Source organism: Oncorhynchus masou, unplaced genomic scaffold (genome assembly GCF_036934945.1).
Source record: "Oncorhynchus masou masou isolate Uvic2021 unplaced genomic scaffold, UVic_Omas_1.1 unplaced_scaffold_1017, whole genome shotgun sequence".
Taxonomy (NCBI): domain Eukaryota; kingdom Metazoa; phylum Chordata; class Actinopteri; order Salmoniformes; family Salmonidae; genus Oncorhynchus; species Oncorhynchus masou.
In genome coordinates, this window is record NW_026999875.1 from 175,094 (window position 1) to 246,831 (window position 71,738).

General features: G+C 42.5%; 2 protein-coding genes across 2 annotated transcripts; both read right to left on the reverse strand.

Moving 5' to 3' along the window:
- Nucleotides 1-22,178: 22,178 nt before the first annotated feature.
- Nucleotides 22,179-33,817, reverse strand: LOC135528685 (CD209 antigen-like protein E). The gene is made up of 6 exons (XM_064957796.1): nucleotides 33,414-33,817; nucleotides 27,982-28,083; nucleotides 27,575-27,880; nucleotides 27,214-27,350; nucleotides 25,626-25,735; nucleotides 22,179-22,736 (listed from the first exon to the last, which is right to left on the reverse strand). The coding sequence occupies exons 1-6, from the start codon at nucleotides 33,553-33,555 to the stop codon at nucleotides 22,604-22,606; spliced, it is 930 nt and encodes a 309-aa protein (XP_064813868.1). The 5' UTR covers nucleotides 33,556-33,817; the 3' UTR covers nucleotides 22,179-22,603.
- Nucleotides 33,818-44,083: 10,266 nt separating this feature from the next.
- LOC135528686 (C-type lectin domain family 4 member M-like) lies at nucleotides 44,084-59,705 on the reverse strand. Its single transcript, XM_064957797.1, has 6 exons — nucleotides 59,302-59,705; nucleotides 54,170-54,271; nucleotides 53,805-54,068; nucleotides 53,445-53,581; nucleotides 51,830-51,939; nucleotides 44,084-44,641 (listed from the first exon to the last, which is right to left on the reverse strand). The coding sequence occupies exons 1-6, from the start codon at nucleotides 59,441-59,443 to the stop codon at nucleotides 44,509-44,511; spliced, it is 888 nt and encodes a 295-aa protein (XP_064813869.1). The 5' UTR covers nucleotides 59,444-59,705; the 3' UTR covers nucleotides 44,084-44,508.
- Between the last annotated feature and the right edge of the window lie 12,033 nt (nucleotides 59,706-71,738).

Below are 71,738 nucleotides of genomic sequence, written 5' to 3' on the forward strand. Positions count from 1 at the left end.
GAGGTGAGGCCAGAACCTGACATGATGAGATGACAGTAGGGGAGAGAACCTGACATGATGAGATGACAGTAGAGGAGAGAACCTGACATGATGAGATGACAGTAGAGGAGAGGCCAGAACCTGACACGATGAGATGACAGTAGAGGAGAGAACCTGACATGATGAGATGACAGTAGAGGAGAGGCCAGAACCTGACATGATGAGATGACAGTAGAGGAGAGAACCTGACATGATGAGATGACAGTAGAGGAGAGAACCTGACATGATGAGATGACAGTAGAGGAGAGAACCTGACATGATGAGATGACAGTAGAGGAGAGAACCTGACATGATGAGATGACAGTAGAGGAGAGGCCAGAACCTGACACGATGAGATGACAGTAGAGGAGAGAACCTGACATGATGAGATGACAGTAGAGGAGAGAACCTGACATGATGAGATGACAGTAGAGGAGAGAACCTGACATGATGAGATGACAGTAGAGGAGAGAACCTGACATGATGAGATGACAGTAGAGGAGAGAACCTGACATGATGAGATGACAGTAGAGGAGAGGCCAGAACCTGACATGATGAGATGACAGTAGAGGAGAGAACCTGACATGATGAGATGACAGTAGAGGAGAGAACCTGACATGATGAGATGACAGTAGAGGAGAGAACCTGACATGATGAGATGACAGTAGAGGAGAGAACCTGACATGATGAGATGACAGTAGAGGAGAGGCCAGAACCTGACATGATGAGATGACAGTAGAGGAGAGGCCAGAACCTGACATGATGAAATGACAGTAGAGGAGAGGCCAGAACCTGACATGATGAGATGACAGTAGAGGAGAGAACCTGACATGATGAGATGACAGTAGAGGAGAGAACCTGACATGATGAGATGACAGTAGAGGAGAGGCCAGAACCTGACATGATGAGATGACAGTATAGGAGAGAACCTGACATGATGATATGACAGTAGAGGAGAGAACCTGACATGATGAGATGACAGTAGAGGAGAGGCCAGAACCTGACACGATGAGATGACAGTAGAGGAGAGAACCTGACATGATGAGATGTTAGTAGAGGAGAGAACCTGGCATGATGAGATGACAGTAGAGGAGAGGCCAGAACCTGACATGATGAGATGTTAGTAGAGGAGAGAACCTGACATGATGAGATGTTAGTAGAGGAGAGAACCTGGCATGATGAGATGACAGTAGAGGAGAGGCCAGAACCTGACATGATGAGATGTTAGTAGAGGAGAGAACCTGACATGATGAGATGACAGTAGAGGAGAGAACCTGACATGATGAGATGACAGTAGAGGAGAGGCCAGAACCTGACATGATGAGATGACAGTAGAGGAGAGAACCTGACATGATGAGATGACAGTAGAGGAGAGAACCTGACATGATGAGATGTCAGTAGAGGAGAGGCCAGAACCTGACATGATGAGATGACAGTAGAGGAGAGGCCAGAACCTGACATGATGAGATGACAGTAGAGGAGAGAACCTGACATGATGAGATGACAGTAGAGGAGAGGCCAGAACCTGACATGATGAGATGACAGTAGGGGAGAGAACCTGACATGATGAGATGACAGTAGAGGAGAGAACCTGACATGATGAGATGACAGTAGAGGAGAGGCCAGAACCTGACACGATGAGATGACAGTAGAGGAGAGAACCTGACATGATGAGATGACAGTAGAGGAGAGGCCAGAACCTGACATGATGAGATGACAGTAGAGGAGAGAACCTGACATGATGAGATGACAGTAGAGGAGAGAACCTGACATGATGAGATGACAGTAGAGGAGAGAACCTGACATGATGAGATGACAGTAGAGGAGAGAACCTGACATGATGAGATGACAGTAGAGGAGAGGCCAGAACCTGACACGATGAGATGACAGTAGAGGAGAGAACCTGACATGATGAGATGACAGTAGAGGAGAGAACCTGACATGATGAGATGACAGTAGAGGAGAGAACCTGACATGATGAGATGACAGTAGAGGAGAGAACCTGACATGATGAGATGACAGTAGAGGAGAGAACCTGACATGATGAGATGACAGTAGAGGAGAGGCCAGAACCTGACATGATGAGATGACAGTAGAGGAGAGGCCAGAACCTAACATGATGAGATGACAGTAGAGGAGAGAACCTGACATGATGAGATGACAGTAGAGGAGAGAACCTGACATGATGAGATGACAGTAGAGGAGAGGCCAGAACCTGACATGATGAGATGACAGTATAGGAGAGAACCTGACATGATGATATGACAGTAGAGGAGAGAACCTGACATGATGAGATGACAGTAGAGGAGAGGCCAGAACCTGACACGATGAGATGACAGTAGAGGAGAGAACCTGACATGATGAGATGTTAGTAGAGGAGAGAACCTGGCATGATGAGATGACAGTAGAGGAGAGGCCAGAACCTGACATGATGAGATGTTAGTAGAGGAGAGAACCTGACATGATGAGATGTTAGTAGAGGAGAGAACCTGGCATGATGAGATGACAGTAGAGGAGAGGCCAGAACCTGACATGATGAGATGTTAGTAGAGGAGAGAACCTGACATGATGAGATGACAGTAGAGGAGAGAACCTGACATGATGAGATGACAGTAGAGGAGAGGCCAGAACCTGACATGATGAGATGACAGTAGAGGAGAGAACCTGACATGATGAGATGACAGTAGAGGAGAGAACCTGACATGATGAGATGACAGTAGAGGAGAGAACCTGACATGATGATATGACAGTAGAGGAGAGGCCAGAACCTGACATGATGAGATGACAGTAGAGGAGAGGCCAGAACCTGACATGATGAGATGACAGTAGAGGAGAGGCCAGAACCTGACATTTTGAGATGACAGTTGAGGAGAGAACCTTACATGATGATATGACAGTAGAGGAGAGAACCTGACATGATGAGATGACAGTAGAGGAGAGAACCTGACATGATGAGATGACAGTAGAGGAGAGAACCTGACATGATGATATGACAGTAGAGGAGTGGCCAGAACCTGACATGATGAGATGACAGTAGAGGCCAGAACCTGACATGATGAGATGACAGTAGATGAGAGGCCAGAACCTGACATGATGAGATGACAGTAGAGGAGAGGCCAGAACCTGACATGATGAGATGACAGTAGAGGCCAGAACCTGACACGATGAAATGACAGTAGAGGAGAGAACCTGACATGATGAGATGACAGTAGAGGAGAGGCCAGAACCTGACATGATGAGATGACAGTAGAGGAGAGAACCTGACATGATGATATGACAGTAGAGGAGAGAACCTGACATGATGAGATGACAGTAGAGGAGAGAACCTGACATGATGAGATGACAGTAGAGGAGAAAACCTGACATGATGAGATGACAGTAGAGGAGAGACCGGAACCTGACATAATGAGATGACAGTAGAGGAGAGGCCAGAACCTGACATGATGAGATGACAGTAGAGGAGAGAACCTGACATGATGAGATGACAGTAGAGGAGAGAACCTGGTATGATGAAATGACAGTAGAGGAGAGAACCTGACATGATGATATGACAGTAGAGGAGAGAACCTGACATGATGAGATGACAGTAGAGGAGAGAACCTGACATGATGAGATGACAGTGGAGGAGAGAACCTGACATGATGAGATGACAGTAGAGGAGAGAACCTGACATGATGATATGACAGTAGAGGAGAGAACCTGACATGATGAGATGACAGTAGAGGAGAGGCCAGAACCTGACATGATGATATGACAGTAGAGGAGAGGCCAGAACCTGACATGATGAGATGACAGTAGAGGAGAGAACCTGACATGATGAGATGACAGTAGAGGAGAGAACCTGACATGATGAGAAGACAGTAGAGGAGAGAACCTGACATGATGAGATGACAGTAGAGGAGAGGCCAGAACCTGACATGATGAGATGACAGTAGAGGAGAGGCCAGAACCTGACATGATGAGATGACAGTAGAGGAGAGGCCAGAACCTGACATGATGAGATGACAGTAGAGGCCAGAACCTGACACGATGAAATGACAGTAGAGGAGAGAACCTGACATGATGAGATGACAGTAGAGGAGAGGCCAGAACCTGACATGATGAGATGACAGTAGAGGAGAGAACCTGACATGATGATATGACAGTAGAGGAGAGAACCTGACATGATGAGATGACAGTAGAGGAGAAAACCTGACATGATGAGATGACAGTAGAGGAGAAAACCTGACATGATGAGATGACAGTAGAGGAGAGGAGAGAACCTGACATAATGAGATGACAGTCGAGGAGAGGCCAGAACCTGACATGATGAGATGACAGTAGAGGAGAGAACCTGACATGATGAGATGACAGTAGAGGAGAGAACCTGGTATGATGAAATGACAGTAGAGGAGAGAACCTGACATGATGATATGACAGTAGAGGAGAGAACCTGACATGATGAGATGACAGTAGAGGAGAGAACCTGACATGATGAGATGACAGTAGAGGAGAGAACCTGACATGATGAGATGACAGTAGAGGAGAGAACCTGACATGATGATATGACAGTAGAGGAGAGAACCTGACATGATGAGATGACAGTAGAGGAGAGAACCTGACATGATGAGATGACAGTAGAGGAGAAAACCTGACATGATGATATGACAGTAGAGGAGAGAACCTGACATGATGAGATGACAGTAGAGGAGAGGCCAGAACCTGACATGATGATATGACAGTAGAGGAGAGGCCAGAACCTGACATGATGAGATGACAGTAGAGGAGAGAACCTGACATGATGAGATGACAGTAGAGGAGAGAACCTGACATGATGAGATGACAGTAGAGGAGAGAACCTGACATGATGAGATGACAGTAGAGGAGAGGCCAGAACCTGACATGATGAGATGACAGTAGAGGAGAGGCCAGAACCTGACATGATGAGATGACAGTAGAGGAGAGAACCTGACATGATGAGATGACAGTAGAGGAGAGAACCTGACATGATGAGATGACAGTAGAGGAGAGGCCAGAACCTGACATGATGAGATGACAGTATAGGAGAGAACCTGACATGATGATATGACAGTAGAGGAGAGAACCTGACATGATGAGATGACAGTAGAGGAGAGGCCAGAACCTGACACGATGAGATGACAGTAGAGGAGAGAACCTGACATGATGAGATGTTAGTAGAGGAGAGAACCTGGCATGATGAGATGACAGTAGAGGAGAGGCCAGAACCTGACATGATGAGATGTTAGTAGAGGAGAGAACCTGACATGATGAGATGTTAGTAGAGGAGAGAACCTGGCATGATGAGATGACAGTAGAGGAGAGGCCAGAACCTGACATGATGAGATGTTAGTAGAGGAGAGAACCTGACATGATGAGATGACAGTAGAGGAGAGAACCTGACATGATGAGATGACAGTAGAGGAGAGGCCAGAACCTGACATGATGAGATGACAGTAGAGGAGAGAACCTGACATGATGAGATGACAGTAGAGGAGAGAACCTGACATGATGAGATGACAGTAGAGGAGAGAACCTGACATGATGATATGACAGTAGAGGAGAGGCCAGAACCTGACATGATGAGATGACAGTAGAGGAGAGAACCTGACATGATGAGATGACAGTAGAGGAGAGAACCTGGTATGATGAAATGACAGTAGAGGAGAGAACCTGACATGATGATATGACAGTAGAGGAGAGAACCTGACATGATGAGATGACAGTAGAGGAGAGAACCTGACATGATGAGATGACAGTAGAGGAGAGAACCTGACATGATGAGATGACAGTAGAGGAGAGAACCTGACATGATGATATGACAGTAGAGGAGAGAACCTGACATGATGAGATGACAGTAGAGGAGAGAACCTGACATGATGAGATGACAGTAGAGGAGAAAACCTGACATGATGATATGACAGTAGAGGAGAGAACCTGACATGATGAGATGACAGTAGAGGAGAGGCCAGAACCTGACATGATGATATGACAGTAGAGGAGAGGCCAGAACCTGACATGATGAGATGACAGTAGAGGAGAGAACCTGACATGATGAGATGACAGTAGAGGAGAGAACCTGACATGATGAGATGACAGTAGAGGAGAGAACCTGACATGATGAGATGACAGTAGAGGAGAGGCCAGAACCTGACATGATGAGATGACAGTAGAGGAGAGGCCAGAACCTGACATGATGAGATGACAGTAGAGGAGAGAACCTGACATGATGAGATGACAGTAGAGGAGAGAACCTGACATGATGAGATGACAGTAGAGGAGAGGCCAGAACCTGACATGATGAGATGACAGTATAGGAGAGAACCTGACATGATGATATGACAGTAGAGGAGAGAACCTGACATGATGAGATGACAGTAGAGGAGAGGCCAGAACCTGACACGATGAGATGACAGTAGAGGAGAGAACCTGACATGATGAGATGTTAGTAGAGGAGAGAACCTGGCATGATGAGATGACAGTAGAGGAGAGGCCAGAACCTGACATGATGAGATGTTAGTAGAGGAGAGAACCTGACATGATGAGATGTTAGTAGAGGAGAGAACCTGGCATGATGAGATGACAGTAGAGGAGAGGCCAGAACCTGACATGATGAGATGTTAGTAGAGGAGAGAACCTGACATGATGAGATGACAGTAGAGGAGAGAACCTGACATGATGAGATGACAGTAGAGGAGAGGCCAGAACCTGACATGATGAGATGACAGTAGAGGAGAGAACCTGACATGATGAGATGACAGTAGAGGAGAGAACCTGACATGATGAGATGACAGTAGAGGAGAGAACCTGACATGATGATATGACAGTAGAGGAGAGGCCAGAACCTGACATGATGAGATGACAGTAGAGGAGAGGCCAGAACCTGACATGATGAGATGACAGTAGAGGAGAGGCCAGAACCTGACATTTTGAGATGACAGTTGAGGAGAGAACCTTACATGATGATATGACAGTAGAGGAGAGAACCTGACATGATGAGATGACAGTAGAGGAGAGAACCTGACATGATGAGATGACAGTAGAGGAGAGAACCTGACATGATGATATGACAGTAGAGGAGTGGCCAGAACCTGACATGATGAGATGACAGTAGAGGCCAGAACCTGACATGATGAGATGACAGTAGATGAGAGGCCAGAACCTGACATGATGAGATGACAGTAGAGGAGAGGCCAGAACCTGACATGATGAGATGACAGTAGAGGCCAGAACCTGACACGATGAAATGACAGTAGAGGAGAGAACCTGACATGATGAGATGACAGTAGAGGAGAGGCCAGAACCTGACATGATGAGATGACAGTAGAGGAGAGAACCTGACATGATGATATGACAGTAGAGGAGAGCACCTGACATGATGAGATGACAGTAGAGGAGAGAACCTGACATGATGAGATGACAGTAGAGGAGAAAACCTGACATGATGAGATGACAGTAGAGGAGAGACCAGAACCTGACATAATGAGATGACAGTAGAGGAGAGGCCAGAACCTGACATGATGAGATGACAGTAGAGGAGAGAACCTGACATGATGAGATGACAGTAGAGGAGAGAACCTGGTATGATGAAATGACAGTAGAGGAGAGAACCTGACATGATGATATGACAGTAGAGGAGAGAACCTGACATGATGAGATGACAGTAGAGGAGAGAACCTGACATGATGAGATGACAGTGGAGGAGAGAACCTGACATGATGAGATGACAGTAGAGGAGAGAACCTGACATGATGATATGACAGTAGAGGAGAGAACCTGACATGATGAGATGACAGTAGAGGAGAGGCCAGAACCTGACATGATGATATGACAGTAGAGGAGAGGCCAGAACCTGACATGATGAGATGACAGTAGAGGAGAGAACCTGACATGATGAGATGACAGTAGAGGAGAGAACCTGACATGATGAGAAGACAGTAGAGGAGAGAACCTGACATGATGAGATGACAGTAGAGGAGAGGCCAGAACCTGACATGATGAGATGACAGTAGAGGAGAGGCCAGAACCTGACATGATGAGATGACAGTAGAGGAGAGGCCAGAACCTGACATGATGAGATGACAGTAGAGGCCAGAACCTGACACGATGAAATGACAGTAGAGGAGAGAACCTGACATGATGAGATGACAGTAGAGGAGAGGCCAGAACCTGACATGATGAGATGACAGTAGAGGAGAGAACCTGACATGATGATATGACAGTAGAGGAGAGAACCTGACATGATGAGATGACAGTAGAGGAGAAAACCTGACATGATGAGATGACAGTAGAGGAGAAAACCTGACATGATGAGATGACAGTAGAGGAGAGGAGAGAACCTGACATAATGAGATGACAGTCGAGGAGAGGCCAGAACCTGACATGATGAGATGACAGTAGAGGAGAGAACCTGACATGATGAGATGACAGTAGAGGAGAGAACCTGGTATGATGAAATGACAGTAGAGGAGAGAACCTGACATGATGATATGACAGTAGAGGAGAGAACCTGACATGATGAGATGACAGTAGAGGAGAGAACCTGACATGATGAGATGACAGTAGAGGAGAGAACCTGACATGATGATATGACAGTAGAGGAGAGAACCTGACATGATGAAATGACAGTAGAGGAGAGAACCTGACATGATGATATGACAGTAGAGGAGAGAACCTGACATGATGAGATGACAGTAGAGGAGAAAACCTGACATGATGATATGACAGTAGAGGAGAGAACCTGACATGATGAGATGACAGTAGAGGAGAGGCCAGAACCTGACATGATGATATGACAGTAGAGGAGAGGCCAGAACCTGACATGATGAGATGACAGTAGAGGAGAGAACCTGACATGATGAGATGACAGTAGAGGAGAGAACCTGACATGATGAGATGACAGTAGAGGAGAGAACCTGACATGATGAGATGACAGTAGAGGAGAGGCCAGAACCTGACATGATGAGATGACAGTAGAGGAGAGGCCAGAACCTGACATGATGAGATGACAGTAGAGGAGAGAACCTGACATGATGAGATGACAGTAGAGGAGAGAACCTGACATGATGAGATGACAGTAGAGGAGAGAACCTGACATGATGAGATGACAGTAGAGGAGAGAACCTGACATGATGAAATGACAGTAGAGGAGAGAACCTGACATGATGATATGACAGTAGAGGAGAGAACCTGACATGATGAGATGACAGTAGAGGAGAGAACCTGACATGATGAGATGAAAGTAGAGGAGAGAACAGAACCTGACATGATGAGATGTCAGTAGAGGAGAGAACCTGACATGATGATATGACAGTAGAGGAGAGAACCTGACATGATGAGATGACAGTAGAGGAGAGACCAGAACCTGACATGATGAGATGACAGTATAGGAGAGAACAGAACCTGACATGATGAGATGACAGTAGAGGAGAGGTCAGAACCTGACATGATGAGATGACAGTAGAGGAGAGAACCTGGCATGATGAGATGACAGTAGAGGAGAGGTCAGAACCTGACATGATGAGATGACAGTAGAGGCCAGAACCTGACATGATGAGATGACAGTAGAGGAGAGGCCAGAACCTGACATGATGATATGACAGTAGAGGAGAGGTCAGAACCTGACATGATGAGATGACAGTAGAGGAGAGGACCTGACATGATGATATGACAGTAGAGGAGAGGTCAGAACCTGACATGATGAGATGACAGTAGAGGAGAGAACCTGACATGATGAGATGACAGTAGAGGAGAGAACCTGACATGATGAGATGACAGTAGAGGAGAGGCCAGAACATGACATGATGAGATGACAGTAGAGGAGAGAACCTGACATGATGAGATGACAGTAGAGGAGAGAACCTGACATGATGATATGACAGTAGAGGAGAGGTCAGAATCTGACATGATGAGATGACAGTAGAGGAGAGAACCTGACATGATGAGATGACAGTAGAGGAGAGGCCAGAATCTGACATGATGAGATGACAGTAGAGGAGAGAACCTGACATGATGATATGACAGTAGAGGAGAGGCCAGAACCTGACATGATGAGATGACAGTAGAGGAGAGAACCTGACATGATGAGATGACAGTAGAGGAGAGGTCAGAACCTGACATGATGAGATGACAGTAGAGGAGAGAACCTGACATGATGAGATGACAGTAGAGGAGAGGCCAGAACCTGACATGATGAGATGACAGTAGAGGAGAGAACCTGACATGATGAGATGACAGTAGAGGAGAGAACCTGACATGATGAGATGACAGTAGAGGATAGGCCAGAACCTGACATGATGAGATGACAGTAGAGAGGAGAGGCCAGCACCTGACATGATGAAGAGACAATAGAGGTCAGAGGTCAGTAGATGATGTTTGTTCTATTGTATGTCTACATTTCTCTGTTCTGATGAAGAGATCCGGTTAGGACATTCCCCATTACTCTCACACACTCCATCACATAAAACGCTCTTTCAAACTAATCTCTCACCTGGCCAGAAAGGAAGGGAGTGAGTGAGTGAGTGAGTGAGTGAGTGAGTGAGTGAGTGAGTGAGTGAGTGAGATGAAACAGTCAAGGCTAACTCTCCCTGGCAGAATAATACAACATATATTTACAGATGTAACAGTAATCAGCCATGTATTCAAGGGAGAGAGAAGGACCTTCAGCCCTGTACAAATAAGACAGGATCAACTTAGCATCATCAATACCAAACCACATCAACATCATTTGGCAACCATGGCCCGTATTTTACCAGTTATCAGAGTAGGAGTACTGATCTAGGATCAGGTCCATAATTCATAAAGATGATCAGAGTAGGAGTTCTGATCTAGGATCAGGTCCAGTATTCATAAAGATTATCAGAGTAGGAGTTCTGATTTAGGATCAGGTCCAGTATTCATAAAGATGATCAGAGTAGGAGTTCTGATCTAGGATCAGGTCCATAATTCATAAAGATGATCAGAGTAGGAGTTCTGATCTAGGATCAGGTCCAGTATTCATAAAGATTATCAGAGTAGGAGTTCTGATCTAGGATCAGGTCCATAATTCATAAAGATGATCAGAGTAGGAGTTCTGATCTAGGATCAGGTCCAGTATTCATAAAGATTATCAGAGTAGGAGTTCTGATCTAGGATCAGGTCCATAATTCATAAAGATGATCAGAGTAGGAGTTCTGATCTAGGATCAGTATTCATAAAGATTATCAGAGTAGGAGTTCTGATCTAGGATCAGGTCCAGTATTCATAAAGATGATCGGAGTAGGAGTTCTGATCTAGGATCAGTTCCAGTATTCATAAAGATGATCAGAGTTGGAGTTCTGATCTAGGATCAGGTCCAGTATTCATAAAGATGATCAGAGTAGGAGTTCTGATCTAGGATCAGGTCCAGTATTCATAAAGATGATCAGAGTAGGAGTTCTGATCTAGGATCAGGTCCAGTATTCATAAAGATAATCAGAGTTGGAGTTCTGATCTAGAATAGAATGTCTGTTAGAATCTGTTGTCGTAGAAGTCTAGACTAGAATAGAATGTCTGTTAGAATCTGTTGTCGTAGAAGTCTAGACTAGAATAGAATGTCTGTTAGAATCTGTTGTAGTAGAAGTCTAGACTAGAATAGAATGTCTGTTAGAATCTGTTGTCGTAGAAGTCTAGACTAGAATAGAATGTCTGTTAGAATCTGTTGTAGTAGTAGTCTAGACTAGAATAGAATGTCTGTTAGAATCTGTTGTAGTAGAAGTCTAGACTAGAATAGAATGTCTGTTAGAATCTGTTGTAGTAGAAGTCTAGACTAGAATAGAATGTCTGTTAGAATCTGTTGTAGTAGAAGTCTAGACTAGAATATAATGTCTGTTAGAATCTGTTGTAGTAGTAGTCTAGACTAGAATAGAATGTCTGTTAGAATCTGTTGTAGTAGAAGTCTAGACTAGAATAGAATGTCTGTTAGAATCTGTTGTAGTAGAAGTCTAGACTAGAATAGAATGTCTGTTAGAATCTGTTGTCGTAGAAGTCTAGACTAGAATAGAATGTCTGTTAGAATCCGTTGTAGTAGAAGTCTAGACTAGAATAGAATGTCTGTTAGAATCCGTTGTAGTAGAAGTCTAGACTAGAATAGAATGTCTGTTATAATCTGTTGTAGTAGAAGTCTAGACTAGAATAGAATGTCTGTTAGAATCTGTTGTCGTAGAAGTCTAGACTAGAATAGAATGTCTGTTAGAATCTGTTGTAGTAGAAGTCTAGACTAGAATAGAATGTCTGTTAGAATCTGTTGTAGTAGAAGTCTAGACTAGAATAGAATGTCTATTAGAATCCGTTGTAGTAGAAGTCTAGACTAGAATAGAATGTCTGTTAGAATCCGTTGTAGTAGAAGTCTAGACTAGAATAGAATGTCTATTAATCTGTGAAAGTTAAATATTTCTAAAGAATATTTTTTGAATTTCCCGGGCCACCTTTTCAACTGAATGGAGGGGGGAGTTCCCCTAGGGGAACCCTCGCCATTACAGGTTTAATCACAGGAACTGGATTCAAACATTCACCTTTAAAGGTAAATAATGTACTTAAATTCAGTAATTTTGCTCTGATTTGTCATCCAAGAGTGTCACACCCTGATCTTTTCCATCTGCCTTTGTGATTGTCTCCCCCCACCAGATGTTACCCATCTTCCTTATTATCCTCGGTGTTTTTATATCTGGGTTCTCTGTTTGTCTGTTGCTAGTTAGTTTTGTTTCGTCAAGCCTATCGGCATTTATTTTGTGCTCCTGTCTTTCTCTAGTTCCTGTTTTCTAGTTTTGACAATTCTGCCTGCCTTGACCCTGACCCTCCCTGCCATTCTGTACCGGGTCACACCACCCTGGATTACTGACCTCTGCCCTGACCCTGACCCTGCCTGCCGTTCTGCACCTTTCGTGCTCTGCTCTGGATTACTGACCTCTGCCTGCTCTGACCCTGACCCTGCCTGCCGTTCTGTACCTTTCGGGCTCTGCTCTGGATTACTGACCTCTGCCCTTTGACCTGTCGTTTGTCCCCCCCCCCCCGTTCTAGTTTCCTTGGAAACTCTCTGCATCTGCATCTTCTCCTGAGTCTTGACACAGAGATCAAATCAAATCAAATGTATTTATATAGCCCTTCGTACATCAGCTGATATCTCAAAGTGCTGTACAGAAACCCAGCCTAAAACCCCAAACAGCAAGCAATGCAGGTGTAGAAGCACAGTGGCTAGGAAAAACTCCCTGGACGTTTTGACTCTGCGTGCATTGAACGCAAGAGAAGTGACACAATTTCACCTGGTTAATATTGCCTGCTAACCTGGATTTCTTTCAGCTAAATATGCAGGTTTAAAAATACAGACTTCTGATTTTAAGAAAGGCGTTGATATTTGTGTTCGCATAGTTTTGTTTGATAAAATCTATTGTTATTTTCAAATGCAGGAACCGGGTTCGACAGTTTGAACTAACGCTGTCTCTGAGGCTGATGTGTTTCGCTGGGTTGTTCATCTTCTCTCTTTTCGACGCGTTATAGTTAATGATGGAATAACGAGACAAACACACCGAGCAGGAGGACAGATGTGTCGTTCCTCTTGTCTGCCTGTTTGACAAACAAACATAATGAGCTCTGTGACACACTGAGACACACACACTGAGACACACACACACACACACACACACACACTGAGACACACACACACTGAGACACACACACACACACACACACACACACACACACACTGAGACACACACACACTGGGACACACACACTGAGACACACACACTGATACACACACACTGATACACACACACACACACACTGGGACACACACACTGAGACACACACACTGATACACACACACTGATACACACACACACACACACACACACACTGATACACACACAAACAGACACTCACTGAGATACATACTGAGACACACACACTGAGATACACACACTGAGACACACACAAACAGACACACACTGAGACACACACACTGGGACACACACACTGAGACACACACACACTGAGACACACACACTGATACACACACAAACAGACACACACTGAGACACACACACACTGAGACACACACACTGAGACACACACAAACAGACACACACTGAGACACACACACTGAGACACACACACTGATACACACACACACACACACTGATACACACACAAACAGACACACACTGAGACACACACACACTGAGACACACACACTGATACACACACACACACATACGGATACACACACAAACAGACACCCACTGAGACACACACACTGAGACACACACACTGATACACACACAAACTGACACACACTGAGACACACACACACTGAGACACACACACTGAGACACACAATCTGAGACACACACACTGAGACACACACACTGAGACACACACACTGATACACACACAAACAGACACACACTGAGACACACACACACTGAGACACACACAAACAGACACACACTGAGACACACACACACTGAGACACACACAAACAGACACACACTGAGACACACACACTGGGACACACACACTGAGACACACACACTGATACACACACAAACAGACACACACTTAGACACACACACACTGAGACACACACACTGAGACACACACAGCGACACACACACACTGATACACACATACAGACACATACTGAGACACACAAACACTGACACACACACACTGATACACACATACAGACACACACACTGATACACACAAACACTAAGACACACACACACTGAGACACACCCACTGATACACAAACACACAGACACACACTGAGACACACACACACTGAGACACACACACAGTGACACACACACTGAGACACACACACAGATACACACACACAGTGACACACACACTGAGACACACACACTGAGACACACACACTGGGACACACACACTGAGACACACACACTGATACACACCCACTGATACACACACAAACAGACACACACTGAGACACACTCACACTGAGACACACCCACTGATACACAAACACACAGACACACACTGAGACACACACACACTGAGACACACACACTGATACACAAACACACAGACACACACTGAGACACACACACACTGAGACACACACACAGTGACACACACACTGAGACACACACACTGAGACACACACACAGATACACACACACAGTGACACACACACTGAGACACACACACTGGGACACACACACTGAGACACACACACTGAGATTTACACACTGAGACACACACTGAGAGAGAGAGAGAGAGAGAGAGAGAGAGAGAGAGAGAGAGAGAGAGAGAGAGAAAGAGTTAGAGTAAGAGTTAGAGTAAGAGTTAGAGTAAGAGTTAGGGGTGTCACAATAAAAGGGAGAGAGAGACACTATTTTATTTTTGTCACTTAGCAGACACTCTTATCCAGAGCATTACATATAGTACATTACATTTTTTAGGGAACTTGGGGTTGTGGGTTGAGGGGGAATTGAATATCTTCTTCTGGGCCCTAAGCGAGCTAACCACAGTCCCAATAGAATTAACTCACATGTAGGAAGAGATTCTATTTTCCTCTCAGTGTGCATCCCTACTTTACCTTTACCCTACTGGCATATTCCCTACTTAGTGCACTACTTTGACCAGAGCCCTATGGCACAATATTTCCTACTTAGTGCACTACTTTGACCAGAGCCCTATGCACAATATTCCCTACTTAGTGAACTACTTTGACCAGAGCCCTATGCACAATATTCCCTACTTAGTGAACTACTTTGACCAGAGCCCTATGCACAATATTCCCTACTTAGTGCACTACTTTGACCAGAGCCCTATGCACAATATTCCCTACTTAGTGAACTACTTTGACCAGAGCCCTATGCACAATATTCCCTACTTAGTGCACTACTTTGACCAGAGCCCTATGCACAATATTCCCTACTTAGTGCACTACTTTGACCAGAGCCCTATGCACAATATTCCCTACTTAGTGCACCACTTTTGACCAGAGCCCTATGCACAATATTCCCTACTTAGTGCACTACTTTGACCAGAGCCCTATGGCACAATATTCCTTACTTAGTGCACGACTTTGACCAGAGCCCTATGCACAATATTCCTTACTTAGTGCACGACTTTGACCAGAGCCCTATGGACAATAGTTCTTACTTAGTGCACGACTTTGACCAGAGCCCTATACACAATATTCCCTACTTAGTGCACTACTTTGACCAGAGCCCTATGCACAATATTCCCTACTTAGTGCACTACTTTGACCAGAGCCCTATGCACAATATTCCCTACTTAGTGCACTACTTTTGACCAGAGCCCTATGCACAATATTCCCTACTTAGTGCACTACTTTTGACCAGAGCCCTATGCACAATATTCCCTACTTAGTGCACTACTTTTGACCAGAGCCCTATGCACAATATTCCCTACTTAGTGCACTACTTTGATCAGAGCCCTATGCACAATATTCCCTACTTAGTGCACTACTTTGACCAGAGCCCTATGCACAATATTCCCTACTTAGTGCACTACTTTGACCAGAGCCATATGCACAATATTCCCTACTTAGTGCACTACTTTGACCAGAGCCCTATGCACAATATTCCCTACTTAGTGCACTACTTTGACCAGAGCACTATGCACAATATTCCCTACTTAGTGCACTACTTTGACCAGAACCCTATGGCACAATATTCCCTACTTAGTGCACTACTTTGACCAGAACCCTATGGCACAATATTCCCTACTTAGTGCACTACTTTTGACCAGTGCCCATAGGGAATAGGGTGCCTCTTGGGATGCAGACACTGTTCACCAAGGTCATGTTCACTACGACTGTCATTTTTTTCGATAAAGCTGCGTCCCAAATGGCACCCTATTCCCTATGGGGCCTGGTGAAAGGTAGTGCACTATATAGGGAATAACTCCTATTCCCTCTCTCTCTCTCTCTCTCATAATCGTGGTGCTCCTATACAGGGTAGAGTGGATGTAAATAGATTTACATAGAATGAAGAAACAATACTCCAAGCCGCAGCTCCATAATAAATGCCAGACATGGAGAGCTGATGCTACTAGCTACTATATGAGATACCCCCGTTAAATGATACTAGCTCCTATAGTAGATACTCCTGTTATATGTAGCTAGCTACTATAGTAGATACTCCTGTTATATGAAACTAGCTACTATAGTAGATACTCCTGTTGTATGAAACTAGCTACTACAGTAGATACTCCTGTTATATGAATCAAATCAAATCAAATCAAATCAAATTTTATTTGTCACATACACATGGTTAGCAGATGTTAATGCGAGTGTAGCGAAATGCTTGTGCTTCTAGTTCCGACAATGCAGTAATAACCAACAAGTAATCTAACTAACAATTCCTAATCTACTGTCTTATACACAGTGTAAGGGGATAAAGAATATGTACATAAGGATATATGAATGAGTGATGGTATAGAGCAGCATAGGCAAGATACAGTAGATGGTATCGAGTACAGTATATACATGTGAGATGAGTATGTAAACAAAGTGGCATAGTTAAAGTGGCTAGTGATAGATGTATTACATAAGGATGCAGTCGATGATATAGAGTACAGTATATAGGTATGCATATGAGATGAATAATGTAGGGTAAGTAACATTATATAAGGTAGCATTGTTTAAAGTGGCTAGTGATATATTTACAACATTTCCCATCAATTCCCATTATTAAAGTGGCTGGAGTTGAGTCAGTGTCAGTGTGTAGGCAGCAGCCACTCAATGTTAGTGGTGGCTGTTTAACAGTCTGATGGCCTTGAGATAGAAGCTGTTTTTCAGTCTCTCGGTCCCAGCTTTGATGCACCTGTACTGACCTCGCCTTCTGGATGATAGCGGGGTGAATAGGCAGTGGCTCGGGTGGTAGATGTCCTTGATGATCTTTATGGCCTTCCTGTAACATCGGGTGGTGTAGGTGTCCTGGAGGGCAGGTAGTTTGCCCCCGATGATGCGTTGTGCAGACCTCACTACCCTCTGGAGAGCCTTACGGTTGAGGGCGGAGCAGTTATATGTTATATGAAACTAGCTACTATAGTAGATACTCCTGTTATATGAAACTAGCTACTATAGTAGATACTCCTGTTGTATGAAACTAGCTACTATATTAGATACTCCTGTTGTATGAAACTAGCTACTATAGTAGATAATTGTGTTATAAGATACCAGCTACTATATTAGATACTCCTGTTTTAAATGATATTTGCTACTATAGTAGATACTCCTGTTATATGAAACTAGCTGTTATAGTAGATACTCCTTTTAAATGATACTAGCTACTATAGTAGATACTTCTGTTATAAGATACCAGCTACTATAGTAGATACTCCTGTTGTATGAAACTAGCTACTATAGTAGATACTCCTGTTGTATGAAACTAGCTACTATTGTAGATACTCCTGTTGTATGAAACTAGCTACTATAGTAGATACTCCTATTATATGAAACTAGCTACTATATTAGATACTCATTGTTGTATGAAACTAGCTACTATATTAGATACTCATTGTTGGGTTTGGTGTGTGTGTGTGTGTGTGGAATCCTCATGTCTTACTCATTCTTTAAAAAACAGTTTGGTACAAATGTTAGGTATATTTATTAAAACATTTCTGAATCCTATTATTTCAAATGGACAATTTTTTTGGTGCAGTCAATTACTTACTCAGGAGATTGAATTATACTTCAACAAAATGCAGGATAGTTTTATCATCTTGTTTCTAACTACAGAAACAAGTTCAGAACCATCAGAGATGGTGGGTGTCATGGTTGGCTGAACTGGCCTGGAACGAGCCTCCAGGCAACATGTCCGACTCCCACATTCAGTACGACTGGGACATGAGCTGCAGTAGTGACAGTAGGAGTGCCTTGGCAGCTAGTCTGTGTGGAAGCAGAAAGTGATTGTCTCCCTGCCCCCCCGCCCCCCCACACACACACACCAAACCCTCCACAGCCATATTGTCTTCCTGACACGATGTGACAGAAGGAAGGGCAGAAAGAGTATCAACGCATGAAACACTGTCAGCAGTTCGAGGTCGTTTACATGAACTTGGCGGAGCTGCTCTTCCCTCGTGAACTCCGCCCCCCCCCCACCGTGTGAGTGGTGTTGTCACCACCTTCCGTAGCGACACTACCCCTTAGGGGAGTTCCTGAAACCAAGGTAGAGCGTTAGGTTGAACAAAGCACACAGTTGTCTGTGTAGGAAACTCTCAGGGGTTCTAGAACCACCTTCCCTCACTTGTTGAACAAAGCACACAGTTGTCTGTGTAGGAATCTCTCAGGGGTTCTAGAACCACCTTCCCTCACTTGTTGAACAAAGCACACAGTGTAAGAAACTCTCAGGGGTTCTAGAACCACCTTCCCTCACTTGTTGAACAAAGAGGGAGCTAGGTCTACCCTGAAGGGAACAGCAAGGTATTTTGAAATGGCTATATATATTTTTTTTTAGGGGGGTATTTGTTGGCTCTACCTTGAAAGACAAACCTGAGAAATCTCCCCGTGTGCTGGCAGAATACTTATGTGGAAATAAGCGTCCTTTGGGTCGACTGAAGTGAAGCGAGTCACCTCGACAAATAGAGCAACACAGCACATTGAGCGTAAACATGAGGTGTAGCTGTGGAGGAGCCGTCGGTCCAGACTGGCATGTCCCCGCCTCCTTGAGGAACCAGGAAGTCCCAGGATTAGTCTGTGCTCCGTCCGTCCCCATAGTGGTTGGGGGGGGGGGTCTGTGCTCCGTACGTCCCCATACTGGTTGGGGGGTCTGTGCTCCGTACGTCCCCATACTGGTTGGGGGGAAGTCTGTGCTCCGTCCGTCCCCATACTGGTTGGGGGGGGTCTGTGCTCCGTCCGTCCCCATACTGGTTGGGGGGGGGGTCTGTGCTCCGTCCGTCCCCATAGTGGTTGGGGGGGGTCTGTGCTCCGTCCGTCCCCATACTGGTTGGGGGGGGGGGAAGTCTGTGCTCCGTCCGTCCCCATACTGGTTGGGGGGAGTCTGTGCTCCGTCCGTCCCCATACTGGTTGGGGGGGGTCTGTGCTCCGTCCGTCCCCATACTGGTTGGGGGGGTCTGTGCTCCGTCCGTCCCCATACTGGTTGGGGGGAAGTCTGTGCTCCGTCCGTCCCCATACTGGTTGGGGGGTCTGTGCTCCGTCCGTCCCCATACTGGTTGGGGGGGGGGGGAGTCTGTGCTCCGTCCGTCCCCATACTGGTTGGGAGGGGGGAAGTCTGTGCTCCGTCCGTCCCCATACTGGTTGGGGGGGGGGGTCTGTGCTCCGTCCGTCCCCATACTGGTTGGGAGGGGGAGTCTGTGCTCCGTCCGTCCCCATACTGGTTGGGGGGGGGGAGTCTGTGCTACATCCGTCCCCATACTGGTTGGGGGGAGTCTGTGCTCCGTCCGTCCCCATACTGGTTGGGGGGGGGAAGTCTGTGCTCCGTCCGTCCCCATACTGGTTGGGGGGAGTCTGTGCTCCGTCCGTCCCCATACTGGTTGGGGGGGGAAGTCTGTGCTCCGTCCGTCCCCATACTGGTTGGGGGAAGTCTGTGCTCCGTCCGTCCCCATACTGGTTGGGGGGGTCTGTGCTCCGTCCGTCCCCATACTGGTTGGGGGGGGAGTCTGTGCTCCGTCCGTCCCCATACTGGTTGGGAGGGGGAAGTCTGTGCTCCGTCCCCATACTGGTTGGGGGGGGGGTCTGTGCTCCGTCCGTCCCCATACTGGTTGGGAGGGGGAGTCTGTGCTCCGTCCGTCCCCATACTGGTTGGGGGGGGAGTCTGTGCTACATCCGTCCCCATACTGGTTGGGGGGAGTCTGTGCTCCGTCCGTCCCCATACTGGTTGGGGGGAAGTCTGTGCTCCGTCCGTCCCCATACTGGTTGGGGGGGGAAGTCTGTGCTCCGTCCGTCCCCATACTGGTTGGGGGGAAGTCTGTGCTCCGTCCGTCCCCATACTGGTTGGGGGGAAGTCTGTGCTCCGTCCGTCCCCATACTGGTTGGGGGGAAGTCTGTGCTCCGTCCGTCCCCATACTGGTTGGGGGGGGGAAGTCTGTGCTCCGTCCGTCCCCATACTGGTTGGGGGGGGGAGTCTGTGCTCCGTCCGTCCCCATACTGGTTGGGGGGGGTCTGTGCTCCGTCCGTCCCCATACTGGTTGGGGGGGTCTGTGCTCCGTCCGTCCCCATACTGGTTGGGGGGGGGGGGGGAGTCTGTGCTACATCCGAGAGGATGCAGACCAGGACACAGTGTGAACTCTACCGATTTCTATGGCCTTGTGAGGACTCGTGGCAGGTGTGCCTTCTATACAACTGTATGGCAAGGTATTTATACGGGCAGGTTCAAAGGCGTCTCCTTTCAAACCGGGTCCTTCGCCCAGACAGAGCTGAGTTGTTGAGCATATCCAACAACAGCAAGTCATTGACAAGTGAAAATAAGCCTTTTCTCTTCTAAAAGACGACGAGAAGAGGATTCACTAACCTTTGTTTGTTTTGTGTAGTTCACATCTGTTGCTAGTGGCTGTGAAATGGTAAAGCAGCAGTCAAAAATACACGGAGTCTATTGATCTGATCTCTTTGGTACTTGTATTTGCAGACTTGTGTCAGAGATTATATTAAATTATACAGTAGAGAACAGTCCTCCTAGACTCCATGTTAGATCAACTATTATACAGTAGAGAACAGTCCTTCTTGACTCCATGTTAGATCAACTATTATACAGTAGAGAACAGTCCTCCTAGACTCCATGTTAGATCAACTATTATACAGTAGAGAACAGTCCTTCTTGACTCCATGTTAGATCAACTATTATACAGTAGAGAACAGTCCTTCTAGACTCCATGTTAGATCTACTATTATTTAAGAGTGTGACATTTTCTCTCTGTTCATCCACTCGTATGTTTAGAATAATGCTGCTTTTCTAATATCCAACTTGGTTGGGTTCATGTGAGTAACTGATTGACTGTATATGGGAGGAATCAACACTCTCACTGTCACTGTATAAGCATTTTCCCAGTACACCCAGAACATTGCTCTGGGAACCAAAAGGAGTATCTCAGTTTCAAGGTAAGAAGTCTGGTGTGCTATCAGTCAGTCTCATGCAGGAACCAACCATGCTGATATGACTTGTTTGTGTCGCAGTATAAAGGGTCTCAAATCAAATCAAACTTTATTTGTCACAAGCGCCGAATACAACAAGTGTAGACTTTACAGTGAAATGATGACTTACAAGCCCTTAACCAACAGTGCAGTGCAAGAAGAGTTAAGACAAATATTTAGCAAGTAGACTAAAGTAAAAAGTAATTCAAATAAAAATGAACATCAATAAACTCCATGACTGTGATAATTAATTCATTTCCTTTGATTTTTTGTGAATTTCCTCAACAACAGACAGAACAGTCCTTCTCTCATCAATTCATTGTATTGTTATTGCATATGTTTTTATTATAATGTATTCTACATTTGTATTGTTATATATTGTATGTAGTTGACAAGGTAAATTGAATAAGCAGAAAATAGTTTACGATTGACAATACTGAGCATAATCTTATTTAGCAGTACAGAGAGTACCGAGGATGAATCCTATTTCTCACAGATCCATCTGTATTTATAGGAACAGTCATAGTCCCACCAAGCTCCTCTGTCTGATGACCAGGAGTAGAAATACACACAGTTCTCTGCTCCTCCACCATTAGGCTCTTTACTGTTCCAATACCTGTAGAAGAAACAACACAGAATCAGACTGTCCACTGTTCCAATACCTGTAGAAGAAACAACACAGAATCAGACTGTCCACTGTTCCAATAATAACTGTAGAACAGGGGTGTCAAAGTCAAATGGACGGAGGGCCAAATAAAAAATTTAGCTACAAGCCGAGGGCCGGACTGTTCGAATGTTCATTGAAAAAATTTTAAATGACGCATATAGTCTAGTGAACCTAATTGAACCTACTGAAAACCTAACAAATATATTCCAATATGATCAGATAAATAAAGCAATATTTTCTTATGGCTCTGTCAGTAATCTTTAATTTTCAACAGACACAAAAGACAAATTTCCTTTATATAAAAATCCCCATAACATGAACATTAAATGAAAGAAACCGGTATTCAAGGCACCATCAGTAGCCTATATTTTCTATTTTAGCAAAAGTGGGCTAAATTTACTTCAAAGAAAAAAACAATAATAGCAATTTTCTATCATCCACTCAACTGAAATATTTTTAAAATATAATTGGATTGAAATACAATAAAATAAAGTGCAAAAATCTATTAATCAAAAACAACACTTTGTTTAAGGAGAAGTAACATGCAGTGAAAACAAATATTAAACTTTAACTTTTAAACTTGAACTGAGTAAAAACTCTAAATATGTGATTGCACAGTAATGTTCACTTGTTTGAGGTTGAGGGTGATACTTGGTGGTGTCCCATCTTTTCCACAAGTTCATCAATGTTCGGGGTAAGGCTCTGAGCTGAGGAAATCCTCAGAATTGAGTGGAGGTGTTCAGCAGTAAGTCGACTTCTGTGTGATGTTTTGTTCAGGTTCATCAAAGAAAAAAGTTGTTCACACAGGTATGTGCTGCCAAACATAGACAACGTTTGAGCAGCCTGGATGCGCAGCTGGGGCATTGTGTCGGGGAGGAAACGGGCGAACTCCGCAGCACCCACTGCCGCATATTTTGCCCTCAGTGCATCATTGCATTGGAGGTCAATCAACTCCATTTGGAGGTTTGGTGGTGAGCTTTCCACGTCAACAGCAAATGGGTTACCGAGCAGTTCCAACCTGCTTTTTGTGCTTCAAAGTCAGCAAATCGGCGTCGAAAGTCAGCGGCAAGCATACCTATTTTATCAGCCAACTGTGCGCTCGGGAACGCACTGGTAGAGAGCTTCTCTTTCATGGTCTGGCAGCTGGGAAAGTGGCTCAAATTTTCTTTCCGCATCTGCGTCTCCCACAGAGTCAGTTTGGTTTTAAATGCCTTCACTGTACTGTACATATCAGAGATGACATGATCCCGACCCTGCAGCTGCAAGTTCATTGCATTCAGATGACTCGTAATGTCACACAGAAAAGCCATTTCACACAGAAACATTTCGTCTCGGAGTTGTGTTGTGTCTTTCCCTTTGCTGTCCAAGAACAGACAAATCTCCTCACGAAGCTCGAAACATCTTTGAAGCACCTTTCCCTGGCTTAGCCATCGCACCTCTGTGTGATAAGGCAAATCACCATGCTCCGTTTCTAACTCCGTCAGAAATGCCTTGAACTGGCGGTGATTCAAACCTTTGGCTCTGATAAAGTTAACTGTGCGCGTGATGATGCTCATTACATGCTCCATTTTCAAGGCTTTACCGCACAACGCTTCCTGGTGTATGATACAATGATAAGCTGTCAGCTCACCTGTCGCGTTTTCCTCTTGCATCTTTTCCCGTATCTTCGCCACCAGTCCGCTCCTGTGTCCACACATCGCAGGTGCTCCGTCGGTTGTCAAACCCACGAGTTTTTCCCAAGGCAGCTCCATCTCATTTACACATCTTGACACCTCTTCATACAAATCATGCCCCGTAGTTGTGCCATGCATAGGACGTAAAGCCAAAAACTCCTCTGTCACGCTTAGGCTGGAGTCCACTCCGCGGATGAAAATTGACAACTGGGCAATGTCAGAAATGTCGGTGCTCTCATCCACAGCCAAGGAATATGCAATGAAATCTTTTCCCTTTTTCACAAGCTGCTCTTTTAGATTGATGGACAACTGGTCTACTCTCTCGGCAATGGTGTTTCTGCTCAGACTCACATTTAAAAAGAGTTGCCTTTTTTCTGGGCAAACTTCGTCACAAACTTTAATCATGCAGTTTTTGATGAAATCCCCCTCCGTAAATGGCCGGGCTGATTTAGCGATCTCTTCTGCCAAAATAAAACTGGCCTTGACAGCAGCCTGGCCTTGTGATTTGGCTTTTTTGAACAGAGCCTGTCGAGATTTGAGGCCTCGTTTTAATTCCTCTGCCTTTTGTAGCCTTTGTTCCATGTCCATATTCTTGTTTTTGTCCGCGTGTTTCGTTTCATAATGTCGTCTCAGATTATACTCTTTCAGTACCGCCACACTTTCTCCACACAGAAGACACACAGGTTTTCCAGCTACCTCCGTGAACATATACTCCGACTCCCACCTTGTTTGAAACCCCGGTTCTCAGTGTCCACCTTCCGTTTTGCCATTTTTGATGGGTATCTGAAAGTTAATTTTACTGTGATGCTGACGACTGCTGTGCCAATAAATATTGAAATGAAGCAGCCTACTGCTCGGTGCGTCACCGTTGCATTGTGGGAAATGTAGTATTGGTGCGTGTAAAAGATCTGCGGGCTGCCGGCTTGCTGCGGTCTGCGGGCCGGTTCTAATAATAAATCATGATCATCCCAGGGGCCGTAAAAAACCTTCTCGCGGGCCGGATGTGGCCCGCGGGCCTTGACTCTGACATATGTGCTGTAGAAGAAACAACACAGAATCAGGCTGTCCACTGTTCCAATACCTGTAGGAGAATCAGGCTTTCCATTTTGAACATACTACTCCAGACAGTGATGTCATAGTGACACAGAATTCATTAATGTCTTACTTTTTGGTCAGTGGTGTGTCGTCCACCCATTTCCAGGTCCCCTCAGAAGCAGAGTCAGTCAGACCAATCCAGACATAGTTCTTTACCCCGCATAACCAATTGACTAATGTCTGTAGTTGTAGGAGAGATTCAACATTGTTAATACATAGTCTTCTCCAAAAAAATGTTTTCCAATTTCAAATATTAATTGCAAGTAGTTAAATTTCAGAAGGGAAAACTGGCCACAAATCTTGCTGCTGTGATGCCCACTGTGGTATTTCACTCAATATATATGGGAGTTAATGTGAATTGGGTTTGTTTTCAAGTTCTTTGTGGATTTCTGTGGTCTGATGAAAATATGTGTCTCTAATATGGTCATACTTTGGGCAGGAGGTTAGGAAGTGCAGCTCAGTTTCCACCTCATTTTGTGGGCAGTGAGCACATAGCCTGTCTTCTCTTGAGAGCCATGTCTGCCTACGGCGGCCTTTCTCAATAGCAAGGCTATGCTCACTGAGTCTGTACATAGTCAAAGCTTTCCTTAAATTTGGGTCAGTCACAGTGGTCAGGTACTCTGCCACTGTGTACTTTCTGTTTAGGGCCAAATAGCATTCCAGTTTGCTCTGTTTTTTTTGTTAATTCTTTCTAATATGTCAAGTAATTATTATTTTGTTTTCTCGTGATTTGGCTGGGTCTGATTGTGTTGCTGTCCTGAGGCTCTGTGGGGTCTGTTTGTGTTTGTGAACAGAGCCCCAGGACCAGCTTGCTTAGGGGACTCTTCTCCAGGTTCATCTCTCTGTAGGTGATGGCTTTGTTATGGAAGGTTTGGGAATCGCTTCCTTTTAGGTGGTTGTAGAATTTAACGGCTCTTTTCTGGATTTTGATAATTAGGGAGTATCGGCCTAATTCTGCTCTGCAGCATTATTTAGTGTTTTACGTTGTACACAGAGGATATTTTTTCAGAATGATGTATGCAGAGTCTCAATTTGATATTTGTCACCAGACCTCACAACCATAAAGGGCAATGGGTTCTATAACCGATTAACTTTTTTTGTTGCCAGATCCTATTTGGCGTGTCAATTTTATGTTCCTTTTGAAGGCCCTCCATAGAAGGCCCTTCTTGCCTTGTCTCTCAGATCGTTCACAGCTTTGTGGAAGTTACCTGTGGCGCTGATGTTTAGGGAACACCATTATTTTTGTCTTACTGAGATTTACTGTCAGGGACCAGGTCTGATAGCATCTGCGCAGAAGATCTAGGTGCTGCCGTAGGCCCTGCTTTGTTGGGTACAGAAGCTCCCGATCATCAGCGAACTGTAGATATTTGACTTCAGATTCTAAGTATGGTGGGGACCGGGGCTGTAGACTGTTCTAGAGTGCCTTCGCCAATCCGTTGATATATATGCCGAAGAGGGTGGGGCTTAAGCTGCATCCCTGTCTCACTCTGTCACTCTCTCTGTCACTCTCTTTTTGTCTCTCTCTCTCTCTCTCTCTCTCTCTCACTCACTCACTCACTCACTCACTCACTCACTCACTCACTCACTCACTCACTCACTCACTATCTCCCTCACTCACTCTCTCACTCTCTCTGTCACTCTCTCTCTTTCTCGCACACCTGTTGTTCTTGGCTCTTGATGACCACCAGGTCTGCTCCTCTATTTCTGCAGTCCTGTCTGCTCTCCTCCCAGGATTTGTACTCAGTAGAGACGTAGTAACAACTACTACCAAGCTTCTTCCATTCTTCCAGACAAACTATAAGTTGAACATTTCCTGCTTTAGTCACTTTAATACAGCATTGAATTAAGTATCAATCAGACAGTCAAGGAAGACGGGACACTAACTAATGGACGGTTCGGAAGTCATACATTTTTTCTCACATTTTTCATTTAATAAAAGTTACATTTCCTCTTTGTAAGTGGCATGTGAACTGATACAGAGACTGTCAAACAGAACAGTTATGAGACAATTAGACTCACCTTTCTCAACTAAAGATTGTTTCAGAAGTTCTGTCTCTTTCTGTAGCTGGTCTCTCTCTTTGGTCAGGGTGTTGTAACTGGTCTGTAGCTGGTCTCTCTCTTTGGTCAGGGTGTTGTAACTGGTCTGTAGCTGGTCTCTCTCTTTGGTCAGGGTGTTGTCGCTGGTCTGTAGCTGGTCTCTCTCTTTGGTCAGCGTGTTGTTGCTAGTCTTGGCCTGGTCTCTCTCTTCAGTCAGATTGTTTCCGCTGGTCTGTAACTGGTCCCTCTCTTCAGTCAGGGTGTTGTAACAGGTCAATTGGTTTCTCTCTGTGAAACAATACGACCAATGAACAAGGTAACAGTGGAATTTGGTGGTCATTACACCACTGATGATGAAGAATGTTTGAGTGAGAACATATCAAACTCACGGTAGAGAAACAGGCCTATGATCCCAGCCAGTAGGAGAACACACAGCAGCCCCAGACACACTGCAGCAGCTCCAGAGTATCTCTTCCACCACTGACAAAACACTGAAGCACAAATTATTACCATAAAAACTTGCTCTTTTATCAGAGTTGTATTTGTATCGACTTTTGTGTCAATTTTCTGTTTGAATCAGTGAGGGAAATACACAAGCTTGACAAAGGACAGAACACCAGAACTGAGTTCCAGAACCTCACGTGTTCTACTGCTTGAGTTCCAGAACCTCACGTGTTCTACTGCTTGAGTTCCAGAACCTCACATGTTCTACTGCTTGAGTTCCAGAACCTCACGTGTTCTACTGCTTGAGTTCCAGAACCTCACATGTTCTACTGCTTGAGTTCCAGAACCTCACGTGTTCTACTGCTTGACTTCCAGAACTTCTTCCAGAATATTGGCTTCAACATATTGCAGAGTTCAGGCCCCCAAAATTAGTTGTGGAACGTATTTTAATCCACATTTTATTTGTCACATGCTTCGTAAAAATATGCTTGTCACACCGGAATCTGTTTCACCTGAATTTGTGCTTGTCTCCACCACCCTCCAGGTGTCGCCTATCTTCCCCATTATCCCCTGTGTATTTATACCTGCGTTCTCTGTTTATCTGTTGCCAGTTCGTTTCATTCGTCAAGCTTTCCAGCATTTTTGCACTTGCTCCTGTCTGTTTCTAGTTCCTCTTTTCTTGATTTGGACCATTCTGCCTGCCCTGAACCTGAGCCTGCCTGCCATTTCTGTACCTTTTGGACTCTGATCTGGATTACTGACCTCTGCATGCCCTTGACCTGTCGTTGATCCTGCCCCCTGTTCTAGTAATAAACTTCTGTTACTTCGTACATCGTTTGCATCTGGGTCTTCCCTTAAACGTGATACGCTAATAGTGAAATGCTGACTTACGGGTCCTTTTCCAACAATGCAGAGATAAAGATACAACATTTACAACAGACTCACTACATGGAACAACAGAAAATTCCCAAAAATATCAAAAGGAAGTTCTGAAGTGTCTAAGAATTGTAAGGGAATACCCCCCTGAAATGGACAACAATTAATAGGATCTTATTGGCACCGTAAGAAACATGTACACGATTTACAATACCACTCAATTGGATGCCATTTCATTCAAAACATATTGCAAATGCCAAGTGTCACACAGCAAAAATCCCATAGATGGCGAGCGTGCTCCACAGTAAATGTTCATATTGCAAATGCACATCAAGTCAAGACCAAGGGTCCAATTTTGAACATTTGAAAAAATCAGGATGTTATGTCCATTTGCCATGTACGATCATAGGAAGTCAGTTTCCAAACCCAAAAGTCAATGAACCATGTCCAAATGGCATTTATACTGCCCAAATGAAAAATAGCACTATGTTAAGCCAAGAATCAATCTAGATGGTCTATTTGTCATGAATGATGAGGGAGAAGTGGGACTCTGTTGGTTTTTCCCCCGTTTTTTTAAAGAAAGAAAAACGTCCAAAATGACCAGGGGCACGGGATGGGGGGTGGGCACGGGTGGGGGGTGCTCCCTACCCAACCGTAGACCACTTGCTCCCCATTAACAGTATTAACAAACATTTCAAAAAATGTGCTCCTGGTAACCCATTCCAGTCACCAGTTGCACGGCTGTCCATTTGCAATATGTTTCAATGGATATTTACCATCACACATTTGACATGCTCAAAAACACTGCAGAAATGCAACATTGACTGGCCCGATGAACTCGGGATGTTCAGTGATAGTGGTTCCTCTCCATCGCTTGTTGGTGTTGATTTCAGAATGTCAATTTGCTGATGGTCTATCACTGTTTAAACATATTGCAAATAGACAAGTCACCAAGCAAGTCACCATGCATCAGTCAATTCGATATTATTCCGACACCAAACTGATACAAACTGACACCAAACCCACTTTTTCCAACTCATTTAGAAGACAACTATCACATATTTCAGAGCAAGCCCAAAATGCACAGCGCCTTCTGTTTAATCCATAATAAAAACATTAATCACGTACTTACATTCTAGCTGCAGGTCCAGTTCTGACATTATGTGTAGGCCTAGCTGAGGCCACCCTGAATCCCAAGTTTCGGCTCGATAGGTCATTTGGAAACCGAGCAGCGACCTTAATTGGTGCTGAAAATCCAAATTTGCTACGGGGTCCTTGAATGAGTTATCGGACAGAAACGTTAGGGTCCATCTCTATGGGCCATATTGGTTTCAATGCACCTAGTCTTACAACTCTGAGACTTTTCTAAATGTTGCCATTTTCGTGATGGTTAAAATTAATTTAAGTTATTGCAAATGTACGAGGCTGTTTCTCGGTCTGAGAACCTTCTAGAGCCACATTACTCACCGTGCACTATTGACTTGAGCTCTAGAACAAGTTTCTAAGGATTCGTGATGGTATGACGGTTCTTTGATAGTTCGAACAAAGGTAACAATTGCAGGCTCGGTGTGTCTGTAAGCCCCACACTATGTCATTAAGTCCTTGCTGTGTGTGTGAGAGAGCTTTTCTTTGACATCTGTTGGCTGTTGGGAGAAATGACTGATTTACAGTTCATGAGGGTTGCCTAATCACACATATGAAGTTTAGAAAAGATCTGACCTTTTTAACTATTTCGAAACAGCTATGAGACCATTTTAAGGCACTTCCGGTTGACACAGGAAGCTGAAAGTGAACACATATCCTCCTTGGGGTAGGCTCTTATAGAATATTGAGTTTTAAGTTTTCACGTTAAGAACTGACTTATTTACAAAGGGTTGAATGAGTGTGTGTTATTTCAGAAAATCACAGAAAATTACAGAAATCTTGCAGAGCTCAGAAATCCGCATTAACGGATACGCTGCAACTGGATCTGTAACTTTTGTAAAAAAACAAATATTTTTTTCAACATCACCAATTGTACATTGTGCGATTTTTCTTAAATTACAATAGATACATGACTGGTTCTTTTTTTCCTGACAAAGTAGGTTCATGTACTTTGACGTGAAGCGGTCAAATTAGCGCTCTATTTTTGTTTTTAAACTTTAATCCCAGAAAAATGGCCTTAACACAAGTTTCGTCTTTGAAGTCTTTTCCGTTTAGTAGAAATGGCCATGTCGTGATTGGTGATGTTTTGTACATTTGCAATAAGATTCCATTCGCCATCTGCTGGAATTTACCGGGACAGCAGAAAAATTGCCAAAATGTGAACATTTTTAAAACAGAAACCGACTTTACGAGAGACTTCGTTCGATGACTTCTTTCGAAGATCTGGCCCCGATGCACGGCTCGCCGCCGTCGGCGAATTTTACAGACATTCGCAGACATCTAGTATCAAATTTTTAGAAACATTCGCGCACGTCTGGTAAGGGACCGTACATTTGCAATATGGAGTCTCTCATCAACATACACCAAATGCCGAAAAGTGCCCTTCATGTAATAATATAGAGATCAGGAAACATTTTATTTATATTTTTTTACATGTATTTATCCCCTTATTTTAGGCACTGAACTATCTCCATATATACGTCCATAATAGTTTGTAGGCCAAACTGTTCAGATGCTACATACGATTTTGTGAGAAGATCCGATATTCAGCATGTCTCATGGTCTGACCTCTTTAGATCTGCCACCTTCCACCACAGATCTGAAAGGGAGGATGCAGTGGATTGAGATGTGGCCCGATATTCAGCATGTCTCATGGTCTGACCCCTTTAGATCTGCCATCTTCCACCACAGATGTGAAAGGGAGGATACAGTGGATTGAGATGTGGCCCGATATTCAGTATGTCTCATGGTCTGACCCCTTTAGATCTGCCACCTTCCACCACAGATGTGAAAGGGAGGATGCAGTGGATTGAGATGTGGCCCGATATTCAGCATGTCTCATGGTCTGACCCCTTTAGATCTGCCACCTTCCACCACAGATGTGAAAGGGAGGATGCAGTGGATTGAGATGTGGCCCGATATTCAGCATGTCTCATGGTCTGACCCCTTTAGATCTGCCACCTTCCACCACAGATGTGAAAGGGAGGATGCAGTGGATTGAGATATGGCCCGATATTCAGCATGTCTCATGGGCTGACCCCTTTAGATCTGCCACCTTCCACCACAGATGTGAAAGGGAGGATGCAGTGGATTGAGATGTGGCCCGATATTCAGCATGTCTCATGGTCTGACCGCTCTAGCTGTGAAAGGGAGGATGCAGTGGATTGAGATGTGGCCCGTGTCTCTTTCTAAAACTGACGGATGTCGATTTTTGTATTATGTTAATTCAATTTCCACGCAACCATTGCAGGATTAAGGTCGGGGTTGGGGTTGGGGTTGGGGTTGGGGTCGGGGTCGGGGTCGGGGTCGGGTTGGGGATGGGGTCGGGGTCGGGGTCGCGGTCGGGGTCGGGGTCGGGTTGGGGATGGGGTCGGGGTCGGGGTCGGGGTCGGGGTCGGGTTGGGGTTGGGGTTGGGGTTGGGGTTGGGGTTGGGGTCGGGGTCGGGGATGGGGTCGGGGATGGGGTCGGGGTCGGGGTCGGGGTAAGCATTAACATTATGTTTTAAATGACTACCTCATCTCTGTACCCCACACATACAATTATCTGTGAGATCCCTCAGTCAAACAGTGAATTTCAATCACATATTCAAACAAGCAAAGACCAGGGTGGTTTTTCAACGCTTCGCAAAGAAGGGCACCTATTGGTCAAACATAAACACCCAATCACTACAAAGATACTCACATCCTTTCTAACTCATTGGCCAGAAAGGAATGAAACATCTCAGGGATTTCACAATGAGGCCAATGGTGATTTTATGTGCTTGCTTGTAATCGTTAAGGACTGGAGAGTTTTTCAGGATAAAAAATTACCAGAGTGGAGCTAAACACCTAGAGGAAAACCTGCTTCCTAGAGGAAAACCTGCTTCAGTTTGCTTTACACCAGACACAGGGAGACAAATTCACATTTCAGCAGGACAATAACCTAAAACACAAGGCCAAATCGACACTGGAGTTGCATACCAAGAAGACAGTGAATGTTCCTGATTGGCCTACATTCAGTTGTCTTATATCTGACTGTAATACTTGAAAATGGTTGTCTAGCAAAGATCAACAATCAATTTGAAAGAGATGCAAATATTGTACAGTCCAGGTGTACAAAGCTCTTAGAGACTGACCCAGAGACGCACAGCTGTAATCGCTGCCAAAGGTGATTCTAACATGTATTGACTCAGGAGTGTAAATATTTATGCAAATTAGATTTGAGAGTGTGTGTGTGTGTGTGTGTGTGTGTGTGTGTGTGTGTGTGTGTGTGTGTGTGTGTGTGTGTGTGTGTGCGTGTGCGTGTGCGTGTGTGTGTGCGTGTGCGCGTGTGTGTGTGTGTGTCCGTGTTGAGCACTACACCAGGATAAACTGTTACCTGAATGTTGATCACCAGCTCCATCCTTCTTGCGGGGCATGCTGGGTCTTTTGTTGATCGGTATACGATCATCAATATTCATGGTCTCATTTGTTTTTTCCCCTTTCAATCCATCTCTGTTTTTATAGGTTGCCTCTGACATCTTTACACAGCTGTGCTCAAATGAAGTAACTTCTACTGTTGTATCTTCTACTGTTGTATCTTCTACTGTTGTAACTTCTACTGTTGTATCTTCAACTGTTGTATCTTCTACTGCTGTATCTTCTACTGTTGTATCTTCTACTGTTGTATCTTCTACTGTTGTATCTTCTACTGTTGTATCTTCTACTGCTGTAACTTCTACTGTTGTAAAGTCTGCTGTTATCTCAGTTGTAAGTTTGTGTCTGTTCGCTGCACAGCTGGAGTCTCTGTATGACTCAGTCTAATGTCAGAGATGGTTTTAACAGTCAACCTCATTAAAGGGGAAACTGTCTAACCAATAGTACGACACGAACCACCACCATGTGACCACAGACTTATTTTCTGAAAACCATGTTTGTTTATCACAGTGAAGATTAGTTTGTAGATTTAGCTTATATTAGTTTAGTTTACTACAGTGTAGATTAGTGTGTATATTTAGTTTATATTAGTTTCATTTACCACAGTGTAGATTAGTTTGTATATTTAGTTTATATTAGTTTAGTTTACCACAGTGTAGATTAGTTTGTATATATAGTTTATATTAGTTTAGTTCATCACAGTGAAGATTAGTTTGTATATTTAGTTTATATTAGTTTAGTTTACCACAGTGTAGATAAGTTTGTATATATAGTTTATATTAGTTTAGTTTACTACAGTGTAGATAAAATCTTTGAAATGCTGCATTACGTCTTGCACTCTGTGGTCAGCCATCAATGGCCATGTAGAGTTTTATACACTATGCTGTGTCCTGGTTGACATTGACACCAGAGATAATAGTTATTCAGAGATGTTTACTCACACCTCTTCTTTTCCGGGGAGGGAGGGGTGTCTAAATGTCTAAGGTCCAAAATATGCTCTCTCTATCTCTTTCCATATCTGCCTCGCTGTGTCTCTCTCTGTATCTCCCTCTCTTTCTCCCCACACTCTGAAGGACATAAACAGTTGACATTGACACCAGAGATAATAGTTATTCAAAGATGTTTACTCACACCTCTTCTCTTCTGGGGAGGAAGGGAGGGTGTAAATGTCTAAGGTCACAAATATGTTTCTCTCTCTCTCTGTCCCGCCAGTCTGTCTATCTTCACACACAGCAAAGAAGTTAAACCTAACGCTTCAGATTCTTAGCTGATTAACCCATTTAACCCATATTAAACCACATCATCGATAGCCATGTAGACTTGTTTTTATCTATGGTGTTTTCAGTGAGGAGAGTTATTCAGAGATATGTGTTAGAATGTATGTCTGCATCTGTCTCAGAGGGTTTTCAGGTAAATCACCATTTGAAACTATGGCGGTCCACTTCCTTAAGTTTTATTTTAATAATTTTATTTAACCTTTGTTTAACCAGGTAGGCTAGTTGAGAACAAGTTCTCATTTACAACTGCGACCTGGTCAAGATAAAGCAAAGCAATGCGACAAAAACACAGAGTTACACATAAACAAACATACAGTCAATAACACAATAGAACAGAAAAATAGAAGAATCTATGTACAGTGTGTGCAAATGTAGAAGAGTAGGGAGGTACGGCAATAAATAGAGGTCAAATAATTACAATTTAGCATTTATACTGGAGTGATAGATGTGCAGATGATGATGTGCAAGTAGAGATACTGGGGTGCAAAAGAGCAAGAGGGTAAGTAAAAATATGGGGATGAGGTAGTTGGGTGTGCTATTTACAGATGGGCTGTGTACAGGTACAGTGATCGGTAAGCTGCTTTGACAGCTGATGCTTAAAGTTCGAGAGGGAGATGTAAGACTCTAGCTTCAGACAATTTTTGCAATTATTTCCAGTCATTGGCAGCAGAGAACTGGAAGGAAAGGCGGCCAGAGGAAGTGTTGTTGGCTTTTAAACTTTAAGCAGTGGTTTAAACTGAGACTGTGATGTGATGCTGACACCAGCAGCAGGATGAACAGTAGCTCAATGCAAGACGGTGACCTCACAAAGAATAACTGTTGTCTCCTTTGTGACATGGACACCAGAGATAATAGTTATTCAGAGATGTCTCTGTCTTTCTCAGAGAGGGCCTATGGTCTATATTTACTGTCTCCTGTGTGACATGGACACCAGAGATAATAGTTATTCAGAGATGTCTCTATCTTTCTCAGAGAGGGCCTATGGTCTATATTTACTGTCTCCTGTGTGACATGGACACCAGAGATAATAGTTATTCAGAGATGTCTCTGTCTTTCTCAGAGAGGGCCTATGGTCTATATTTACTGTCTCCTGTGTGACATGGACACCAGAGATAATAGTTATTCAGAGATGTCTCTGTCTTTCTCAGAGAGGGCCTGAGATCTATATGTACTGTCTCCTGTGTGACATGAACACCAAAGATAATAGTTATTCAGAGATGTCTCTATCTTTTTTCAGAGAGGGCCAACGGTTCACATTAAATCGCACTTCTTCAACTTCCCTCTTCCTCATCCTCTATCTACATCAAAACAAGTGGACAGAAACTAACTGCATTGCAAACTTTTCTACCAACTCCCTGTTTATAAGAGGACAATATGGTGTCAATAAGTCCAGAAGTGTGAATGGGTGTAACAACAGCTCTGTAAGGGTGTCAATAAGTACAGAAGTCTGAATGGGTGTAACAACAGCTCTGTGTGAGAGGCTTCGTGTCACAGGCTTCTTCCTGGTAAAAAAAAAAGCTAACGACTTACTGTAAATTACATGTTGATCATTTGCATAAGACCTGGCTCAGAAGAGAGCACTTCACTTCTCAAAGGGGGGTGTCTGAGGAGTCCTGTATGTAATTCCTCCCTTCACCAGTAATAAGGGGTGTGTCTAAGGAGTCCTGTATGTAATTCCTCCCTTCAGCAGTAATAAGGGGTGTGTCTGAGGAGTCCTGTATGTAATTCCTACCTTCACCAGTAATAAGGGGTGTGTCTGAAGAGTCCTGTCTGTAATTCCTCCCTTCACCAGTAATAAGGGGTGTGTCTGAGGAGTCCTGTATGTAATTCCTCCCTTCACCAGTAATAAGGGGTGTGTCTGAGGAGTCCTGTATGTAATTCCTATCTTCACCAGTAATAAGGAGTGTGGCTGAGGTATCCTGTATGTAATTCCTCCCTTCACCAGTAATAAGGGGTGTGTTTGAGGTGTCCTGTATGTAATGCCTCCCTTCACCAGTAATAAGGGGTGTGTCTGAGGTATCCTGTATGTAATTCCTACCTGCCTTCACCAGTAATAAGGGGTGTGTTTGAGGTGTCCTGTATGTAATGCCTCCCTTCACCAGTAATAAGGGGTGTGTCTGAGGAGTCCTGTGTGTAATTCCTCCCTTCACCAGTAATAAGGGAATACCCCCCTGAAATGGACAAAAATGAATGGGAAAACATTGGCATAGGACAAACCATATACACGGTGTCCAATACCACCCAATTCGGCGTTGATTCATGCAAAATGTATTGCAAATGCCAAATGGCAAATGCCAGTTGTAAACACTTTAAAAATCCAACAGGTGGCGTGTGCGCTCCACCTTGGTTTTTCATATTGGAAATGCAACCCAAGTCAACATCCAAAAGCAAAATTTTGAAAAAATGAATTTTTTGTCAAAAACTTATCACCCCTTAAAAAAGTGCTTTCTGGGCCGTTTTTCGAAATTCTTTCGCTTTTTTTTGTCAATTACACATGTGTAAGAACTGTATGAATATAATTTTGTCCAATTTTATTATCATATTTTTTTTAAATTACTTGCGCATAAGGCATATGTTTTGTCCATTTGCAATATGATTTCATAGGAAGTCAAAAGTCAAAAGTCAAAAATTGCAAAATTTCATAAAAAACTTCACACACCACTAAAAAAGTGCTTTCTGGACCGTTTTTCAAAATTCTTTAGATTTTTGTGTCAATTACACATGTATAAGAACTGTATCAACATACTTTAGTCATATTCTTTTTCATATATTTTTTTTTAACTTGGGCATAAGGCACATGTTTTCTCCATTTGGAATATGATTTCATAGAAAGTCAAAAGTCAAAAGTCAAAAATAGTGAAATTTTATAAAAAACTTAACACACCCTTAAAAAAGTGCTTTCTGGGCCGTTTTTTGAAATTCATTCGAATTTTGTGTCAATTACACACGTATAAGAACTGTATCAACATACTTTAGTCATATTTTATTATCATATTTTTTTTTTTTACTTTTTACTTTTTTTTACCTTTATTTAACTAGGCAAGTCAGTTAAGAACAAATTCTTATTTTCAATGACGGCCTAGGAACAGTGGGTTAACTGCCTGTTCAGGGGCAGAACGACAGATATGTACCTTGTCAGCTCGGGGATTTGAACTTGCAATCTTTCGGTTACTAGTTCAAAGCTCTAACCACTAGGCACCTGTGCATAAGGCATATGTTTTGTGGGGGCCAAATGTCATAAGAAATTTGACATGCTCAAAAATCCTGCAGAAATGCAAAATTGACTGGCCTGATGAACTCGGGATGGCTGGGCAGTGATGGTTGTTCCTTTCCATCACTCGTGGTGTTGATTTCATCTTGTCCATTTGGTGATGTTTTTTCACTATATAATCATATTGAAAATGCACGTGCATTGTTGTGCAACTGGTGATTGAAAATAGGCACCTAAAAATATGGTTGTAAATGCATTTACCGGGACTCCTATTGTCCATGTCCGCTATGGGAGTACCCTACTATGGCCCTCTATCTATGGATGGCCGTCCTGAGTGCTTTATGGACTGTTTAAAATATTCTGATGAATACGCATTGTTGTGCAACTGGTGATTGAAAATAGGCATATTGCAAATGCACATGCATTTGTGTTCCAACAAGGTTAACTAATGGAGGCAGTGTATTCTCTACGCACCCCAATGGGTCCCTCCTTCCAAACTGTGTGTGTGTGTGATTTAGTTTTCCTTTGCAATTTTATGTGAAAAATGACTGATTTACAGTTCATGAGGGTTGCCTTATCACATATATGAAGTTTTGGAAAGATCTGATTTTTTTAACCCCTTAAAACAGCCCCTGAGACACTAATTATGGCACTTCCAGTTGGCACAGGAAGCTATGTCAACACATATCAACATTGGGGTATGCTTTTACAGAATCCTGAGTTATGGCACTTCCGGTTGGCACAGGAAGCTATAAGTCAACACACATCCTCGTTGGGGTATTCTATTACAGATTCCTGAGTTTTAAGTCTTTACCATAAAAACTGACTGATTTACACAGGGTTGAATGCACTATGTCTATCAAACTGCAGGCAGGGTATGGATATACACTTTTAGGTCGATTTTAACCACTTCCGGTTGGTCCAGGAAGCTTAGAATCAACACAGGTAGACCTCATAGTGGCCTGATGGACTGATACCGAAGACAGGTTCATACGACATTCATAACCCATATAGGCTCCAAGTTGAATTTAGAGGTGCAGGCAATGTATTCCTATGGTGAGAGAAGTCAATGCAAACAGTTTGATGTAAACACCTTCTTTTAACTGCTAAGGGTTAATGCCAGACGGTCAAGGTTAGGCTTGCACGGATCGGGAGGACCTTAGGAATGCACCTGACGTCGAATTGTGTTTCTCACCCTAACGGTTCTCTCACTGTCACCCAAAGCAAATGACATTGTGGGGCAGGCTTCATTTTGGGCCTACTTTTCTAATTGACCGAGCGAGCTACGGTCAAGCGGGATGTCTCGTTGAACTCGGCACGGCCTAGGGATTATGGTAATGCCATTGCCTGCTCTCTGTGTCTTTAAGCACCGCACTTTGTCACTCCATCCTTGCTGTGTGTGTGTGTGAGAGCTTTTCTTTGACATCTGTTGGGAGAAATTAGTGATTTACAGTTCAGGAGCGTTACCTAGTCACACATATGAAGTTTTGGAAATATGTGACTTTTTTAACCCTTCAAAATAGACAGTGTGACCCAATTAAAGGCACTTCCGGTTGGCACAGGAAGCTATAAATAAACTCATATCCTCATTGGGGTATGCCTTTACAGAATCCTGAGTTTTAAGTCTTTACGTTAAGAACTGAGTTATTTACGGAGGGTTTAGTGAGTGTGTGTTATTTCAGAAAATCATAGAAAATCACAGAAATCTCGCAGAGCTCCGCAGCACACTTTAAAAATATTCGAATGAACACCCTGCAACTGGATCTGTAACCTTTGAAAAAAAAAACTATCTTTGAACATCACCAATCTGTCATTGTACGATTTCTCTTAAATGACGATAGATAAATGCTCCTTGACTTTGACGTGAAGTGGAAAAATAATGTCTCTATTTTCATTTTGGACCTTTAATCCCAGAGAAATGGCCATAACTCAAAAACCGTTGAGGCCTAGACGCCATCTTGTTCGGGGCCAACTGCTCATTATGCCAAACCCACGCTCACCAAGTTTCGGATTCGAAATATTTTCCGTTTTCGAGATAAGGCCCCGTCGTGATTCGTGATGTTTTGTCCAATTGCAATATGATTGCTTATGCCCTCTGGTGGGATTTTCCGGTACAGCGGAAAAATGACCAAAATTTGATTATTTTATCAAACGGAAACCAAATGTCCGACAAAGTTCATTTGATGACTTGCCGGTAGGTCCGGCCCTGCCGCTCGGCCCGACGCCGTCCGCAAATTTTACAAACGTTTTCGGACGTCTAGTAAGGGACCGTACATTTGCAATATGGACTTTCTCACTAACCATACAGCAAATGTCAAAATGTTCCCTTAAGGTATGGTAATTATTCTGCTCTTCCGGAAAAGTCCACCAGATGGTGACTTGCTGCTTATTGCAAATGGACAAAACATCACGAAACGGACATGGCGATTTCTCCTAAACGGAAAAGACTTTGAAGGTGAAACTCGTTGAGCACAGGTTTGTCCAAATGGGCTTTTAGCCCAGAAACAAGATAGTGTTAAGGCCTCAACACTTTTTGAGTTAAGGCCCATTTTCTGGGATTAAAGCTACAAAATGGTAATTATAGAGCTAATCTGACCACTTCACATCAAAGTACATGAAGCTACGCTGTAAGGAAGAAAATAACCAGCCATTTATCTGTCGTAATTTACGAAAAAAATTAAATGTCCGTTCGGTGATGGATAAAGAAATGTGTTTTTATTTATAAAAATATATAGATCCACTTGCAGCGTGTTCAGATGAATCTGTTAAGGCAGGTTTCGAAGCTCTACGTTACTTCTGTGATTTTCTGAACTCAAACACCCACACAGTCAATGGGGAGTGACACAGTGTGGGGCTTACAGACACACAGAGCCTGAAAGAGTTTCCTTCGTTCAAACTATCTAAGAACCGTCAGACCTAGAGCTATGAAACTTAAAAACCTTTTCTAGAGCTCAAGACTATAGTGCGTGGTGAGTTATGTGGCTCTGGAAGGTTCTCAGACAGAGAAACAGTCTCGTACATTTGCGAAAATTACAACATTTAGAAGTCCCAAAGTCACACGACTGGGTGCATTGAAACCACTTCGACCAATAGAGACGGACCCTAAAGTTTCTGACCAATAGCTCATTCGGGACTCAGTAGCAATGCCGGAAAAAATGGATTTTCAGCACTAATTAAGGTCATACACATAATGTCAGAACTGGACCCACAGCTAGAATGTAACTACGTGTTTTAAGTTTTTATTATGGTTTATACAGAAGGTGCTGTGAATTTTGGGCCTGCTCTGAAAAATGTGATAGTTGGCTTCTAAATGAGTTGGACAAAGTGTTTTTGGTTTCAGGTTGTATCATTTTGGTGTCAGAATGATATCTAATTTACTGATGGACGCTGACTTGATGGCTGACTTTTGTCCATTAGCAATAAGTTTAAACAGTGACGAACCATCACCAAATGGACATGATGAAATCAACACCGACGAGCGATGGAGAGGACCCACTATCACTGCCTGGCCATCCCGAGTTCAAAGGGCCAGTCAATTGGTCATTTCTGCAGTATATTACTGCATGTCAATTTTGTGATGGTAAAAGCCCATTGTAAGACATTGCTAATGGACAGCCATGCGCCTGGTTACCTAAACCAGAAGCATTTTAAAAATGCTTCTTACCCCCACCTGTGCCCAACCAATAGAGGGTGCCCTTGGTCATTTTGGACATTTAAAACAAATCTTCTTCCCACTTCTCTCTCATTGCACCAAATTCTTACTTCCTATGACTTCATATGATCAAACATGACAAATAGACCTTCTAGGTTGATTCAGGGCTTAACATAAGGATAAATATCATTTGGTCAGTATAAATGCCATTTGGACATTTCTTATGTCATTTTGACATGGTTTACTGACTTTTGGGTTCGGAAGCTGACTTCCTATGATCATATATGGCAAATGGACATCCTGATTTGGTACTTGAAATACGTACATATGGCATTTGAGCATTTCTTATGCCATTTGGCCATGGTTCACTGACTTTTGGTTTCGGATGCCGACTTCCTATGATCATATATTGCAAATGGAATAAACATCGGCCTTATGGACAAACTGGGAGATGGGAGATTACCATCTCCCTCACTAGCTTTAAGAACCAGCTGTCAGAGCAGCTCACAGATCACTGCACCTGTTCATAGCACATCTGTATACAGCCCATCTATCTACCTCATCCCCATACCGTATTTGTTTTGCTCCTTTTGCACCACAGTATCTCTACTTGCACATCCATCTTTTGCAGATCTACCATTCCAGTGTTTAATTACTATATTGTAATTACTTCGCCACCATGGCCTATTTATTGCCTTAACTACCTTATTTGACCTAATTTGCACTCACTGTATAAAGACTTTGATTTCTTTTTTTCTACTGTATTATTGACTGTATGTTTTGTTCATTCCATTTGTAACTCTGTGTTGTTGTATGTGTCGAACTGCGAAGCTTTATCTTGGCCAGGTCGCAGTTGCAAATGAGAACTTGTGAGTTGTTAAGTTTTCCCCACCAAGATTTACATGCTAAAATCACCATTAATCCAGAGAGATTGAAGTGACATGGATTTTGCAAACCTGAAACACAGGAAATAGATGGCTGAAGAGCAGATTCTCAGGTGGGCGCGTTATGTGCATTGGTGCTTTCAATGTGTGTTTGTGTGTTTGTTAGTGTGTGTATGTGTGTGTGTGTGTGTGTGTGTGTATGTATGTTTGTGTGTGTGTGTGTGTGTGTGTGTGTGTGTGTGATTGTAAAACAAATATTGTGTCACGCCCTGATCTGTTTCACCTTGTCCTTCTGCTTTTCTCCACCCTCCTCCAGGTGTTGCCCATCTTCCCCAATTATCCCCTGGGTATTTATACCTGTTTTCTGTCTGTGCCAGTTCATCTTGTTTGTTCAAGACTACCAGCATTTAGTGTCTCAGCGCCTGCTTTTTCCAGTCTCTCTTTTCTCGCCCTCCTGGTTTTGACCCCTGCCTGTCCTGACTCCGAGCCCGCCTGCCTGACCACTCTGCCTGAGCCTGCCTGCCGTCCTGTACCTTTGCCCATACTCTGGATTATCGACCCCTGCCCACCTTGACCTGTCGTTTGCCTGCCCCTTTTGTTACAATAAACATTGTTACCTCTACACAGTCTGCACATGGGTCTAACCTCTTGAAAATAGGGGGCAAAACGACTACATTGCGTAAGTGTACGGCTGAGGGCATAGTAATTCTCGCGTAATAGAAAGAGGTAGCTATTTTTCCTCCCGGTCTTACTGAAAATACAGCTGCCCCGGTTGATATATTATCGAATAGATATTTGAAAAACACCTTAAGGATTGATTATAAACAACGTTTGCCATGTTTCTGTCGATATTATGGAGCTAATTTGGAATATTTATTATACAGTAGAGAACAGTCCTTCTAGACTCCATGTCAGATCAACTATTATACAGTAGAAAACAGTCCTTCTAGACTCCATGTTAGATCAACTATTATACAGTAGAGAACAGTCCTTCTGGACTCCATGTTAGATCAACTATTATACGGTAGAGAGAACAGTCCTTCTAGACTCCATGTTAGATCAACTATTATACAGTAGAGAACAGTCCTTCTAGACTCCATGTTAGATCAACTATTATACAGTAGAGAACAGTCCTTCTAGACTCCATGTTAGATCAACTATTATACAGTAGAGAACAGTCCTTATAGACTCCATGTTAGATCAACTATTATACAGTAGAGAACAGTCCTTCTAGACTCCATATTAGATCAACTATTATACAGTAGAGAACAGTCCTTATAGACTCCATGTTAGATCTACTATTATATAATAGAGTGTGACATTTTCTCTCTGTTTATCCACTCGTATGTTTAGAATAATGCTGCTTTTCTAATATCCAACTTGGTTGGGTTCATGCGAGTAACTGATTGACTGTACATGGGAGGAATCTTCAACACTCTCACTGTCACTGTATAAGCAATTTCCCAGTACACCCAGAACATTGCTCTGGGAACCAAAAGGAGTATCTCAGTTTCAAGGTAAGAAGTCTGGTGTGCTATCAGTCAGTCTCATGCAGGAACCAACCGTGCTGATATGACTTGTTTGTGTCGCAGTATAAAGGGTCTCAAATCAAATCAAACTTTATTTGTCACAAGCGCCGAATACAACAAGTGTAGACTTTACAGTGAAATGATGACTTACAAGCCCTTAACCAACAGTGCAGTGCAAGAAGAGTTAAGACAAATATTTAGCAAGTAGACTAAAGTAAAAAGTAATTCAAATAAAAATGAACATCAATAAACTCCATGACTGTGATAATTAATTCATTTCCTTTGATTTTTTGTGAATTTCCTCAACAACAGACAGAACAGTCCTTCTCTTATCAAGTCATTGTATTGTTATTGCATATGTTTTTATTATAATGTATTCTACATTTGTATTGTTACATATTGTATGTAGTTGACAAGGTAAATTGAATAAGCAGAAAATAGTTTACGATTGACAATACTGAGCATAATCTTATTTAGCAGTACAGAGAGAACTGAGGATGAATCCTATTTCTCACAGATCCATCTGTATTTATAGGAACAGTCATAGTCCCACCAAGCTCCTCTGTCTGATGACCAGGAGTAGAAATACACACAGTTCTCTGCTCCTCCACCATTAGGCTCTCCACTGTTCCAATACCTGTAGAAGAAACAACACAGAATCAGACTGTCCACTGTTCCAATAACTGTAGAAGAAACAACACATAGAATCAGGCTGTCCACTGTTCCAATACCTGTAGAAGAAAAAACACAGAATCAGACTGTCCACTGTTCCAATACCTGTAGAAGAAACAACACATAGAATCAGACTGTCCACTGTTCCAATACCTGTAGAAGAAACAACACAGAATCAGGCTGTCCACTGTTCCAATACCTGTAGAAGAAACAACACAGAATCAGACTGTCCACTGTTCCAATACCTGTAGAAGAAACAACACATAGAATCAGGCTGTCCACTGTTCCAATACCTGTAGAAGAAACAACACAGAATCAGGCTGTCCACTGTTCCAATACCTGTAGAAGAAACAACACAGAATCAGGCTGTCCACTGTTCCAATACCTGTAGAAGAAACAACACAGAATCAGACTGTCCACTTTTCCAATACCTGTAGAAGAAACAACACATAGAATCAGGCTGTCCACTGTTCCAATACCTGTAGAAGAAACAACACAGAATCAGGCTGTCCACTGTTCCAATACCTGTAGAAGAAACAACACATAGAATCAGGCTGTCCACTGTTCCAATACCTGTAGAAGAAACAACACAGAATCAGGCTGTCCACTGTTCCAATACCTGTAGAAGAAACAACACAGAATCAGGCTGTCCACTGTTCCAATACCTGTAGAAGAAACAACACAGAATCAGACTGTCCACTGTTCCAATACCTGTAGAAGAAACAACACATAGAATCAGGCTGTCCACTGTTCCAATACCTGTAGAAGAAACAACACATAGAATCAGACTGTCCACTGTTCCAATACCTGTAGAAGAAACAACACATAGAATCAGACTGTCCACTGTTCCAATACCTGTAGAAGAAACAACACATAGAATCAGACTGTCCACTGTTCCAATACCTGTAGAAGAAACAACACACAATCAGGCTGTCCACTGTTCCAATAATAAATATAGAAGAAACAACACAGAATCAGGCTGTCCACTGTTCCAATATTAACTGTAGAAGAAACAACACAGAATCAGGCTGTCCACTGTTCCAATAATAACTGTAGAAGAAAAAACACAGAATCAGGCTGTCCACTGTTCCAATACCTGTAGAAGAAACAACACATAGAATCAGACTCTCCACTATTCCAATACCTGTAGAAGAAACAACACACAATCAGGCTGTCCACTGTTCCAATAATAAATATAGAAGAAACAACACAGAATCAGGCTGTCCACTGTTCCAATATTAACTGTAGAAGAAACAACACAGAATCAGGCTGTCCACTATTCCAATACCTGTAGAAGAAACAACACATAGAATCAGACTCTCCACTATTCCAATACCTGTAGAAGAAACAACACACAATCAGGCTGTCCACTGTTCCAATAATAAATATAGAAGAAACAACACACAATCAGGCTGTCCACTGTTCCAATAATAAATATAGAAGAAACAACACAGAATCAGGCTGTCCACTGTTCCAATACCTGTAGAAGAAACAACACACAATCAGGCTGTCCACTGTTCCAATAATAAATATAGAAGAAACAACACAGAATCAGGCTGTCCACTGTTCCAATATTAACTGTAGAAGAAAAAACACAGAATCAGGCTGTCCACTGTTCCAATACCTGTAGAAGAAACAACACATAGAATCAGACTGTCCACTGTTCCAATAATACCTTTAGAATAAACAACACAGAATCAGGCTGTCCACTGTTCCAATACCTGTAGAAGAAACAACACATAGAATCAGACTGTCCACTGTTCCAATAATACCTTTAGAATAAACAACACAGAATCAGGCTGTCCACTGTTCCAATACCTGTAGAAGAAACAACACATAGAATCAGGCTGTCCACTGTTCCAATACCTGTAGAAGAAACAACACAGAATCAGACTGTCCACTGTTCCAATATTATCTGTGGAAAAAGCAACACAGAATCAGGCTGTCCACTGTTCCAATATTAACTGTAGAAGAAACAACACAGAATCAGGCTGTCCACTGTTCCAATACCTTTAGAAGAAACAACACAGAATCAGACTGTCCACTGTTCCAATACCTGTAGAAGAAACAACACATAGAATCAGACTGTCCACTGTTCCAATACCTGTAGAAGAAACAACACATAGAATCAGACTGTCCACTGTTCCAATACCTGTACAAGAAACAACACATAGAGTCAGACTGTCCACTGTTCCAATACCTGTAGAAGAAACAACACATAGAATCAGACTGTCCACTGTTCCAATACCTGTACGAGAAACAACACAGAATCAGACTGTCAACTGTTCCAATACCTGTAGAAGAAACAACACAGAATCAGACTGTCCACTCTTCCAATACCTGTAGAAGAAACAACACAGAATCAGGCTGTCAACTGTTCCAATACCTGTAGAAGAAACAACACAGAATCAGGCTGTCCACTGTTCCAATACCTGTAGAAGAAACAACACATAGAATCAGACTGTCCACTGTTCCAATACCTGTAGAAGAAACAACACATAGAATCAGGCTGCCCACTGTTCCAATACCTGTAGAAGAAACAACACATAGAATCAGACTGTCCACTGTTCCAATACCTGTAGAAGAAACAACACATAGAATCAGACTGTCCACTGTTCCAATACCTGTAGAAGAAAAAACACAGAATCAGGCTGTCCACTGTTCCAATAATAAATATAGAAGAAACAACACAGAATCAGGCTGTCCACTGTTCCAATATTAACTGTAGAAGAAACAACACAGAATCAGGCTGTCCACTGTTCCAATAATAACTGTTGAAGAAAAAACACAGAATCAGGCTGTCCACTGTTCCAATACCTGTAGAAGAAACAACACATAGAATCAGACTCTCCACTGTTCCAATACCTGTAGAAGAAACAACACAGAATCAGGCTGTCCACTGTTCCAATATTAACTGTAGAAGAAACAACACAGAATCAGGCTGTCCACTGTTCCAATAATAACTGTAGAAGAAACAACACAGAATCAGACTGTCCACTGTTCCAATACCTTTAGAAGAAACAACACAGAATCAGGCTGTCCACTGTTCCAATACCTATAGAAGAAACAACACATAGAATCAGACTGTCCACTCTTCCAATTCCTGTAGAAGAAACAACACGGAATCAGGCTGTCCACTGAGAAACAACACAGAATCAGACTGTCAACTGTTCCAATACCTGTAGAAGAATCAACACAGAATCAGGCTGTCCACTGTTCCAATACCTGTAGAAGAAACAACATAGAATCAGGCTGTCCACTGTTCCAATACCTGTAGAAGAAACAACACAGAATCAGGCTGTCCACTGTTCCAATAATAACTGTTGAAGAAAAAACACAGAATCAGGCTGTCCACTGTTCCAATACCTGTAGAAGAAACAACACATAGAATCAGACTCTCCACTGTTCCAATACCTGTAGAAGAAACAACACAGAATCAGGCTGTCCACTGTTCCAATACCTGTAGAAGAAACAACACAGAATCAGACTGTCCACTGTTCCAATACTTTTAGGAGAATCAGGATGTCCACTGTTCCAATACCTGTAGAAGAAACAACACATAGAATCAGGCTGTCAACTGTTCCAATAACTGTAGAAGAAACAAAACAGAATCAGGCTGTCCACTGTTCCAATACCTGTATAAGAAACAACACAGAATCAGACTGTCCACTGTTCCAATACCTGTAGAAAAAACAACACATAGAATCAGGCTGTCCACTGTTCCAATACCTGTAGGAGAAACAACACATAGAATCAGGCTGTCCACTGTTCCAATACCTGTAGGAGAAACAAAACATAGAATCAGGCTGTCCACTGTTCCAATAATAAATAAAGAAGAAACAACACAGAATCAGTCTGTCCACGGTTCCAATATTAACTGTAGAAGAAACAACACAGAATCAGGCTGTCCACTGTTCCAATAATATCTGTAGAAGAAACAACACAGAATCAGGCTGTCCACTGTTCCAATACCTGTAGAAGAAACAACACAGAATCAGACTGTCCACTGTTCCAATACCTGTAGAAGAAACAACACAGAATCAGACTGTTCACTGTTCCAATACCTGTAGAAGAAACAACACATAGAATCAGACTGTCCACTGTTCCAATACCTGTAGAAGAAACAACACAGAATCAGACTGTCCACTGTTCCAATACCTGTAGAAGAAACAACACAGAATCAGACTGTCCACTGTTCCAATACCTGTAGAAAAAACAACACATAGAATCAGACTGTCCACTCTTCCAATTCCTGTAGAAGAAACAACACGGAATCAGGCTGTCCACTGTTCCAATACCTGTAGGAGAATCAGACTGTCCACTCTTCCAATACCTGTAGAAGAAACAACACATAGAATCAAGCTGTCCACTGTTCCAATAATAACTGTAGAAGAAACAACACAGAATCATGCAGTCCACTGTTCCAATACCTGTAGAAGAAACAACACATAGAATCAGGCTGTCCACTGTTCCAATAATAACTGTAGAAGAAACAACACAGAATCAGGCTGTCCACTGTTCCAATACCTGTAGAAGAAACAACACAGAATCAGGCTGTCCACTGTTCCAATACCTGTAGGAGAAACAACACAGAATCAGACTGTCCACTGTTCCAATACCTGTAGAAGAAACAACACGGAATCAGGCTGTCCACTGTTCCAATACCTGTAGGAGAATCAGGCTGTCCACTGTTCCAATAATACCTGTAGAAGAAACAACACATAGAATCAGGCTGTCCACTGTTCCAATAATAACTGTAGAAGAAACAACACAGAATCAGGCTGTCCACTGTTCCAATACCTGTAGAAGAAACAACACAGAATCAGGCTGTCCACTGTTCCAATACCTGTAGGAGAAACAACACAGAATCAGGCTGTCCACTGTTCCAATACCTGTAGAAGAAACAACACAGAATCAGGCTGTCCACTGTTCCAATACCTGTAGGAGAAACAACACAGAATCAGACTGTCCACTGTTCCAATACCTGTAGAAGAAACAACACAGAATCAGACTGTCCACTGTTCCAATACCTGTAGAAGAAACAACACATAGAATCAGGCTGTCCACTGTTCCAATACCTGTAGAAGAAACAACACAGAATCAGACTGTCCACTGTTCCAATAATAACTGTAGAAGAAACAACACAGAATCAGGCTGTCCACTCTTCCAATACCTGTAGAAGAAACAACACATAGAATCAGACTGTCCACTGTTCCAATACCTGTAGAAGAAACAACACATAGAATCAGACTGTCCACTGTTCCAATACCTGTAGAAGAAACAACACATAGAATCAGACTGTCCACTGTTCCAATAGCTGTAGAAGAAACAGCACAGAATCAGGCTGTCCACTGTTCCAATAACTGTAGGAGAATCAGCCTTTCCACTGTTCCAATAATAACTGTAGAAGAAACAAACAGAACAGAATGCAGAAGAAACAACACAGAATCAGGCTGTCCACTGTTCCAATACCTGTAGAAGAAACAACACAGAATCAGGCTGTCCACTGTTCCAATACCTGTAGAAGAAACAACACACAGAATCAGACTGTCCAAAGTTTCCAATACCTGTTGAAGAAACAACACAGAATCAGGCTGTCCACTGTTCCAATAATAAATATAGAAGAAATAACACAGAATCAGGCTGTCCACTGTTCCAATATTAACTGTAGAAGAAACAACACAGAATCAGGCTGTCCACTGTTCCAATAATAAATATAGAAGAAACAACACAGAATCAGGCTGTCCACTGTTCCAATATTAACTGTAGAAGAAACAACACAGAATCAAGCTGTCCACTGTTCCAATAATAACTGTAGAAGAAACAACACAGAATCAGGCTGTCCACTGTTCCAATACCTGTAGAAGAAACAACACATAGAATCAGGCTGTCCACTGTTCCAATAATAACTGTAGAAGAAACAACACAGAATCAGGCTGTCCACTGTTCCAATACCTGTAGAAGAAACAACACAGAATCAGGCTGTCCACTGTTCCAATACCTGTAGGAGAAACAACACAGAATCAGACTGTCCACTGTTCCAATACCTGTAGAAGAAACAACACAGAATCAGGCTGTCCACTGTTCCAATACCTGTTGGAGAAACAACACAGAATCAGACTGTCCACTGTTCCAATACCTGTAGAAGAAACAACACAGAATCAGGCAGTCCACTGTTCCAATACCTGTAGAAGAAACAACACATAGAATCAGGCTGTCCACTGTTCCAATAATAACTGTAGAAGAAACAACACAGAATCAGGCTGTCCACTGTTCCAATACCTGTAGAAGAAACAACACAGAATCAGGCTGTCCACTGTTCCAATACCTGTAGGAGAAACAACACAGAATCAGACTGTCCACTGTTCCAATACCTGTAGAAGAAACAACACGGAATCAGGCTGTCCACTGTTCCAATACCTGTAGGAGAATCAGGCTGTCCACTCTTCCAATACCTGTAGAAGAAACAACACATAGAATCAGGATGTCCACTGTTCCAATAATAACTGTAGAAGAAACAACACAGAATCAGGCTGTCCACTGTTCCAATACCTGTAGAAGAAACAACACATAGAATCAGGCTGTCCACTGTTCCAATAATAACTGTAGAAGAAACAACACAGAATCAGGCTGTCCACTGTTCCAATACCTGTAGAAGAAACAACACAGAATCAGGCTGTCCACTGTTCCAATACCTGTAGGAGAAACAACACAGAATCAGACTGTCCACTGTTCCAATACCTGTAGAAGAAACAACACATAGAATCAGACTGTCCACTGTTCCAATACCTGTAGAAGAAACAACACAGAATCAGGCTGTCCACTGTTCAAATACCTGTAGAAGAAACAACACATAGAATCAGACTGTCCACTGTTCCAATACCTGTAGAAGAAACAACACAGAATCAGACTGTCCACTGTTCCAATACCTGTAGAAGAAACAACACAGAATCAGGCTGTCCACTGTTCAAATACCTGTAGAAGAAACAACACACAGAATCAGACTGTCCACTGTTCCAATACCTGTAGAAGAAACAACACAGAATCAGACTGTCCACTGTTCCAATACCTGTAGGAGAATCAGGCTTTCCATTTTGAACATACTACTCCAGACAGTGATGTCATAGTGACACAGAATTCATTAATGTCTTACTTTTTGGTCAGTGGTGTGTCGTCCACCCATTTCCAGGTCCCCTCAGAAGCAGAGTCAGTCAGACCAATCCAGACATAGTTCTTTACCCCGCATAACCAATTGACTAATGTCTGTAGTTGTAGGAGAGATTCAACATTGTTAATACATAGTCTTCTCCAAAAATTCTTTTCCAATTTCAAATATTAATTGCAAGTAGTTAAATTTCAGAAGGGAAAACTGGCCACAAATCTTGCTGCTGTGATGCCCACTGTGGTATTTCACTCAATATATATGGGAGTTAATGTGAATTGGGTTTGTTTTCAAGTTCTTTGTGGATTTCTGTGGTCTGATGAAAATATGTGTCTCTAATATGGTCATACTTTGGGCAGGAGGTTAGGAAGTGCAGCTCAGTTTCCACCTCATTTTGTGGGCAGTGAGCACATAGCCTGTCTTCTCTTGAGAGCCATGTCTGCCTACGGCGGCCTTTCTCAATAGCAAGGCTATACTCACTGAGTCTGTACATAGTCAAAGCTTTCCTTAAATTTGGGTCAGTCACAGTGGTCAGGTACTCTGCCACTGTGTACTCTCTGTTTAGGGCCAAATAGCTTTCCAGTTTGCTCTGTTTTTTTGTTAATTCTTTCTAATATGTCAAGTAATTATTATTTTGTTTTCTCGTGATTTGGCTGGGTCTGATTGTGTTGCTGTCCTGAGGCTCTGTGGGGTCTGTTTGTGTTTGTGAACAGAGCCCCAGGACCAGCTTGCTTAGGGGACTCTTCTCCAGGTTCATCTCTCTGTAGGTGATGGCTTTGTTATGGAAGGTTTGGGAATCGCTTCCTTTTAGGTGGTTGTAGAATTTAATGGCTCTTTTCTGGATTTTGATCATTAGGGAGTATCGGCCTAATTCTGCTCTGCTCTGCAGCATTGTTTTACGTTGTACACAGAGGATATTTTTTCAGAATGATGTATGCAGAGTCTCAATTTGATATTTGTCCCATTTTGTGAATTCTTGGTTGGTGTCACCAGACCTCACAACCATAAAGGGCAATGGGTTCTATAACCGATTAACTTTTTTTGTTGCCAGATCCTATTTGGTGTGTCAATTTTATGTTCCTTTTGAAGGCCCTCCATAGAAGGCCCTTTTTGCCTTGTCTCTCAGATCGTTCACAGCTTTGTGGAAGTTACCTGTGGCGCTGATGTTTAGGGAACACCATTATTTTTGTCTTACTGAGATTTACTGTCAGGGTCCAGGTCTGATAGCATCTGCGCAGAAGATCTAGGTGCTGCCGTAGGCCCTGCTTTGTTGGGTACAGAAGCTCCCGATCATCAGCGAACTGTAGATATTTGACTTCAGATTCTAAGTATGGTGGGGACCGGGACTGTAGACTGTTCTAGAGTGCCTTCGCCAATCCGTTGATATATATGCCGAAGAGGGTGGGGCTTAAGCTGCATCCCTGTCTCACTCTGTCACTCTCTCTGTCACTCTCTTTTTCTCTCTCTCTCTCTCTCTCTCTCTCTCTCTCTCTCTCTCTCTCTCTCTCTCTCACTCACTCACTCACTCACTCACTCACTCACTCACTCACTCACTCACTCACTCACTCACTCACTCTCTCTGTCACTCTCTCTCTTTCTCACACACCTGTTGTTCTTGGCTCTTGATGACCACCAGGTCTGCTACTCTATTTCTGCAGTCCTGTCTGCTCTCCTCCCAGGATTTGTACTCAGTAGAGACGTAGTAACAACTGCTACCAATCTTCTTCCATCCTTCCGGACACACTATAAGTTGAACATTTCCTGCTTTAGTCACTTTAATACAACATTGAATTAAGTATCAAGGAAACACTCAAGGAAGACAGGAACTAACTAATGGACAGTTTGGAAGTCAGACCTTTTTTCTCACATTTTTTATTTAATTAATGTTGAATTTCCTGTTTATAAGCGACATGTGAACAGATACAGAGACTGTCAAACAGAACAGTCATTAGACAATTTGACTCACCTTTCTCAAATAAAGATTGTTTCAGACGTTCTGTCTCTTTCTGTAGCTGGTCTCTCTCTTTGGTCAGGGTGTTGTAACTGGTCTGTAGCTGGTCTCTCTCTTTGGTCAGGGTGTTGTCGCTGGTCTGTAGCTGGTCTCTCTCTTTGGTCAGCGTGTTGTTGCTAGTCTTGAGCTGGTCTCTCTCTTCAGTCAGATTGTTTCCGCTGGTCTGTAACTGGTCCCTCTCTTTGGTCAGGGTGTTGTAACAGGTCAATTGGTTTCTCTCTGTGAAACAATACGACCAATGAACAAGGTAACAGGGGAATTTGGTGGTCATTACACCACTGATGATGAAGAATGTTTGAGTGAGAACATATCAAACTCACGGTAGAGACACAGGCCTTTGATCCCAGCCAGTAGGAGAACACACAGCAGCCCCAGACACACTGCAGCAGCTCCAGAGTATCTCTTCCACCACTGACAAGACACTGAAGAACAAATCATTAGCATAAAAACTTGCTCTTTTATCAGAGTTGTATTTGTATCGACTTTTGTGTCAATTTTCTGTTTGAATCAGTGAGGGAAATACACAAGCTTGACAAAGGACAGAACACCAGAACTGAGTTCCAGAACCTCACGTGTTCTACTGCTTGAGTTCCAGAACCTCACATGTTCTACTGCTTGAGTTCCAGAACCTCACATGTTCTACTGCTTGAGTTCCAGAACCTCACGTGTTCTACTGCTTGAGTTCCAGAACCTCACATGTTCTACTGCTTGACTTCCAGAACTTCTTCCAGAATATTGGCTTCAACATATTGCAGAGTTCAGGCCCCCAAAATTAGTTGTGGAACGTATTTTAATCCACATTTTATTTGTCACATGCTTCGTAAAAATATGCTTGTCACACCGGAATCTGTTTCACCTGAATTTGTGCTTGTCTCCACCACCCTCCAGGTGTCGCCTATCTTCCCCATTATCCCCTGTGTATTTATACCTGCGTTCTCTGTTTGTCTGTTGCCAGTTCGTTTCATTCGTCAAGCTTTCCAGCATTTTTGCACTTGCTCCTGTCTGTTTCTAGTTCCTCTTTTCTTGATTTGGACCATTCTGCCTGCCCTGAACCTGAGCCTGCCTGCCATTTCTGTACCTTTTGGACTCTGATCTGGATTACTGACCTCTGCATGCCCTTGACCTGTCGTTGATCCTGCCCCCTGTTCTAGTAATAAACTTCTGTTACTTCGTACATCGTTTGCATCTGGGTCTTCCCTTAAACGTGATACGCTAATAGTGAAATGCTGACTTACGGGTCCTTTTCCAACAATGCAGAGATAAAGATACAACATTTACAACAGACTCACTACATGGAACAACAGAAAATTCCCAAAAATATCAAAAGGAAGTTCTGAAGTGTCTAAGAATTGTAAGGGAATACCCCCTGAAATGGACAACAATTAATAGGATCTTATTGGCACCGTAAGAAACATGTACACGATTTACAATACCACTCAATTGGATGCCATTTCATTCAAAACATATTGCAAATGCCAAGTGTCACACAGCAAAAATCCCATAGATGGCAAGCGTGCTCCACAGTAAATGTTCATATTGCAAATGCACATCAAGTCAAGACCAAGGGTCCAATTTTGAACATTTGAAAAAATCAGGATGTTATGTCCATTTGCCATGTACGATCATAGGAAGTCAGTTTCCAAACCCAAAAGTCAATGAACCATGTCCAAATGGCATTTATACTGCCCAAATGAAAAATAGCACTATGTTAAGCCAAGAATCAATCTAGATGGTCTATTTGTCATGAATGATGAGGGAGAAGTGGGACTCTGTTGGTTTTTTCCCCCGTTTTTTTAAAGAAAGAAAAACGTCCAAAATGACCAGGGGCACGGGATGGGGGGTGGGCACGGGTGGGGGGTGCTCCCTACCCAACCGTAGACCACTTGCTCCCCATTAACAGTATTAACAAACATTTCAAAAAATGTGCTCCTGGTAACCCATTCCAGTCACCAGTTGCACGGCTGTCCATTTGCAATATGTTTCAATGTATATTTTCCATCACAAATTTGACATGCTCAAAAACACTGCAGAAATGCAACATTGACTGGCCCGATGAACTCGGGATGTTCAGTGATAGTGGTTCCTCTCCATCGCTTGTTGGTGTTGATTTCAGAATGTCAATTTGCTGATGGTCTATCACTGTTTAAACATATTGCAAATAGACAAGTCACCAAGCAAGTCACCATGCATCAGTCAATTCGATATCATTCCGACACCAAACTGATACAAACTGACACCAAACCCACTTTTTCCAACTCATTTAGAAGACAACTATCACATATTTCAGAGCAAGCCCAAAATTCACAGCGCCTTCTGTTTAATCCATAATAAAAACATTAATCACGTACTTACATTCTAGCTGCAGGTCCAGTTCTGACATTATGTGTAGGCCTAGCTGAGGCCACCCTGAATCCCAAGTTTCGGCTCGATAGGTCATTTGGAAACCGAGCAGCGACCTTAATTGGTGCTGAAAATCCAAATTTGCTACGGGGTCCTTGAATGAGTTATCGGACAGAAACGTTAGGGTCCATCTCTATGGGCCATATTGGTTTCAATGCACCTAGTCTTACAACTCTGAGACTTTTCTAAATGTTGTCATTTTCGTGATGGTTAAAATTAATTTAAGTTATTGCAAATGTACGAGGCTGTTTCTCGGTCTGAGAACCTTCTAGAGCCACATTACTCACCGTGCACTATTGACTTGAGCTCTAGAACAAGTTTCTAAGGATTCGTGATGGTATGACGGTTCTTTGATAGTTCGAACAAAGGTAACAATTGCAGGCTCGGTGTGTCTGTAAGCCCCACACTATGTCATTAAGTCCTTGCTGTGTGTGTGAGAGAGCTTTTCTTTGACATCTGTTGGCTGTTGGGAGAAATGACTGATTTACAGTTCATGAGGGTTGCCTAATCACACATATGAAGTTTAGAAAAGATCTGACCTTTTTAACTATTTCGAAACAGCTATGAGACCATTTTAAGGCACTTCCGGTTGACACAGGAAGCTGAAAGTGAACACATATCCTCCTTGGGGTAGGCTCTTATAGAATATTGAGTTTTAAGTTTTCACGTTAAGAACTGACTTATTTACAAAGGGTTGAATGAGTGTGTGTTATTTCAGAAAATCACAGAAAATTACAGAAATCTTGCAGAGCTCAGAAATCCGCATTAACGGATACGCTGCAACTGGATCTGTAACTTTTGTAAAAAAACAAATATTTTTTTTCAACATCACCAATTGTACATTGTGCGATTTTTCTTAAATTACAATAGATAGATACATGACTGGTTCTTTTTTTCCTGACAAAGTAGGTTCATGTACTTTGACGTGAAGCGGCCAAATTAGCGCTCTATTTTTGTTTTTAAACTTTAATCCCAGAAAAATGGCCTTAACACAAGTTTCGTCTTTGAAGTCTTTTCCGTTTAGTAGAAATGGCCATGTCGTGATTGGTGATGTTTTGTACATTTGCAATAAGATTCCATTCGCCATCTGCTGGAATTTACCGGGACAGCAGAAAAATGACCAAAATGTGAACATTTTATCAAACAGAAACCGACTTTACGAGAGACTTCGTTCGATGACTTCGTTCGAAGATCTGGCCCCGATGCACGGCTCGCCGCCGTCGGCGAATTTTACAGACATTCGCAGACATCTAGTATCAAATTTTTAGAAACATTCGCGCACGTCTGGTAAGGGACCGTACATTTGCAATATGGAGTTTCTCATCAACATACACCAAATGCCGAAAAGTGCCCTTCATGTATGTAATAGAGATCAGGAAACATTTTATTTATATTTTTTTACATGTATTTATCCCCTTATTTTAGGCACTGAACTATCTCCATATATACGTCCATAATAGTTTGTAGGCCAAACTGTTCAGACGCTACATACGATTTTGTGAGAAGATCCGATATTCAGCATGTCTCATGGTCTGACCTCTTTAGATCTGCCACCTTCCACCACAGATCTGAAAGGGAGGATGCAGTGGATTGAGATGTGGCCCAATATTCAGCATGTCTCATGGTCTGACCCCTTTAGATCTGCCACCTTCCACCACAGATGTGAAAGGGAGGATGCAGTGGATTGAGATATGGCCCGATATTCAGCATGTCTCATGGTCTGACCCCTTTAGATCTGCCACCTTCCACCACAGATGTGAAAGGGAGGATGCAGTGGATTGAGATGTGGCCCGATATTCAGCATGTCTCATGGTCTGACCGCTCTAGCTGTGAAAGGGAGGATGCAGTGGATTGAGATGTGGCCCGTGTCTCTTTCTAAAACTGACGGATGTCGATTTTTGTATTATGTTAATTCAATTTCCACGCAACCATTGCAGGATTAAGGTCGGGGTTGGGGTTGGGGTTGGGGTTGGGGTCGGGGTCGGGGTCGGGGTCGGGTTGGGGATGGGGTCGGGGTCGCGGTCGGGGTCGGGGTCGGGTTGGGGATGGGGTCGGGGTCGGGGTCGGGGTCGGGGTCGGGGTCGGGTTGGGGTTGGGGTTGGGGTTGGGGTCGGGGTCGGGGTCGGGGTCGGGGATGGGGTCGGGGATGGGGTCGGGGTCGGGGTCGGGGTAAGCATTAACATTATGTTTTAAATGACTACCTCATCTCTGTACCCCACACATACAATTATCTGTGAGATCCCTCAGTCAAACAGTGAATTTCAATCACATATTCAAACAAGCAAAGACCAGGGTGGTTTTTCAACGCTTCGCAAAGAAGGGCACCTATTGGTCAAACATAAACACCCAATCACTACAAAGATACTCACATCCTTTCTAACTCATTGGCCAGAAAGGAATGAAACATCTCAGGGATTTCACAATGAGGCCAATGGTGATTTTATGTGCTTGCTTGTAATCGTTAAGGACTGGAGAGTTTTTCAGGATAAAAAATTACCAGAGTGGAGCTAAACACCTAGAGGAAAACCTGCTTCCTAGAGGAAAACCTGCTTCAGTTTGCTTTACACCAGACACAGGGAGACAAATTCACATTTCAGCAGGACAATAACCTAAAACACAAGGCCAAATCGACACTGGAGTTGCATACCAAGAAGACAGTGAATGTTCCTGATTGGCCTACATTTAGTTGTCTTATATCTGACTGTAATACTTGAAAATGGTTGTCTAGCAAAGATCAACAATCAATTTGTAAGAGATGCAAATATTGTACAGTCCAGGTGTACAAAGCTCTTAGAGACTGACCCAGAGACGCACAGCTGTAATCGCTGCCAAAGGTGATTCTAACATGTATTGACTCAGGAGTGTAAATATTTATGCAAATTAGATTTGAGAGTGTGTGTGTGTGTGTGTGTGTGTGTGTGTGTGTGTGTGTGTGTGTGTGTGTGTGTGTGTGTGTGTGTGTGTGTGTGTGTGTGTGTGCGTGTGCGTGTGCGTGTGCGCGTGTGTGTGTGTGTGTGTCCGTGTTGAGCACTACACCAGGATAAACTGTTACCTGAATGTTGATCACCAGCTCCATCCTTCTTGCGGGGCATGCTGGGTCTTTTGTTGATCGGTATACGATCATCAATATTCATGGTCTCATTTGTTTTTTCCCCTTTCAATCCATCTCTGTTTTTATAGGTTGCCTCTGACATCTTTACACAGCTGTGCTCAAATGAAGTAACTTCTACTGTTGTATCTTCTACTGTTGTATCTTCTACTGTTGTAACTTCTACTGTTGTATCTTCAACTGTTGTATCTTCTACTGCTGTATCTTCTACTGTTGTATCTTCTACTGTTGTATCTTCTACTGTTGTATCTTCTACTGTTGTATCTTCTACTGCTGTAACTTCTACTGTTGTAAAGTCTGCTGTTATCTCAGTTGTAAGTTTGTGTCTGTTCGCTGCACAGCTGGAGTCTCTGTATGACTCAGTCTAATGTCAGAGATGGTTTTAACAGTCAACCTCATTAAAGGGGAAACTGTCTAACCAATAGTACGACACGAACCACCACCATGTGACCACAGACTTATTCTCTGAAAACCATGTTTGTTTATCACAGTGAAGATTAGTTTGTAGATTTAGCTTATATTAGTTTAGTTTACTACAGTGTAGATTAGTGTGTATATTTAGTTTATATTAGTTTCATTTACCACAGTGTAGATTAGTTTGTATATTTAGTTTATATTAGTTTAGTTTACCACAGTGTAGATTAGTTTGTATATATAGTTTATATTAGTTTAGTTCATCACAGTGAAGATTAGTTTGTATATTTAGTTTATATTAGTTTAGTTTACCACAGTGTAGATAAGTTTGTATATATAGTTTATATTAGTTTAGTTTACTACAGTGTAGATAAAATCTTTGAAATGCTGCATTACGTCTTGCACTCTGTGGTCAGCCATCAATGGCCATGTAGAGTTTTATACACTATGCTGTGTCCTGGTTGACATTGACACCAGAGATAATAGTTATTCAGAGATGTTTACTCACACCTCTTCTTTTCCGGGGAGGGAGGGGTGTCTAAATGTCTAAGGTCCAAAATATGCTCTCTCTATCTCTTTCCATATCTGCCTCGCTGTGTCTCTCTCTGTATCTCCCTCTCTTTCTCCCCACACTCTGAAGGACATAAATAGTTGACATTGACACCAGAGATAATAGTTATGCAAAGATGTTTACTCACACCTCTTCTCTTCTGGGGAGGAAGGGAGGGTGTAAATGTCTAAGGTCACAAATATGTTTCTCTCTCTCTCTGTCCCGCCAGTCTGTCTATCTTCACACACAGCAAAGAAGTTAAACCTAACGCTTCAGATTCTTAGCTGATTAACCCATTTAACCCATATTAAACCACATCATCGATAGCCATGTAGACTTGTTTTTATCTATGGTGTTTTCAGTGAGGAGAGTTATTCAGAGATATGTGTTAGAATGTATGTCTGCATCTGTCTCAGAGGGTTTTCAGTGAGGAGAGTTATTCAGAGATATGTGTTAGAATGTATGTCTGCATCTGTCTCAGAGGGTTTTCAGTGAGGAGAGTTATTCAGAGATATGTGTTAGAATGTATGTCTGCATCTGTCTCAGAGGGTTTTCAGTGAGGAGAGTTATTCAGAGATATGTGTTAGAATGTATGTCTGAATCTGTCTCAGAGGGTTTTCAGTGAGGAGAGTTATTCAGAGATATGTGTTAGAATGTATGTCTGAATCTGTCTCAGAGGGTTTTCAGGTAAATCACCATTTGAAACTATGGCGGTCCACTTCCTTTTTAATTTATTTGTAATTTTATTTAACCTTTGTTTAACCAGGTAGGCTAGTTGAGAACAAGTTCTCATTTACAACTGCGACCTGGTCAAGATAAAGCAAAGCAATGCGACAAAAACACAGAGTTACACATAAACAAACATACAGTCAATAACACAATAGAACAGAAAAATAGAAGAATCTATGTACAGTGTGTGCAAATGTAGAAGAGTAGGGAGGTACGGCAATAAATAGAGGTCAAATAATTACAATTTAGCATTTATACTGGAGTGATAGATGTGCAGATGATGATGTGCAAGTAGAGATACTGGGGTGCAAAAGAGCAAGAGGGTAAGTAAAAATATGGGGATGAGGTAGTTGGGTGTGCTATTTACAGATGGGCTGTGTACAGGTACAGTGATCGGTAAGCTGCTTTGACAGCTGATGCTTAAAGTTCGAGAGGGAGATGTAAGACTCTAGCTTCAGACAATTTTTGCAATTATTTCCAGTCATTGGCAGCAGAGAACTGGAAGGAAAGGCGGCCAGAGGAAGTGTTGTTGGCTTTTAAACTTTAAGCAGTGGTTTAAACTGAGACTGTGATGTGATGCTGACACCAGCAGCAGGATGAACAGTAGCTCAATGCAAGACGGTGACCTCACAAAGAATAACTGTTGTCTCCTTTGTGACATGGACACCAGAGATAATAGTTATTCAGAGATGTCTCTGTCTTTCTCAGAGAGGGCCTATGGTCTATATTTACTGTCTCCTGTGTGACATGGACACCAGAGATAATAGTTATTCAGAGATGTCTCTATCTTTCTCAGAGAGGGCCTATGGTCTATATTTACTGTCTCCTGTGTGACATGGACACCAGAGATAATAGTTATTCAGAGATGTCTCTGTCTTTCTCAGAGAGGGCCTATGGTCTATATTTACAGTCTCCTGTGTGACATGGACACCAGAGATAATAGTTATTCAGAGATGTCTCTGTCTTTCTCAGAGAGGGCCTGAGATCTATATGTACTGTCTCCTGTGTGACATGAACACCAAAGATAATAGTTATTCAGAGATGTCTCTATCTTTTTTCAGAGAGGGCCAACGGTTCACATTAAATCGCACTTCTTCAACTTCCCTCTTCCTCATCCTCTATCTACATCAAAACAAGTGGACAGAAACTAACTGCATTGCAACTTTTCTACCAACTCCCTGTTTATAAGAGGACAATATGGTGTCAATAAGTCCAGAAGTGTGAATGGGTGTAACAACAGCTCTGTAAGGGTGTCAATAAGTACAGAAGTGTGAAAGTGTGTGACAACAGCTCTGTGTGAGAGTCAGCTTGTCACATGCTTCTTACTGGAAAAAAGGCAAATGACTTACTGTAAATTACATGTTGATCATTTGCATAAGACCTGGCTCGGTTTAGAGCACTTCACTTCTCGAGGGGTGTGTCTGAGGAGTCCTGTCTGTAATTCCTCCCTTCACCAGTAATAAGGGGTGTGTCTGAGGAGTCCTGTCTGTAATTCCTCCCTTCACCAGTAATAAGGGGTGTGTCTAAGGAGTCCTGTGTGTAATTCCTCCCTTCACCAGTAATAAGGGGTGTGTCTGAGGAGTCCTGTATGTAATTCCTACCTTCACCAGTAATAAGGGGTGTGTCTGAAGAGTCCTGTCTGTAATTCCTCCCTTCACCAGTAATAAGGGGTGTGTCTGAGGAGTCCTGTATGTAATTCCTCCCTTCACCAGTAATAAGGGGTGTGTCTGAAGAGTCCTGTATGTAATTCCTCCCTTCACCAGTAATAAGGGGTGTGTCTGAGGAGTCCTGTATGTTATTCCTCCCTTCACCAGTAATAAGGGGTGTGTCTGAAGAGTCCTGTATGTAATTCCTCCCTTCACCAGTAATAAGGGGTGTGTCTGATGAGTCCTGTATGTAATTCCTCCCTTCACCAGTAATAAGGGGTGTGTCTGAGGAGTCCTGTATGTAATTCCTCCCTTCACCAGTAATAAGGGGTGTGTCTGAGGAGTCCTGTATGTAATTCCTCCCTTCACCAGTAATAAGGGGTGTGTCTGAGGAGTCCTGTATGTAATTCCTATCTTCACCAGTAATAAGGAGTGTGTCTGAGGTATCCTGTATGTAATTCCTCCCTTCACCAGTAATAAGGGGTGTGTTTGAGGTGTCCTGTATGTAATGCCTCCCTTCACCAGTAATAAGGGGTGTGTCTGAGGTATCCTGTATGTAATTCCTACCTGCCTTCACCAGTAATAAGGGGTGTGTTTGAGGTGTCCTGTATGTAATGCCTCCCTTCACCAGTAATAAGGGGTGTGTCTGAGGAGTCCTGTGTGTAATTCCTCCCTTCACCAGTTAAGGGAATACCCCCTGAAATGGACAAAAATGAATGGGAAAACATTGGCATATGACAAACCATATACACGGTGTCCAATACCACCCAATTCGGCGTTGATTCATGCAAAATGTATTGCAAATGCCAAATGGCAAATGCCAGTTGTAAACACTTTAAAAATCCAACAGGTGGCGTGTGCGCTCCACCTTGGTTTTTCATATTGGAAATGCAACCCAAGTCAACATCCAAAAGCAAAATTTTGAAAAAATGAATTTTTTGTCAAAAACTTATCACCCCTTAAAAAAGTGCTTTCTGGGCCGTTTTTTCGAAATTCTTTCGCTTTTTTTGTCAATTACACATGTGTAAGAACTGTATGAATATAATTTTGTCCAATTTTATTATCATATTTTTTTTAAATTACTTGCGCATAAGGCATATGTTTTGTCCATTTGCAATATGATTTCATAGGAAGTCAAAAGTCAAAAGTCAAAAATTGCAAAATTTCATAAAAAACTTCACACACCACTAAAAAAGTGCTTTCTGGACCGTTTTTCAAAATTCTTTAGATTTTTGTGTCAATTACACATGTATAAGAACTGTATCAACATACTTTAGTCATATTCTTTTTCATATATTTTTTTTTAACTTGTGCATAAGGCACATGTTTTCTCCATTTGGAATATGATTTCATAGAAAGTCAAAAGTCAAAAGTCAAAAATAGTGAAATTTTATAAAAAACTTAACACACCCTTAAAAAAGTGCTTTCTGGGCCGTTTTTTGAAATTCATTCGAATTTTGTGTCAATTACACACGTATAAGAACTGTATCAACATACTTTAGTCATATTTTATTATCATATTTTTTTTTTTTTACTTTTTACTTTTTTTTACCTTTATTTAACTAGGCAAGTCAGTTAAGAACAAATTCTTATTTTCAATGACGGCCTAGGAACAGTGGGTTAACTGCCTGTTCAGGGGCAGAACGACAGATATGTACCTTGTCAGCTCGGGGATTTGAACTTGCAATCTTTCGGTTACTAGTTCAAAGCTCTAACCACTAGGCACCTGTGCATAAGGCATATGTTTTGTGGGGGCCAAATGTCATAAGAAATTTGACATGCTCAAAAATCCTGCAGAAATGCAAAATTGACTGGCCTGATGAACTCGGGATGGCTGGGCAGTGATGGTTGTTCCTTTCCATCACTCGTGGTGTTGATTTCATCTTGTCCATTTGGTGATGTTTTTTCACTATATAATCATATTGAAAATGCACGTGCATTGTTGTGCAACTGGTGATTGAAAATAGGCACCTAAAAATATGGTTGTAAATGCATTTACCGGGACTCCTATTGTCCATGTCCGCTATGGGAGTACCCTACTATGGCCCTCTATCTATGGATGGCCGTCCTGAGTGCTTTATGGACTGTTTAAAATATTCTGATGAATACGCATTGTTGTGCAACTGGTGATTGAAAATAGGCATATTGCAAATGCACATGCATTTGTGTTCCAACAAGGTTAACTAATGGAGGCAGTGTATGTCTCTACGCACCCCAATGGGTCCCTCCTTCCAAACTGTGTGTGTGTGTGATTTAGTTTTCCTTTGCAATTTTATGTGAAAAATGACTGATTTACAGTTCATGAGGGTTGCCTTATCACATATATGAAGTTTTGGAAAGATCTGATTTTTTTAACCCCTTAAAACAGCCCCTGAGACACTAATTATGGCACTTCCAGTTGGCACAGGAAGCTATGTCAACACATATCAACATTGGGGTATGCTTTTACAGAATCCTGAGTTATGGCACTTCCGGTTGGCACAGGAAGCTATAAGTCAACACACATCCTCGTTGGGGTATTCTATTACAGATTCCTGAGTTTTAAGTCTTTACCATAAAAACTGACTGATTTACACAGGGTTGAATGCACTATGTCTATCAAACTGCAGGCAGGGTATGGATATACACTTTTAGGTCGATTTTAACCACTTCCGGTTGGTCCAGGAAGCTTAGAATCAACACAGGTAGACCTCATAGTGGCCTGATGGACTGATACCGAAGACAGGTTCATACGACATTCATAACCCATATAGGCTCCAAGTTGAATTTAGAGGTGCAGGCAATGTATTCCTATGGTGAGAGAAGTCAATGCAAACAGTTTGATGTAAACACCTTCTTTTAACTGCTAAGGGTTAATGCCAGACGGTCAAGGTTAGGCTTGCACGGATCGGGAGGACCTTAGGAATGCACCTGACGTCGAATTGTGTTTCTCACCCTAACGGTTCTCTCACTGTCACCCAAAGCAAATGACATTGTGGGGCAGGCTTCATTTTGGGCCTACTTTTCTAATTGACCGAGCGAGCTATGGTCAAGCGGGATGTCTCGTTGAACTCGGCACGGCCTAGGGATTATGGTAATGCCATTGCCTGCTCTCTGTGTCTTTAAGCACCGCACTTTGTCACTCCATCCTTGCTGTGTGTGTGTGTGAGAGCTTTTCTTTGACATCTGTTGGGAGAAATTAGTGATTTACAGTTCAGGAGCGTTACCTAGTCACACATATGAAGTTTTGGAAATATGTGACTTTTTTAACCCTTCAAAATAGACAGTGTGACCCAATTAAAGGCACTTCCGGTTGGCACAGGAAGCTATAAATAAACTCATATCCTCATTGGGGTATGCCTTTACAGAATCCTGAGTTTTAAGTCTTTACGTTAAGAACTGAGTTATTTACGGAGGGTTTAGTGAGTGTGTGTTATTTCAGAAAATCATAGAAAATCACAGAAATCTCGCAGAGCTCCGCAGCACACTTTAAAAATATTCGAATGAACACCCTGCAACTGGATCTGTAACCTTTGAAAAAAAAAAACTATCTTTGAACATCACCAATCTGTCATTGTACGATTTCTCTTAAATGACGATAGATAAATGCTCCTTGACTTTGACGTGAAGTGGAAAAATAATGTCTCTATTTTCATTTTGGACCTTTAATCCCAGAGAAATGGCCATAACTCAAAAACCGTTGAGGCCTAGACGCCATCTTGTTCGGGGCCAACTGCTCATTATGCCAAACCCACGCTCACCAAGTTTCGGATTCGAAATATTTTCCGTTTTCGAGATAAGGCCCCGTCGTGATTCGTGATGTTTTGTCCAATTGCAATATGATTGCTTATGCCCTCTGGTGGGATTTTCCGGTACAGCGGAAAAATGACCAAAATTTGATTATTTTATCAAACGGAAACCAAATGTCCGACAAAGTTCATTTGATGACTTGCCGGTAGGTCCGGCCCTGCCGCTCGGCCCGACGCCGTCCGCAAATTTTACAAACGTTTTCGGACGTCTAGTAAGGGACCGTACATTTGCAATATGGACTTTCTCACTAACCATACAGCAAATGTCAAAATGTTCCCTTAAGGTATGGTAATTATTCTGCTCTTCCGGAAAAGTCCACCAGATGGTGACTTGCTGCTTATTGCAAATGGACAAAACATCACGAAACGGACATGGCGATTTCTCCTAAACGGAAAAGACTTTGAAGGTGAAACTCGTTGAGCACAGGTTTGTCCAAATGGGCTTTTAGCCCAGAAACAAGATAGTGTTAAGGCCTCAACACTTTTTGAGTTAAGGCCCATTTTCTGGGATTAAAGCTACAAAATGGTAATTATAGAGCTAATCTGACCACTTCACATCAAAGTACATGAAGCTACGCTGTAAGGAAGAAAATAACCAGCCATTTATCTGTCGTAATTTACGAAAAAAATTAAATGTCCGTTCGGTGATGGATAAAGAAATGTGTTTTTATTTATAAAAATATATAGATCCACTTGCAGCGTGTTCAGATGAATCTGTTAAGGCAGGTTTCGAAGCTCTACGTTACTTCTGTGATTTTCTGAACTCAAACACCCACACAGTCAATGGGGAGTGACACAGTGTGGGGCTTACAGACACACAGAGCCTGAAAGAGTTTCCTTCGTTCAAACTATCTAAGAACCGTCAGACCTAGAGCTATGAAACTTAAAAACCTTTTCTAGAGCTCAAGACTATAGTGCGTGGTGAGTTATGTGGCTCTGGAAGGTTCTCAGACAGAGAAACAGTCTCGTACATTTGCGAAAATTACAACATTTAGAAGTCCCAAAGTCACACGACTGGGTGCATTGAAACCACTTCGACCAATAGAGACGGACCCTAAAGTTTCTGACCAATAGCTCATTCGGGACTCAGTAGCAATGCCGGAAAAAATGGATTTTCAGCACTAATTAAGGTCATACACATAATGTCAGAACTGGACCCACAGCTAGAATGTAACTACGTGTTTTAAATTTTTATTATGGTTTATACAGAAGGTGCTGTGAATTTTGGGCCTGCTCTGAAAAATGTGATAGTTGGCTTCTAAATGAGTTGGACAAAGTGTTTTTGGTTTCAGTTTGTATCATTTTGGTGTCAGAATGATATCTAATTTACTGATGGACGCTGACTTGATGGCTGACTTTTGTCCATTAGCAATAAGTTTAAACAGTGACGAACCATCACCAAATGGACATGATGAAATCAACACCGACGAGCGATGGAGAGGACCCACTATCACTGCCTGGCCATCCCGAGTTCAAAGGGCCAGTCAATTGGTCATTTCTGCAGTATATTACTGCATGTCAATTTTGTGATGGTAAAAGCCCATTGTAAGACATTGCTAATGGACAGCCATGCGCCTGGTTACCTAAACCAGAAGCATTTTAAAAATGCTTCTTACCCCCACCTGTGCCCAACCAATAGAGGGTGCCCTTGGTCATTTTGGACATTTAAAACAAATCTTCTTCCCACTTCTCTCTCATTGCACCAAATTCTTACTTCCTATGACTTCATATGATCAAACATGACAAATAGACCTTCTAGGTTGATTCAGGGCTTAACATAAGGATAAATATCATTTGGTCAGTATAAATGCCATTTGGACATTTCTTATGTCATTTTGACATGGTTTACTGACTTTTGGGTTCGGAAGCTGACTTCCTATGATCATATATGGCAAATGGACATCCTGATTTGGTACTTGAAATACGTACATATGGCATTTGAGCATTTCTTATGCCATTTGGCCATGGTTCACTGACTTTTGGTTTCGGATGCCGACTTCCTATGATCATATATTGCAAATGGAATAAACATCGGCCTTATGGACAAACTGGGAGATGGGAGATTACCATCTCCCTCACTAGCTTTAAGAACCAGCTGTCAGAGCAGCTCACAGATCACTGCACCTGTTCATAGCACATCTGTATACAGCCCATCTATCTACCTCATCCCCATACCGTATTTATTTTGCTCCTTTTGCACCACAGTATCTCTACTTGCACATCCATCTTTTGCAGATCTACCATTCCAGTGTTTAATTACTATATTGTAATTACTTCGCCACCATGGCCTATTTATTGCCTTAACTACCTTATTTGACCTAATTTGCACTCACTGTATAAAGACTTTGATTTCTTTTTTTCTACTGTATTATTGACTGTATGTTTTGTTCATTCCATTTGTAACTCTGTGTTGTTGTATGTGTCGAACTGCGAAGCTTTATCTTGGCCAGGTCGCAGTTGCAAATGAGAACTTGTGAGTTGTTAAGTTTTCCCCACCAAGATTTACATGCTAAAATCACCATTAATCCAGAGAGATTGAAGTGACATGGATTTTGCAAACCTGAAACACAGGAAATAGATGGCTGAAGAGCAGATTCTCAGGTGGGCGCGTTATGTGCATTGGTGCTTTCAATGTGTGTTTGTGTGTTTGTTAGTGTGTGTATGTGTGTGTGTGTGTGTGTGTGTATGTATGTTTGTGTGTGTGTGTGTGTGTGTGTGTGTGTGATTGTAAAACAAATATTGTGTCACGCCCTGATCTGTTTCACCTTGTCCTTCTGCTTTTCTCCACCCTCCTCCAGGTGTTGCCCATCTTCCCCAATTATCCCCTGGGTATTTATACCTGTTTTCTGTCTGTGCCAGTTCATCTTGTTTGTTCAAGACTACCAGCATTTAGTGTCTCAGCGCCTGCTTTTTCCAGTCTCTCTTTTCTCGCCCTCCTGGTTTTGACCCCTGCCTGTCCTGACTCCGAGCCCGCCTGCCTGACCACTCTGCCTGAGCCTGCCTGCCGTCCTGTACCTTTGCCCATACTCTGGATTATCGACCCCTGCCCGCCTTGACCTGTCGTTTGCCTGCCCCTTTTGTTACAATAAACATTGTTACCTCTACACAGTCTGCACATGGGTCTAACCTCTTGAAAATAGGGGGCAAAACGACTACATTGCGTAAGTGTACGGCTGAGGGCATAGTAATTCTCGCGTAATAGAAAGAGGTAGCTATTTTTCCTCCCGGTCTTACTGAAAATACAGCTGCCCCGGTTGATATATTATCGAAAAGATATTTGAAAAACACCTTAAGGATTGATTATAAACAACGTTTGCCATGTTTCTGTCGATATTATGGAGCTAATTTGGAATATTTATTATACAGTAGAGAACAGTCCTTCTAGACTCCATGTCAGATCAACTATTATACAGCAGAGAGAACAGTCCTTCTAGACTCCATGTTAGATCAACTATTATACAGTAGAAAACAGTCCTTCTGGACTCCATGTTAAATCAACTATTATACAGTAGAAAACAGTCCTTCTGGACTCCATGTTAGATCAACTATTATACAGTAGAGAACAGTCCTTCTAGACTCCATGTTAGATCAACTATTATACAGTAGACAACAGTCCTTCTAGACTCCATGTTAGATCAACTATTATACAGTAGAGAACAGTCCTTATAGACTCCATGTTAGATCAACTATTATACAGTAGAGAACAGTCCTTCTAGACTCCATATTAGATCAACTATTATACAGTAGAGAACAGTCCTTATAGACTCCATGTTAGATCTACTATTATATAATAGAGTGTGACATTTTCTCTCTGTTTATCCACTCGTATGTTTAGAATAATGCTGCTTTTCTAATATCCAACTTGGTTGGGTTCATGCGAGTAACTGATTGACTGTACATGGGAGGAATCAACACTCTCACTGTCACTGTATAAGCAATTTCCCAGTACACCCAGAACATTGCTCTGGGAACCAAAAGGAGTATCTCACTTTCAAGGTAAGAAGTCTGGTGTGCTATCAGTCAGTCTCATGCAGGAACCAACCGTGCTGATATGACTTGTTTGTGTCGCAGTATAAAGGGTCTCAAATCAAATCAAACTTTATTTGTCACAAGCGCCGAATACAACAAGTGTAGACTTTACAGTGAAATTATGACTTGCAAGCTGTTAACCAACAGTGCAGTTCGGGAAGAGTTAAGACAAACATTTAGCAAATAGACTAAAGTAAAAAGTAATAATAATAAACATGAACATCAGGATTGTATTGAGTCAGTGAACCTCTGACTGTGATAATAAACATTAACATCAGGATTGTATTGAGTCAGTGAACCTCTGGGACTGTGATAATGAACATGAACATCAGGATTGTATTGAGTCAGTGAACCTCTGACTGTGATAATAAAGACTGATTAATTTAGTTTGAATTTGAGTCATTCGTGGTGAATTTCCTCAACAACAGACAGAACAGTCCTTCTCTTATCAATTCATTGTATTGTTATTGTATATATTTTTATTATAATGTATTCTACATTTGTCTTGTTATATATTGTATGTAGTTGACAAGGTAAATTGAATAAGCAGAAAATAGTTTACAAAGTATAGTACTTAGCATAATCCTATTAAGCAGTTGAATCCTATTTCTCACAGATCCATCGGTATTTATAGGAACAGTCATAGTCCCACCAAGCTCCTGTGTCTGATGACCAGGAGTAGAAATACACACAGTTCTCTGCTTCTCCACCATTAGGCTGTCCACTGTTCCAATAACTGTAGAAGAAACAACACAGAATCAGGCTGTCCACTGTTCCAATAACTGTAGAAGAAACAACACAGAATCAGGCTGTCCACTGTTCCAATAACTGTAGAAGAAACAACACAGAATCAGGCTGTCCACTGTTCCAATACCTGTAGGAGAAACAACACAGAATCAGGCTGTCCACTGTTCCAATACCTGTAGAAGAAACAACACAGACTCAGGCTGTCCACTGTTCCAATACCTGTAGAAGAAACAACACAGAATCAGGCTGTCCACTGTTCAAATACCTGTAGAAGAAACAACACAGAATCAGGCTGTCCACTGTTCCAATACCTGTAGAAGAAACAACACAGAATCAGGCTGTCCACTGTTCCAATACCTGTAGAAGAAACAACACAGAATCAGGCTGTCCACTGTTCAAATACCTGTAGAAGAAACAACACAGAATCAGGCTGTCCACTGTTCCAATACCTGTAGAAGAAACAACACAGAATCAGGC

Coding starts and splice junctions, on each gene's coding strand:
- LOC135528685 (XM_064957796.1), bottom strand. CDS start 33,555: ATGTCAGAGGCAACCTATAAAAACAGAGATGGATTGAAAGGGGAAAAA. Junction 25,736..27,213: donor TCAAGAGCCAAGAACAACAG/GTGTGCGAGAAA, acceptor CTACAACTACAG/ACATTAGTCAATTGGTTATG. Junction 22,737..25,625: donor GACACACCACTGACCAAAAA/GTAAGACATTAA, acceptor TTTCTTCTACAG/GTATTGGAACAGTAAAGAGC.
- LOC135528686 (XM_064957797.1), bottom strand. CDS start 59,443: ATGTCAGAGGCAACCTATAAAAACAGAGATGGATTGAAAGGGGAAAAA. Junction 53,582..53,804: donor ACAATCTTTATTTGAGAAAG/GTGAGTCAAATT, acceptor TTCAACTTATAG/TGTGTCCGGAAGGATGGAAG. Junction 51,940..53,444: donor TCAAGAGCCAAGAACAACAG/GTGTGTGAGAAA, acceptor CTACAACTACAG/ACATTAGTCAATTGGTTATG.